The 72,089-nt window shown below is 43.8% G+C and overlaps 2 protein-coding genes and 1 pseudogene across 3 annotated transcripts; 1 reads left to right on the forward strand and 2 right to left on the reverse strand.

Annotated features, from left to right (window-relative positions):
- The first annotated feature begins 723 nt into the window (after positions 1–723).
- On the forward strand, positions 724–13,131 carry LOC121549746 (annotated as a pseudogene).
- Positions 13,132–15,684: 2,553 nt separating this feature from the next.
- LOC121549821 (gamma-crystallin M2-like) lies at positions 15,685–27,106 on the reverse strand. Of its 2 annotated transcripts, none has more exons than XM_045213176.1 (3): positions 27,073–27,106; positions 16,594–16,836; positions 15,685–16,306 (listed from the first exon to the last, which is right to left on the reverse strand). In XM_045213176.1, the coding sequence occupies exons 1-3, from the start codon at positions 27,079–27,081 to the stop codon at positions 16,031–16,033; spliced, it is 528 nt and encodes a 175-aa protein (XP_045069111.1). In that variant the 5' UTR covers positions 27,082–27,106; the 3' UTR covers positions 15,685–16,030. The 2 variants fall into 2 exon arrangements, with proteins under 2 accessions (XP_045069111.1, XP_041717703.1); XM_041861769.2 differs by lacking the exon at positions 27,073–27,106 and adding an exon at positions 19,636–19,738.
- LOC121549889 (gamma-crystallin M2-like) lies at positions 20,670–27,133 on the reverse strand. The gene is made up of 3 exons (XM_041861888.2): positions 27,073–27,133; positions 21,411–21,653; positions 20,670–20,996 (listed from the first exon to the last, which is right to left on the reverse strand). Exons 1-3 carry the CDS (start codon positions 27,079–27,081, stop codon positions 20,721–20,723), a joined length of 528 nt encoding a protein of 175 aa, XP_041717822.2. The 5' UTR covers positions 27,082–27,133; the 3' UTR covers positions 20,670–20,720.
- Between the last annotated feature and the right edge of the window lie 44,956 nt (positions 27,134–72,089).

Raw genomic sequence — 72,089 nt, forward strand, 5'->3', positions numbered from 1 at the left:
GTTCCATGAACGCCTTCCAGACCCTGGATGTAAACTGGGGACCCTGGTCAGACACTATGTCCTCTGGCACCCCTTAGTGCCGGAAGACGTGAGTAAACAGGGCCTCCGCAGTCTGCAGGGCCGTGGGGAGACCGGGCAGAGGCGGCAGGCTTTTGAAAAGCGGACCACAACGACCAGGATGGTGGTGTTACCCTGAGAGAGGGGAAGATCAGTGAGAAAGTCAATACACAGGTGGGACCATGGTCGTTGTGGAACTGGTAAGGGCTGTAACTTACCCGCTGGGAGGTGCCTAGGTGCCTTACTCTGGGCGCACACTGAGCAGGAGGAGACATACACCCTCACGTCCTTAGCCAAGGTAGGCCACCAGTACTTTCCGGTCAGGCAACGCACTGTACGGCCGATACCTGGGTGACCAGAGGAGGGGGATGTGTGTGCCCAATAGATCAGACGGTCACCGCGACCAAGCATGTCCCGAAACACCTCACTCAAAACATTCCTCCCTCTCTCAATCTTTCTATCTCTCTCTGTCAGTTTCAGTCAGTACCAGTTCTGGAGGCGCGGGCCTGTGCGGTAGCCGGACAGAGTGGTCTGATGGCCCTGTATGAGGCCATGTTCACGCAGTACAGCACAATGTACCTACACTTTCTCAATGTATTTGAATTCGCACTGTTACCCAGCACAATTGCCCCTCAATAAAGTTTTATCGAAACAGGATTTGCTCTGATGTAATCCCAGGTCCTGGTCACCAACCTGGACTTCCACGACGACCAGAAGCGGCGGAACCTGAACAACACCCTGCAGGAGCTGCTCCGCATGAACATCATACCCATCATCAACACCAACGATGCCGTGGTACCCCCGCCCGAGCCCAACAGCGACCTCCAGGGGGTAAACAAGGGTACAGGGCACAGGGGGAAGAGGTGTGTACAGCGGAATAGTGTTAGCTGCTAGCATACTAGCATACAGCTGTTACATTTCACCGCCTCGCCTCGCTCTACCTGCCCGCTAACCCTCCTTTGCATGCAGGGAGGGCTAGAGGAGATGGGAGGGGTGCATGCATCACTTTAGTTTCCTTTTGGATGAGAGCGGACTGGGCCTAGAAGTGTGGCTGTCTGGGGCTGACTCCTGGAGGAAGAAGCACGCTTCTTTTCTCCTTTCGCAAGCCCAGGCGGAACGAACAAGTTCTTCTGCTGTAGAAAACGCACTACTACTAGTAATAAACGACTAAACATTGTAGTATCAGTGGCTTTGCTAACCCACACAGTAGGCAAACCAATATCAACAATAGCTCATCTGCATAGTGGAGCTAATCTACATGTGGTGCTTCACCTTATCATGAAATGTTTCGATTTTAGTGACACATTTTCTTATCAATTTCAACTGATAACAAACATCAGAAAACAGTCTAGTCATTGACCCTTGACCCCATCAATTTCTATCTCTTGCTGTGAGACTAATACGTTTTTCCTCCACTTCAGGTCATCAGTATAAAGGACAATGACAGTCTGGCTGCACGCCTGGCCGTGGAGATGAAGGCAGACCTGCTCATCGCTCTCTCTGATGTAGAAGGTACGCTGCTAACACAACAACACATTAACACCCATTAGGTAACGCTACAACAATACATTAACACCCATTAGGTAACGCTACAACAACACATTAACACCCATTAGGTAACGCTACAACAACACATTAACACCCATTAGGTAACGCTACAACAACACATTAACACCCATTAGGTAACGCTACAACCACACACAGTCATTTAGGAGCATTCATGTAAGAGAGAGAACTACAGGTTTTTGGGGTTGTGTTTATCAGGCACTGAATGGAAGAAAACAGAGTGAAACAAGGAGTGACCACCTGGACTTGTCCAATAGGAAACCCTAATTTTTGTGCCCTAATAAACACGACCCTGGTTGTATTTGGAAATATCACTGATGGATTGGACTGGAAGGTCATCTTTGTGCATGTTAGGCTAGCACTAAAGTAAACAATCATGTGACCTCCCATCTCTCGTAGGACTGTACGACAGCCCTCCTGGAACGGATGACGCCAAACTCATTGACATCTTCTACCCTGGTGACCAGCAGTCGATCACCTACGGTAAGAAATCCAGGGTGGGGATAGGAGGCATGGAGGCCAAGGTACTTATACAGATGCCAATGTTAATTTTGGCAGTCTTTTTTTAGATTTAGTCTAGTCTTAGTCATTTTAACTAAAATATCATTAAGTCTTAGGCACATTTTTGTCATTTGAATAATTATTTAGTCTAGTCATTGTCAAAATGACGAAAACTGTGGGCCATTTTAGTCAACTAAATACCCTTTCATTTTAGTCACATTTTAGTCACATCGCATTTGTGTTGCCTCATTAACCTATAGTAAACATAAATGAGTGACTTCCATGTGCGCAAACATAAAGTCTTAATAGGGCGTTGGGCCACCACGAGCCACCAGAACAGCTTCAATGCACCTTGGCATAGATTCTACAAGTGTCTGGAACTATTGGAGTTCTTCCACGAGAAATTCCATCATTTGGTGTTTTTTTGATGATGGTGGAAAATGCTGTCTCAGGCGCCGCTCCAGAATCTCCCATAAGTGTTCAATTGGGTTGAGATCTGGTGACTGAGACAGCCAAGGCATATGGTTTACATAGTTTTCATGCTCATCAAACCATTCAGTGACCACTCGTGCCCTGTGGATGGGGGCATTGTCATCCTATGGGGCCATAGCCATGGTAGCCAAAATAGTGGCCTGCCCAGCTATTTTATACATGACCCTAAGCATGATGGGATGTTAATTGCTTAATTAACCCAGGAATCACACCTTTGTGGAAGCACCTGCTTTCAATATACTTTGTATCCCTCATTTACTCAAGTGTTACCATTATTTTGGCAGTTACCTGTAGATTAGAATAGAAAAAGTGTGTCGTTCAATACATGTAAGAGTGGAGGACTACAGAGGTTCTAGGTCTACATGTCTGTAATCAGGTTTTAAGAAAGTCTTTGGAACTCAATGTGTGTCAGAGTGAGATTTGGCTTTAACCCGCTGTTAAGCAAGTCTTTACATTGGGGGCCAAATCCTTACTTGGGAAACAGAAAATTGGTTAAGTGTATCCCCCCCTCTACCTCCAGGTAAAGGCTGCCCTGTGGGCCCTACAGGGGGGCACGTCGGTAGTCATCGCCAACGGCATCCACCCCAAGGTGACGGGCCACATCATCACTGACATCGTGGAGGGCAAGAAAGTGGGCACCTTCTTCTCCGAGGTCAAACCTGCCGGTGAGTTCCCCCGGGTCATCTCTGTGTGACAGACACTGGTGATGAAGTTTTGATGATGATGATCACCATGACAACAATGAGCATAATGATAATGGTGATAATTATGGCGAGGATCACAATAATGAGGATTATGGTGGTTCTTATAATGAAGAAGATGTTTGTAATTCTAAATGATGATGATAATTATGGTCACGACAGCCTCATCGAGAACCAGGCTTCCCTAATCGGAAAAGCCTGGTGAAGTCTATGGCAGAAAGTAGCTACAAAGGGGTGGAAACCAGTGACGCCTCGCAACACGTCAAACCAATCAACTGCCTTGCTTGGGCAGAGCTCAAAAGTGTCTGAAGATGGCCGGGAAATGGCCGATTTAAAACCCCATCGAAATATGTTGATGTATGCTGTGTTTGTGGTAGCTTTTAATTTCAATAAATGACAGAAGGTCAGCCACATTTGATACACTAAACCAGGGGTGTCAAACTCATTTTAGCTCAGGTGCCACATGGAGGAAAATCTATTCCCAAGTGGGCCGGACCGGAAAAATCATTGTATATTTAACTTAAAAACAACAACTTCAGATTGTTTTCTTTGTTTTAATACGATCAACATACAACATAAAGCTGGAGCCTGAGGACAGTGTGTCCAAAATAGTACAAGCACAACATCACTATTAATCATAAAACACGTCAAGTTTAATTGAAAATTCTAAAGAAAAAGAACACACAAACACACAATGCCTCAGTGATTAACAGAACTGTTTCACAGATCACAGAACTATATCAGGGTGTCATTTCTCAGGCAGAAATGTAGATAAAAATAATGAAATCCTGTTCCCCAAACAAGTGCAAGAACCACAGAGTCAAGAATAGGTTAAATATACAAATAAAATAAAATCAATTAAAAACAATAGCACATCAACATAAAAACATATAAACATAAATCTGAAAGCGTTGCTCAAACTCCCGTAACAGTCCCGTTATTTTATCTTTGAACCGCTTCATGTCTGCCACATGTTGGGTCGCGCACACATTTTTCAGACAGGGGAAGTGAGCTGCATCACCACCGGCAAGTTGCGTCTCCCACAATGACAGCTTCAACTTGAAAGAACGTATGCTGTCATAATACTGCGTGACAACTTTGTTGCGCCCTTGCAGCTGTTTGTTCAAGTTATTCAGGTGCTCTGTAACATCCACCATAAATGCAAGGTCCTGCATCCATTCTGCGGAATGAAATTCTAACACTGGTTTGCCCTTTTCTTCCATGAACTGTTCAATTTCTTCTCGTAAATCAAAGAAACGCCTCAGCACAGCACCTCGGCTTAACCATCTTACCTCAGTGTGGTATGGCAGGCCATAGATGTGGTCTTTCTCTCTGAGAAGGCTGTCAAACTGATGGTGATTCAGGCTTCTGGATCGGATGAAATTAACAGTTTGGATGACCACCTTCATGACGTTATCCATCTTTAATGACTTGCAACACAAAGCCTCCTGGTGCAAAATACAGTGAAAAGTCAAAAAATCACGTCCTCCATTTGCAGATTGCACTTTTCGCTGAACTTTGTCACAACGCCTGCTTTTTTCCCGATCATTGAGGGCGCACCATCTGTAGCCAGGCTGACAGCGCGGGACCAGTCCACTCCGACCCTGTCCAGCGGCGCCGACGAGTGCGGTAAAAATATCAGCTGCTGTCGTTGTATCTGTCATCGGCACCAACTCCACAAACTCCTCGGTGACGGTCAATGTGTCATCAACTCCGCGGATGAAAATGGCCAGTTGTGCAACATCTGTAATGTCCGTGCTTTCATCAATTGCAACCGAAAACGCAATAAATGACTTTACTTTTTGCTTCAACTGGCTGTCCAAATCCACTGAAAGATCGGAAATCCTGTCTGCAACTGTGTTTCTTGTCAGGCTGATATTTGAAAAGCCTGCAGCTTTTCAGGGCACACAATCTCCGCTGCCTTCATCATGCATGTTTTTACAAATTCACCCTCACTAAATGGTTTTGAAGCCACTGCGATTTCATTAGCAATGAGGTAGCTAGCTTTCACTGCAGCGTCACTGATGTCTCGGCTGTGAGTAAACACAGACTGCTGTTTCTTCAGACCCGCCAACAGTTCATTCACCTTCTCTCATCTCCGCTGTCCTTGAAGGTTGTCATATTTGTCGGCATGAAGACTCACATAGTGGCGACGAAGGTTATATTCTTTCAGCACTGCAACATGCTCTGAACACACCAAACATACAGCTTTCCCATTCAATTCCGTGAATAAATAGGATGACCATTTTTCTTGGAACACTCTGCACTCTGCGTCCACTTTTCTCTTTTTTGACAGAGACATATTGGGACAATGAGGGTGCCAAAGCACATAATGTTAAAAGTAGAAGCCGTAATAAATATCGCGGGCAAAACAAAGTAGCTCATTGGCTGCACGTGCTTGACCTACTTGCTCTGCCCCGGTATAAACAGTTTGCTTGCTTAACACAATTGCTATTGCGCCATCCAGTGGACGCAATTGGAACAGCAGTTTATTTTATTGAAAAATTGCAGCGCATTTTTATACTTTACAAAATTATTATTAATTATTATTATTATTATTTTATTTTTATTTTAAATCATCTCGCGGGCCGGATTAAACCTGTTTGCGGGCCTGATCCGGCCCGCGGGCCGGACGTTTGACACCCCTGCACTAAACGTTTACCATATCCTGTAGGTAGACACGGGATAATGTCTGTTGAGTGATCAAGCAGATGAGTTGCAATGCCTTCATCGACTCGGAAAACAGTGACGAACATAACACCTGTGTTGTCCTTCTACGGGCATGTGCGGGTTTGAGGTTGTGTTTGTACACTGCTGATAATTTTTTGGTAAGATGGAGTGTTCGTGCTGGGGGTCATGCTATACAGTGCTATGAAAAAGTATTTGCCCCCTTTCTAATTTTCTCTACATTTGCATATTTGTGATACTGAATGTTATCAGAACTTCAACCAAAACCTAATATTAGATAAAGGGAACATAAGTGAACAAATAACACAACAATTACATATTTATTTCATTTATTTCATAAACAAAGTTATGCAACACCCAATTCCCCTGTGTGAAAAAGTAATTGCCCCCTTACACTCAATAACTGGTTGTGCCACCTTTAGCTGCAATGACTCCAACCAAATGCTTCCTGTAGTTGTTGATCAGTCTCTCACGTCACTGTGGAGGAATTTTGGCCCACTCTTCCATACAGAACTGCTTTAACTCAGTGACGTGTGGGTTTTCAAGCATGAACTGCTCGTTTCAAGTCCTGCCACAACATCTCAATTGGGATTAGGTCTGGACTTTGACTAGGCCATTCCAAAACTTCAAATTTGTTGCTTTTAAGCAATTTTCATGTAGATTTGATTGTGTGTTTTGGATCATTGTCTTGCTGCATGACCCAGCTGCGCTTCAGCTTCAGCTCACAGACAGATGGTCTGACATTCTCCTGTAGAATTCTCTGATACAGAGCAGAATTCATGGTTCCTTCTATTAAGGCAAGTCGTCCAGGTCCTGAGGCAGCAAAGCATCCCCAAACCATCACACCACCACCACCACCATGCTTGACCTTTGGTATGATGTTCTTACTGTGGAATGTAGTGTTTGGTTTTCGCCAGGCATAATGGGACCCATCTCGTCCAAAAAGTTGACTCAAGTTTGCCAAAAAGCACCTGGATGATCATCAAGACTCTTGGAAGAACGTTCTATGGACAGATGATTCAAAAGTATAACTTTTTGGACGACATAGTTCCAGTAATGCCTGGCGAAAACCAAGCTCTGTGGTGCCATATTCTTTCCATTTTTTAATAATGGATTTAATGGTGCTCCGTGGGATGATCAAAGTTTCAGATATTGTTTTATAACCCAACCCTGATCTGTACTTCTCCACAACTTTGTCCCTGACCTGTTTGGAGAGCTCCTTGGTCTTTATGGTGCCGCTTGCTTGGTGGTGCCCCTTGCTTAGTGGTGTTGCAGACTCTGGGGCCTTTCAGAACAGGTGTATAAATACTGAGATCATGTGACAGATCATGTGACACTTAGATTGCACACAGGTGGACTTTATTTAACTAATTATGTGACTTCTGAAGGTAATTGGTTGTACCGGATCTTATTTAGGGGCTTCATAGCAAAGGGGGTGAATACATATGCACGCACCACTTTTCCATTATTTATTTGTTATAATTTTTTGAAACAAGTTATTTTTTTCATTTCACTTTACCAATTTTGACTATTCTGTGTATGTCCATTACATGAAATCTAAATAAAAATCAATTTAAATTACAGGTTGTAATGCAACAAAATAGGAAAAACGCCAAGGGGGATTAATACTTTTGCAAGGCACTGTATTTGAAGTATTTGAAAGTATTTAAAAATACTATTTGAAACTTTTTCCAAATATATTTCAAATATCCCTAGGACTAAATAGACCTGGTTCAAATGTATGGGAGTATTTAAATATTTGTATTTGAAAATATACTTGAAATACATGCCAAATACATGCCATTACTTTTCCAATAAAAAATATCAAAATACTTAATGTAATGTATTTGAAAGTAATTGAAATACCTTTTTAACTAGTATTTGAACCCAGGTCTGACACAGACACGCCCACATAATTGAATTGTTGTTTTACTACTGTGACGTCACGAGAGGCTACACAGCTTTCAGCGGGATTGCTCAAGTAGTGCAAGGAGACAAGGTTCAAACAAAACAAGGATTTTATTATAGGTCTTGGGAAATTAACGAAAATATAACAAAATTCTGTTCTCTTGTGGCTCTTTAAGGGTTAACAGTTCAGGGATGTCTCTTCCACATCCAAAGTCATAATTCTCACTCGCTCAGATAACTTTTCCCCAGCCTTACTGTAGTCCACGTTGCAGCTAGTGGCCAACCCAGCAAAAAGTCCTTCCAAATGTCTCTCACGTATTTCCACAGGTGCATATATCCAAAGGTGAGTATTTCCCAAAGGTAAGTATCTCCAAATCCTTATATTCCTCATGGAAGTGGACGTGCAGCCCTCTTGTCCTCCAGAGAGCCCAGGTTGGAGACTGTGTTTCTTCACCCCCCACACACCCTCTCAGTGTGTCTCTTCCCTTCCCAACCCTTCAGCTCATCAGCTCCTGATTTGTTTCAGCTGCGTGGGAAGATTGGCCATAGAGGGGTGGAGTTCCCGACCATACCAGCAGATGGAGCCATAGCTGTCTGGGTTTGCAGCCACCTCAGGGGATGTAACGTCCCTCCAGGACACAGCCTCTCGTGACATCACACATCCCCCTCCTCGGGACCGACGTCCTCGTCGGGGTAAAGGCAGCGAAGAAGGCATCACGCCGGGAGAGGGCGTCCGCATTGCCGTGGTGCTTGCCAGACTGCTCTCTCTTCAACTCCTCCAACTCTAGGACCAGGGACTCAGCCTCCTGTTGTCTCTCCTTGAGTTTCTTACTGAACGCATCAGCCTTGGTTTTAGCAGAGTTTAGCTTCTGTTGAGCAGCTTTCAGTTCCTTCTCTCTCTCTGCCTCCGCATTCTTCATCTTGTTCTCCAACACCTTGTACTTCTCCTCTGCCTTCTTCTGGACCTCCTTACTACTGCGCAGGGTCTCCTCACACTCCTCGATGGTCCTGCGCAGCCTCTCCAGCTCCTCCTGTTGCTTAGGGAAGGAGCTCTGTTGGAGTTTAGCCTGGAGGAGTTGAAGAGAGAGCAGGCTGGAAAGCACCACGGCAACGCGGACGCCCTCTCCCGGCGTGATGCCTTCTTCGCTGCCTTTACCCCGACGAGGACGTCGGTCCCGAGGAGGGGGATATGTGATGTCACGAGAGGCTGTGTCCTGGAGGGACGTTACATCCCCCTGAGGTGGCTGCAAACCCAGACAGCTATGGCTCCATCTGCTGGTATGGTCGGGAACTCCACCCCTCTATGGCCAATCTTCCCACGCAGCTGAAACAAATGAGGAGCTGATGAGCTGAAGGTGGGGGAAGGGAAGAGACACAGTCTCCAACCTGGGCTCTCTGGAGGACAAGAGTGCTGCACGTCCACTTCCATGAGGAATATAAGGATTTGGAGATACTTACCTTTGGGAAATACTCACCTTTGGATATATGCACCTGTGGAAATACGTGAGAGACATTTGGAAGGACTTTTTGCTGGGTTGGCCACTAGCTGCAACGTGGACTACAGTAAGGCTGGGGAAAAGTTATCTGAGCGAGTGAGAATTATGACTTTGGATGTGGAAGAGACATCCCTGAACTGTTAACCCTTAAAGAGCCACAAGAGAACAGAATTTTGTTATATTTTCGTTAATTTCCCAAGACCTATAATAAAATCCTTGTTTTGTTTGAACCTTGTCTCCTTGCACTACTTGAGCAATCCCGCTGAAAGCTGTGTAGCCTCTCGTGACGTCACACTACCAATGAAGGAGAAGGAAGTGATTGATTGATGTTTTCTCTCTCCAGTCAGAGACTCTAAATGTGACTATCCTGCGGCCTGCAATGCTATGGAAACACTGTTGGTTCACAGGGACATACTCAGGACTCCTCTGTTTGACCAGATCATAGACATGCTCCGTACCGAACAGGTAAGACCACTCACTCACACACAAACAAATACACAGGTACAGACACACTGACATAAAGTGATATAATCCTCCTTTTCTCCAACTAAAATACAGGTTGAAATCACTCAAAGGTTTCTTGGTTAAATAAGATGACTGGTTGGTTGGTGATATGATTTGTTACATTTTACTACAACTTATAATCAAATATTCCATTTATTTTCCTAGGGTTGAGGTGAGGTGGATGGGTTTACACATGTTGATTAACTGCATTTCTCATGTCTCATTGTTGATGATTTATGCTTCTGAAAACAAATTCACAAAAATGAACACTAACAACTTACTATGCAATTGATGATTATCATAAGACGACATACTACCAAGTATCACTAAAACTTAGGTTGTGTTTCACAATGGCAGATCTATCTATGGAACTCTATGGAAACTTTGGTCATTTATACTTTAACTTTTTTTTTTATTATTCATATAAAAAAAGTATCTAATCAACAATGACATTTGCAATTATTTCTTCAACTCTTCCAACTACTGACTTTTTTCACAACTGCCACCAGTTTGGCGTCAAAACATTTACAACAAAGACATATTGACATAGTACAATAAATACAAGCGTGTAAAAATATAAAGGACATCCATGCTGAAACCCTCATATTTGTCACGAACATTGACTGATGACTCGTGGAACCAAGGCGCAGCGTGATAAGCGTACATTTTATTTAGTACACAACACACGAACAAAACAACAAAACGAACGATACGTGAAGTCCTGAGGTTACAACAACACAAACCTTTACGGAACAAGATCCCACAAACTAACTGGTGCCAACAGGCTGCCTAAGTATGGTCCCCAATCAGAGACAACGAGCTACAGCTGCCTCTGATTGGGAACCACCCTGGCCAACATAGAACTAAACGATCTAGAACAAAAAACATAGAAAACTAAACATAGAAAATCCACACCCTGGCTCAACATTTAAGAGTCCCCAGAGCCAGGGCGTGACAGTACCCCCTAAAGCCGCGCCACACAAACACAAGAGGGTAGGGGCCGGGTGGGCATTCCGCCTCGGAGGCGGATCCGGCTCCGGGCGTGACCACCACCTTTTCTCCACCTCCCCGTTGCACCCCTGGTCTGGTCTGGTCCCGCTGACTGGAGCTGGACCCGACGACGGTGGACCAGACCTTACCGGCTCCGGACTGGAGCCGCTGGCCGGAGCTGGACTGGACACCGGTGGAGCGGATTGCTCTGGCTCAACATTTAAGAGTCCCCAGAGCCAGGGCGTGACAATATTAAACACAAACGGTATTCACTAAGTTGATGGGTTATATTTAGGATAATGTTTAACAGCTTTGTCATTCTATTTTAATATATTTTTTAAATAATCTTATTTTATTAGTTTATATATTTTACATGTTATGAAAATTCAATAAAATCCTTTAAAGTTTCAAAAATTCCAGTAGTTTACTGGTAAACTTTGAAAGTTACCGGTAATATACCCTCCCTTTGTAATCCTAGATCCAAACAAATTAACTGATTGCTAAACTGGCTGAGTCAGACAACCTTAACTCCCCGATTGATTGATTAATTCACCGATCGCTTTATGTAATGATGACCCCCTTCCATGTGCGACCCCTCTAGGTGACGATCCACGCTGGCCCCAGGTTCGCCTCCTACCTGACCTTCAGCCCATTGGAGGTCAAGTCTCTGAGGACAGAGTACGGGGATCTGGAGTGCTGCATCGAGGTGGTGGACAGTATGCAGGAGGCTATAGATCATATCCACAGATATGGCAGCTCCCACACTGACGTCATTGTTACTGAAAACGGTAGGACTGTCTAGTTGTTAGTTGTGAGAAGTTTCTGTTTTGCTCTTTTGTTTTTATCTCACCTTGATTCACCCAGATTAGTCTGGGTGAGAGAGACCAGATCTCTCTTCAAGAGAGACCTGCCCCCCCCCCTTCTCTCTCTCCCTTGCTCTCTCTTTCTCTAAGTGATGACAGCACTTTTTGGCTCAGTGTTCAACCTCCCTGTGAGACTACTTTGAAGAGGACAGAACTGATTTGAATGTAGAACAGGTTTTGCTAAGGGATCAGCGTTATTCATTTATATTTAGTTATAGGACTTATCGTCATCTTAAATGTTATTGGCCTCTCAATTTTGATAATTCATTTTGATTGAGTACTTTACTGACAATATCCAAGATAGGTTGGATTATAGATGTTTAGTTTTGTTGGTACCCTGCAGAGGACAAAATTTGAATTATAGATGTTTTTTTAGTCGGTTCCCTGCAGACAGCATTTCTGCCTCAGTTCTACCATCTAGTGGCCACAGATTGTACAACACGTAGAACTACATTGAATTCTCCATTGTGTGTAATGGATGAAATATATTGTATATAGCTGAAGAGAGATGTTGATGTTTAATGATGATGACAGTGACAATGATGGTAGTTGATAATGGTAGTGGTGACAATGATGGTGATGATGAGGATTCTTACAGAGGACACAGCGGAGCAGTTCCTGCAGCGGCTGGACAGTGCTTGTGTGTTCTGGAACGCAATTCGCAGATGGATACCGCTTCGGACTAGGTATGTGTTCAGTAATTATTTTTGTATCACCTCACTTCCTGTTCAACTACCCTACTCACTCACTCACTCACTCACTCATTCCCTATCTCCCTCCCTCCTCTAGGTGCTGAGGTGGGCATCAGTACAGCTTGTATCCATACCCGGGGTCCCGTGGGCCTAGAGGGTCTCCTCACCAGCATGTGGGTCCTGAGAGGAGACGGCCACACCGCAGCAGACTTCTCTGAACAGGGCACCATGAAGTACCTCCACGAATACTTGCCAGTCACACAGCCACTGCCCAGACAGATAGCTGCCCAGAGTGAGGACTGACAGGACCTCCAACTAAAGATGCACCTATACACACTTAACCACTGGCTGAGAGAAAAGCTGTACCCTGGTACCAAAGAAACACTCCCATTGTCTTATTCATTCAGTCTGGATCAGAGTTTACATTAATTGGATCAGAGTTTACATTAATTCTACATCAGCTCTCAAAAGTTGTGTTGTAGTGATTGCCTCACTCAGTATTCAGTGAATCAACTCATGATTGGTTACATTGATCCTGTTGGACTGTAGAAGGTCTCACATCATTGGTTTAGACCTTAATTGGTCTAGATCTTATGCGCAGTAGTGATGTGTAGCTCAGTTGGTAGAGCATGGCGCTTGCAACGCCAGGGTTGTGGGTTAGTTTCCCACGGGGGGCCAGTATGAAAATGTATGCACTCACTAACTGTAAGTCGCTCTGGATAAGAGTGTCTGCTAAATGACTAAAATGTAAATGTAAAATGTAAATATGCTCTCCAGGACCCACACTTAATGGGAATTTTCCCTGAAGCTAGTTTACATCAGTGTTATTATCACTATCAAGAAGCTCCCCTCTTGGTTTTAGTTCCTGTTGATTGGTTTGTTGTGCTCAATCAGATGAGACCCTTACCCTCAGTATTGATTTGGTCTCGCACAGGATACTCACATTACATTTAATGATATCAGAAGTGTTACGAATGCACAACCAAACAGTTTTGATGCTAGGTTTAAAGCTAAACCTAATTTAGGAAAGTTACTGATGTGTCATTTAAATGGGTCTTGAATTGTAGGTCCTCATTGCCACAAATTGTATGAATTGCTATTAACGTTAATACTGCATCGTTTGCAGCTCTACCAACACAATCCTTATTTATATGCAGTTAAATGACCAGTGATGAACCACTGGATAAACAATATTTAATAACCTTAAATGTGTTTTATCATAGATATGGATGAATAAAAAGTGAATTAACCCGATCTGATTCATAAGCATTCAAGTTAGATTTTATATATAAGAAAACACATCACCCCCCCACACACCCTTTCCTCAAAACTTTTTATGTCCTCCTTTTGAACGCAAATGCTTTATTCTCCTTACTTGTGCTTTTTTTACGCTATCTATTTATGTCGAATTTACAGTGCCCAGAGCCTCTGTCAAATACAAGAGCAGTAATTGACAAGCTGCTTCCCATCTCCTTCAGGGGACTACTGCCTTAAGATACAGTGCTGCTGTTACATTCCAGCTTATGAGCTTTATATCTGATGTCAAGCGACGCACACCACAGATCAGTTCAGTTTTTTTAGTATTTTATAGACATATTGTAGAATAAAAGTTTTTGTTGAATAACAATGGGATTTTCATTTTTCTTTGGTCCTTTGATTAGGAGATAAATAACTCAAGAATCCCAATGACTTTACATGTATGTTCTTCTCTGTCCTACCACCACTCTTTCTACTAACACAAATAACAAATTAGCACCAAAGAAGGCATACTGATCTGAAAACAGACGTCTAAAAAGGGACTTTTTAATGGTTCTCATCTGGGAATAAGACTTTTCCGTAAGTGGGGCATGGAAGATGGAAGACAATACTACAGAGGTTTAATTATCCAGCTATCAGAAATGAAAAGAAAGAAGGAGAGAACTGAGACTAATAATGGAATCACAGAGTCTGTTATTCTGTGGTTCTTCTACTCACAGCTAAAGAATTCATCCTCCTAAACGCACTACTTACCCTTCAATCAGCCCTCCATCACGTCCAGAGGGTTCATTGATGAAGAATAGATGAAGAATAGACAGGATCTTGTCAGATCTCACTGTTTTGGTACTTCTATGGAAGGAGCTTGATATTTGTAACGGAAAGTATTGTATTAATGACTTGCTGAGGTAGAGAGTCTGATACATGGATATCTTGCTGTTCTAGAATGGTCTATTGATGAGGGATCATGCAGCTTTTGGACGGCCTAGTAGGGCCTATACGTGTTCTTTGCATGTAGCGGGAGTAGAGGTAAACATACTGAAACACACATACATAACATACATGGTTGATACTAGATTGAAATCACGTCAGGACCCCCTGCATTAACTTCCATTTACGACAGACGTCAAGCACCCTGTGAATCTTTTGTCGGACGTTTCCCCGTTTAGGCAGAGCCAGATCCCATGTTTCACCCTGTTGACGCACTGACGTCCGTGGGGATTGGAGTCCACATATATCAGAGGGCACAGGGCAAATCACTGGACTTTTACATCAAAGTCGACAGTCCTTTAATTGAACATTACTCAAGGCCCAAACTTATATTTCTTGTTTTGTTTGATCTTAAGAGACTCTCAAAAGTGTTCCCTGCTGGGCTTCAAATTTTTAAAATCAATAATTAATTGTTAAAGTTATTTATTCATGTGTATCTTCACCAATTATGTGCGTCTAATTAACAATTTCAATAATTGATATTTATTTCTGAAAGGGTTCCTTATCATGCTGGCTGCTGAAAAATGCATGAGCAGGGATGCAGACTCTGTTAAGTTTTTTTGTTCTGAGAGAGCTTGATGCTCGGGGCTAGTACCAGGACACTTTGACTCTTCCTCTTTGAGTTGGCACTAGCCTTGTGATATGGGTCTAATACGGGCTTCTTTCATGGACTCAAAGCCCCAGCTCGGCACCATGTGATCTCATAAAGACTCCTACATGCCCATCCTCAGATACCCTTTTTTTGTTCTTTAATAACCGGCTTCAAATAATAATGTTCCATGATCATTTTGCTTTGTGTATGGGGGGATGATGATGTCACAAAAGTCTTCAGAGTTGGACCTTGATGTATATGCCTATATGGCTATCCAACTCCATGGCTTATGTTTAAAACTCAAAATAATTAACTTTAATAAAAGTATGCAAAAGAAGTGTGTTCCCGTAACCTCTTTTGATAATGACAGTAGTTAATAAAAACAAAAGGTTGACTTTTATCAAGTTTTCATTTATTTTGGTTCCTATAGGATAGTGGGTTGGGGACTGGCAAAGCACATCATTCTGCTCTGTAACAACCAAAGCTAGAGAGACCATCACGTTACCATACGAGCATCGCCTGAGCATCGAGGTCTACTTTCCCAGTCTAAGCAAAGCAGCAAAGACCCAACACCAAATGGACCAAAACCCCCAATCACATGAATGTGATTTCAGGGTCAGAATACCACAGTAGATACACAACAGTCGAACAGTGCTAGCAATAGAGGGTAGGGGTGCAGTACAGGATTTAGAATAGGGCTACTTTAGGGGAGGAATAGGGGGGTCTCGGTTGACCTTCAGGGGGTCTCGGTGACACGTCTCAGGGAGCCAATGGTGGGGCTGGAGCTTCCCCACTCACTGTGCCTCCTGTACTCGCCAGGGCGAAGGAAGTACTGACGACCCCTGTAGTGGGGGTGCTCGTGGAGGATCCAGTAACCCTCCATGACGTTGGCGGAGGAGATGTCGCGGCTGTGGAAGCTTTCGTGCAGGTCGGGGCAGTCCTCCATCATCTCCATGTTCTGACCCCTGAAGTCAGAGCGCTCGTAGATCTTCATCCTGTAGTTTCCATGATACTGGGAAAGAAGAAGACAGACAAAATGGAGAATGGATATATTAAATTATACACTTGACTTGACAAACAGTATATAGATGGTAATGTAAGTGTTCCATAATGAGAATGAAACATAACTTGAACCATGACATTTGTGAAGAAGAAATTGACCGTGTTAAAAAAAAGGTGTTGGGTGGCATTTGTCAGTAATAATCTCTAGCCAAGAAATGATAATAAATGCTAAGGTAGAAAAAAACATTAGACACTGTGGCCCTCAACTCAAGGGACTGAAAACTATGTGGGACTCACAGGGGGCACCATACGGCAGGAGCGGATGCAGTCGTTGAAGCCAGCCCAGCGCTGGTAGTCGGGGTACTCGCCCTTGTTCAGCATGTACTGGTAGCCAGTGTAGTTGGGCTTCTCGTAGGCAACCCAACAACCACTGTCCACCTTAATGGAGTTACAGCGGCTGAAGTGGTTGTGCATCTCAGCACAGTCGCTGCTGCACTCATAGTGGCGGCCCTGAAAGTTCCTGTCCTCGTAGAATATAATCTAGAAAAGAGAGATGGAAAGTGAAAATCAAAATAATAAACACATGATAACCTAATGTAGCAGGCGTAAAAGAAACACCTGAGCGGAGTTCCCACATCCAGTTTCCAGCGGAAAAGGAAGCTAGGTTGAATTAACTGTATCCCTGAAAACCGGATGCATCCTATAGTTGGCAACACCCCTAAGGGTGCACACATGATAACACACATATTGAGGAAATGTTTTGACTGTCTTCTGAAAAATGTAAATAACCTAGCTCAGAATGAATACAGAATTACATTTTCAATAAAATTATTTGTATCAGGAACTGCAGTCCAATGTACACCATTTATGAAGTGAAATTGAAATAGGCCAAGCCTACCTATAATATATACTTTTAGTACAAGTGTCTAAGAAGAGAGTGTTATTGGACCAATAACAAATTATCCACTGCTCATTTTCACATCCCAAAAACCTCACTGAGGTACATGCACATCCTTTAGGGCATGGGACAAAGGAATGTGTAGTATTGGTGGAAAAACTTGTGTTGTGTCAATTGTGCCCGGTGCGAGAGAGACAGGTTGAGGTTGCCAGGATGAGAGTAGAACAGAAGGTGTCGTATGCTGAGGTAGTGAAGAGGATGATGTGTCATGGATGAGTATCAGGCCTAGCCGCCTAGGCCAATACAGAGTGATACGAATTTGTGCTTCAGTAAGGTCTTCTTAACATTCATTGCCATGGTTATCAACTGTACTGCAGTAACGGAATGTAAACCACAGAAAATAGATGCTGTGGTGGCATTATTTACAGGTTTTACTGCAAAAGAGTTACAAGGTGTGTTGAACGAAAGAGTCCGTTAGGATCAACGTAGTGGAATCTGGTGTTGTTTTTTATTTTTTTATTAAATGGTGGTGCAATTCTTCCCTTTCCCCCTTCCTTTTTATTTTTATATCACAAAATATAACGCGATCGACCACACACTCCCACACAGTAGGTGGCGGCATGCACAAACAAATGTGTGAATGCCATGATACCAAAGAAGAAGAAGAAGAATATGTACATCCTTGAGGCTCCAAGCCCTGCCCACAGGTGATACTTAATTGTTGCACACGATTTCACCTGGGTCATAGCTAGAAAGGATCCAGCATTTGTCAAATTCATGTTAATTTGACAAAAGCTGGATCCCTTCTAGCCATTAACCTTTATCTGTTACAGGGGATGCTGCTCATCATCACGTGACCAGTCCTCGCCATTTGATTTTCTATGTTTTAAAAGGCTAGAAAGTATGCCGATTTGTCAAGAGTCTTCGCCAGCAATTTAGTCAAATAATTTCAAAACAGAATGCAAGCGAAACAACATTGACAAGACGAACAAATGACTTCCATCTTCTGGTTTAGTTGTGAAAGTGAAGTTGAACTACAAGACTGAACCTACACAAGTAGGCCTAGCATTTTGTTAAAGTCCTTCGAAGTAGCTCAAGCCACATACATGTGAATTACATTAATCTGTTAATTTACTTAATTTTATCATACTAAAAGTGTTATTTTAGAATAAAGGAATACTCTACATAATGTGTTGCAAAATGTACATTTATTGTCAGCCACAGCGTGCAATTAGCAGCTATCAGAAAGCTGGTGTGGCAACCTTCACAGCAGTAAAGTTATGATTCAACTAAGTAACCTACAGCAGCAGACTATTTTTACATTTTTAGCAGACGCTCTTATCCAGAGTGATTTACACAAGCAATAAGGGTTAATTGCCTTGCTCAAGGGCACATCGACAGATTTTTCACCTAGTCGGCTCGGGGATTAGAACCAGCAACCTTTCAGTTACTGGCACAACGCTCTTAACCACTAAGCTACCTGCCGCCCCGACTATGGCCTATGCAGTGCTATTACTTAATGTCTGATATTCTTAGGTATTTTTTTCCTGGCAAAATATGCATTATGTGGGTGATAGGGTGCCATTTGACATCTGCCTTTGAGGTATGGGCTTTTTGCAACGCCTTTGTAGTTACATACACTAGTGTTGCTTTCAATTGTATTGGGTTGCACAAAAACAGTCCGTGGGAAGCCAGAAGATAAATCCATTTTAACTTACTGTGCCGGTGGGCAGGACGGTTGGTTATGACGGGGGGGATTTGAGACAAAATATCTAAAGGATCGTATTATTAAACAGACTTTTCAAACATGGGTCTGTTGTAGACCCACTTCCTCTCTGCTTACCTCATGTCAAAATAAAAGTCCTGCACTTGCGCCAAATGTGGAAAAAAAATGAATAACTTGTGGGGGACTTTTATTTAGTCTATTTAATAATACAATCCTTTAGATCCCTCAATCTCAAGTCTGGACCTCAAAGCCAGTTCCACTGCATTTCTTCATTGTTCTCTAATTAGGGACTTATTTAGACCTGGGACACCAGGGGTGTCCAATTAATTATCAGGTAGAACAGAAAACCAGCAGGCTATGGACCTCGTAAGGTAAGAGTTGAGTACCCCTGCTTTAGATAATAAATACACCCGTGTTGCTAAAAGCACCTACCTTTGAGACTATGCATTTGTGCAGCCCTCCTCTCTGTCCAGTCCATTCATACTTGCACATTAGCTTTGAGCCTTTGACACATTCTATTCACCATCTCCTAAAATCCCCCTCCAATATCATTAATGGCCATTCATTTCTGCATAAATTGCAAGCTATTTAGCTATTTATAACAGTATCCAGCAAAGCCAAATATGAAACATGTATCGCGTTTTATCATAGAAAATTGATAAATAAGCCTCTTTCCCGTATTTCCCTGTGAAACGCATAGTGTCTTCATGCTTACCTTGCTCATTGTGACTGTGTTTAGTTCGGACTGGACCGGGTAGTGAGCGGTACTGGACCTCTTTATAGACCCTGCAGGGATCAGGCCTTTGTAAATGTGACACAAAGCTTTGTCGTGTCAGCACAATGTGCTCTACAGACTACAGAAAACTATAGGGCTGGCCCACAGCAGCAGCTCTTTGTCTCTGTCAAAGCTCTCTATCTCTGTGGAAAATACTGTACAACGGCACTTTCCGAAGTACCACAATAAGAGTTGCAACCTCTGCCTTTATTGGCATAGAGGCTAGCAATGTACAGATAGACTGCCAGAGAGAGAAATACTAGGCCCTCCTAAACAGCTTTAGAATGGATTGAACTTGTTGCAATGAGTGTCTGATTTGCAGTTCATTCAGTCAATCAGTTAGTTAATAATACACTTAACGTTAGGGCTGTGACATACCAGTATCGCAATATTTTTTCCCATGGCAAAAATGAAAACAGGAAGCAGACCAAACTCTTTGGTCCTTTAAAAACCTGCTGTATGTAAAATATTGTGTGCTATAGATTGGAATATAGATAAATGTGACTCTGGATGACAACATAATGATTTTTGTTTCCAACATTAGGGCTGTTTTACTAAAGAAGTTGAATCCACCTTGTTTTGTTTCCTTGCCATGATACTAACGAGTATGGCGATACTGGTATCATCCCTGCTCAACTTAAAGGAAAACTCCACGTAAAAACGATATTTTGGTATTTGTTTCATTAGTCCATTGTTGATATACTCCCAAAATGTTTTGCATGTCAGCAATCAAGTTTTCAAGATGTATAACTTTCAAAATACAGAAATACAGCTGGATAAATCGTTTATGAGGGTGCATCCATATTTTAGGGCTAATTATAGTATAGTATACATGCACAGCAATTCTCCTGTCTAATAACCATACTCTCTATCCAACACTTGCCATTTGCTGGAACTTAATTATTTACTCAAAAGCTTTGTTATTGTTTTGCCAGTGATTTGAGATGGAAAGAAAATCACACAGAGAAGCCACATTTAAAAACCAGCACATTTAATCACTTTGTTACAGTCCAGAGGTGAGAAGCTTACAGGCCACTCCTCATTCTCCTAAAGGAGCCCACCATGGGGTTGTGGCAGCCCCAGTCGCTGCAGGCCCTGTACTCGCCGGGGCGGAGGAAGTACTGACGACCCCTGTAGTTGGGGTGCTCGTAGAACACCCAGTAGCCTTCCATGACGTTGGAGGAGAAGATGTCACGGTAGCGGAAACGCTCATACACGTCGGGGCAGTCGTCCATGAATTCCATCATGTGACCAGACATCTCAGGCCTGTTGTAGATTCTCATCCTGTAGGCTCCTCTGTACTGTTGGCGGAAGAGACAGAAAGGAGAGGATAGGGAGGACATGAAGTGATTAGGGGCGTAATGATCACAGAGGTCACAGTAGAGTTTTATACACTGGGCAATCTAAGCATTTCTACACATCGATTAACACCAGAGACTTGCTTCCTTTAGAAATAGATATTCAGTCAAATGAGGAGCAACCTGCCAAAAACACTGAGTGATGATGAATAGAATGAAAATTAAGAAGGTAAGTCTTTGGGGGTGCATGTAGCCTATTCCTTTATAACATGACTGGATCTCCTTGTGGTACTTTGATGCTTTGACTCCTCTCTGTATCTATAAATGACATCAAAAGGCTGGTGATTGACGCTGATTTCTAAAGTGCCATTTGATGTGTGGCAGGAGTAACCCTATCCATCAGTTTGATTGACTTACGGGGGGGAACATCTGGCAGGAACGGATGCAGTTATTGAAGCCCATCCAGCAGTGGTAGTCAGAGTACTCTCCCTTGTTCAGGATGTACTGGTAGCCGTTGAAGTTGGGCTTCTCGTAGGCCACCCAGTGACCGCCGGTCACCCTGATAGAGTTACAGCAGTTGAAGTGTCTGAAGGTGTCAGCACAGTCACTGTTGCACTCATAGTGTCGACCCTGAAAGTTGTGGCCTTCGTAAAAGATAATCTACGAAGAACAGAAATTTATAAAATAGTTTATGTAGAGAGTTATTTATACTGAGTCGGGATGATGGTAGTAAAATGACTTTTGACTGAAAGCCATACTCATGGATGTAGTGTTGCTCCTCAACAAGCTAGCTCCCTCAGCAAGCTAGCTCCCTCAGCAAGCTAGCTCCCTCAACAAATGTTATTTGATTTGAAACTGTGGCAAGCTTAAGAAGCATTGTGCCTAAGTATGTTTGATCTGGTCTGTTAAGGGATGCTGCACACCATAGATATCTCTCACTGTATTGAGATACACTACTGTTCAAAAGTTTGGGGTCATAAAGAAATGTCCTTGTTTTCGAAAGAAAAGCAATTTTTTGGTCCATTAAAATAACATCAAATTGATCAGAAATACAGTGTAGACTTTGTTAATGTTGTAAATGGCTATTGTAGCTGGAAGCGGCTGATTTTTAATAGAATATCTACATAGGCGTACAGAGGCCCATTATCAGCAACCATCAGTCCTGTGTTCCAATGGCACGTTGTGTTTGCTAATCCAAGTTTATCATTTTAAAAGGCTAATTGATCATTAGAAAACCCTTTTACAATGATGTTAGCACAGCTGAAAACTGTTGTGCTGATTAAAGAAGCAATAAAACTGGCCTTCTTGAGACTAGTTGAGTATCTGGAGCATCAGCAATTGTGGGTTTGATTACAGGCTCAAAATGTCCAGAAACAAATAACTTTCTTCTGAAACTCGTCAGTCTATTCTTGTTCTGAGAAATTAAGGCTATTTTATGCGAGAAATTGCCAAGAAACTGAAGATCTCGTACAACGCTGTGTACTACTCCCTTCACAGAACAGCGCAAACTGGCTCTAACCAGAATAGAAAGAGGAGTGGGAGGCCCCGGTGCACAACTGAGCAAGAGGACAAATACATTAGAGTGTCTAGTTTGAGAAACAGGCTCCTCACAGGTCCTCAACTGGCAGCTTCATTAAATGGTACCCGCAAAACACCAGTCTCAACATCAACTTTGAAGAGGCGACTCCGGGATGCTGACCTTCTAGGCAGAGATGCAAAGAAAAAATGCCATATCTCAGACTGGCCAATAAAAAGAAAAGATTAAGATGGGCAGTCTGAGATATGGCTTTTTCTTTGCAACTCTACCTAGAAGGTCAGCATCCCGGAGTCGCCTCTTCACTGTTGACATTGATACATGGAATAGCCTTCATTTCTCAGAACAAGAATACACTGACGAGTTTCAGAAGAAAGTTTGTTTCTGGCCATTTTGAGTCTACATTGTATTTCTGATCAATATGATGTTATTTTAATGGACAAAAAAAATGCTTTTCTTTCGAAAACAAGGACATTTCTAAGTGACCACAAACTTTTGAACGATAGTGTACATTTTGAGAAAGTTATTGCAAGGCTGATGTCAACATTGTGAACAGAGTGCTCCATGGTGGCGGTGGGGTTATGGTATGGGCAGGCATAAGCTACGGACAACGAACACAATTGCATTTTATTGATGGCAATTTGAATGCACAGAGATGCCGTGACGATATCCTGAGGTTCATTGTCGTTCCATTCATCTCAAATCAAATCAAATCAAATTGTATTGGTCACATGCGCCGAATACAACAGGTGCAGACATTACAGTGAAATGCTTACTTACAGCCCTTAACCAACAGTGCATTTAAAATAAAACAACAACAAAAAAAGTGTTGAGACAAAAAAGAGCAGAAGTAAAATAAAATAACAGTAGGGAGGCTATATATACAGGGGGGTACCGTTGCAGAGTCAATGTGCGGGGGCACCGGCTAGTTGAGGTAGTTGAGGTAATATGTACATGTGGGTAGAGTTAAAGTGACTATGCATAAATAATTAACAGAGTAGCAGCAGCGTAAAAAGGATGGGGTGGGGGGGGCAGTGCAAATAGTCCGGGTAGCCATGATTAGCTGTTCAGGAGTCTTATGGCTTGGGGGTAGAAGCTGTTGAGAAGTCTTTTGGACCTAGACTTGGCACTCCGGTACCGCATGCCGTGCGGTAGCAGAGAGAACAGTCTATGACTAGGGTGGCTGGAGTCTTTGACAATTTTGAGGGCCTTCCTCTGACACCGCCTGGTATAGAGGTCCTGGATGGCAGGAAGCTTGGCCCCAGTGATGTACTGGGCCGTACGCACTACCCTCTGTAGTGCCTTGCGGTCGGAGGCCAAGCAGTTGCCATACCAGGCGGTGATGCAACCAGTCAGGATGCTCTCGATGGTGCAGCTGTAGAATTTTTTGAGGATCTGAGGACCCATGCCAAATCTTTTCAGTCTCCTGAGGGGGAATAGGCTTTGTCGTGCCCTCTTCACGACTGTCTTGGTGTGTTTGGACCATGATAGTTCGTTGGTGATGTGGACACCAAGGAACTTGAAGCTCTCAACCTGTTCCACTACAGCCCCGTCGATGAGAATGGGGGGCGTGCTCAGTCCTCTTTTTTTTCCTGTAGTCCACAATCATCTCCTTTGTCTTGGTCACGTTGAGGGAGAGGTTGTTGTCCTGGCACCACACGGCCAGGTCTCTGACCTCCTCCCTATAGGCTGTCTCATCGTTGTCGGTGATCAGGCCTACCACTGTTGTGTCGTCGGCAAACTTAATGATGGTGTTGGAGTCGTGCCTAGCCATGCAGTCATGGGTGAACAGAGAGTACAGGAGGGGACTGAGCACGCACCCCTGAGGGGCCCCCGTGTTGAGGAACAGTGTGGCAGATGTGTTGTTACCTACCCTTACCACCTGGGGGCGGCCCGTCAGGAAGTCCAGGATCCAGTTGCAGAGGGAGGTGTTTAGTCCCAGGATCCTTAGCTTAGTGATGAGCTTAGAGGGCACTATGTTGTTGAATGCTGAGCTGTAGTCAATGAATAGCATTCTCACGTAGGTGTTCCTCTTGTCCAGGTGGGAAAGGGCAGTGTGGAGTGCAATAGAGATTGCATCATCTGTGGATCTGTTGGGGCGGTATGCAAATTGGAGTGGGTCTAGGGTTTCTGGGATAATGCTGTTGATGTGAGCCATGACCAGCCTTTCAAAGCACTTCATGGCTACAGACGTCAGTGCTACGGGTCGGTAGTCATTTAGGCAGGTTATCTTAGAGTCCTTGGGCACGGGGACTATGGTGGTCTGCTTGAAACATGTTGGTATTACAGACTCAGTCAGGGACATGTTGAAAATGTCAGTGAAGACACTTGCCAGTTGGTCAGCACATGCTCGGAGTACACGTCCTGGTAATCCGTCTCGCCCTGCGGCCTTGTGAATGTTGACCTGCTTAAAAGTCTTACTCAAATCGGCTACGGAGAGCGTGATCACATAGTCATCCGGAACAGCTGGTGCTCTCATGCATGCTTCAGTGTTGCTTGCCTCGAAGCGAGCATAGAAGTGGTTTAGCTCGTCTGGTAGGCTTGTGTCACTGGGCAGCTCGCGGCTGTGCTTCCCTTTGTAGTCTGTAATAGTTTTCAAGCCCTGCCACATCCGACGAGCGTCAGAGCCAGTGTAGTACGATTCAATCTTAGTCCTGTATTGACTCTTTGCCTGTTTGATGGTTCGTCGGAGGGCATAGCGGGATTTCTTATAAGCGTCCGGGTTAGAGTCCCGTTCCTTGAAATCGGCAGCTCTACCCTTTAGCTCAGTGCGGATGTTTCCTGTAATCCATGGCTTCTGGTTGGGGTATGTACGTACGGTCACTGTGGGGACGACATCATCGATGCACTTATTGATGAAGCCAGTGACTGATGTGGTGTACTCCTCAATGCTGTCTGAAGAATCCCGGAACATGTTCCAGTCTGTGCTAGCAAAACAGTCCTGTAGCTTAGCATCTGCGTCATCTGACCACTTTTTTATTAACCGAGTCACTGGTGCTTCCTGCTTTAGTTTTTGCTTATAAGCAGGAATCAGGAGGATAGAGTTATGGTCAGATTTGCCAAATGGAGGGCGAGGGAGAGCTTTGTATGCGTCTCTGTGTGTGGAGTAAAGGTGGTCTAGAGTTTTTTTTCCTCTGGTTGCACATTTAACATGCTGGTAGAAATTAGGTAGAATGGATTTAAGTTTCCCTGCATTAAAGTCCCCGGCCACTAGGAGCGCTGCATCTGGATGAGCGTTTTCCTGTTGATTTATGGCCTTGTACAACTCATTCAGTGCAATCTTAATGCCAGCATTGGTTTGTGGTGGTAAATAGACAGCTATGAAAAATATAGATGAAAACTCTCTTGGTAAATAGTGTGGTCTACAGCTTATCATAAGATACTCTACCTCAGGCGAGCAAAACCTTGAGACTTCCTTAGTATTTGTGCACCAGCTGTTGTTTACAAATATACACAGACCGCCACCCCTTGTCTTACCGGAGTGAGCCGTTCTATCCTGCCGATGTAGCGTATAGCCCGCTAGCTGTATGTTATCCATGTCGTCATTCAGCCACGACTCGGTGAAACATAAGATATTACAGTTTTTAATGTCCCGTTGGTACTTAGGTCATCCAATTTGTTATCCAATGATTGAAGATTGGCTAATAGGATTGATCTGCCGCCATCACCTCGTGTTTCAGCCCATATCACAAGGATCTGTACACAATTCCTGGAAGCTGAAAATGTCCCAGTTCTTCCATGGCCTGTTTACTCACCAAATATGTCACCCATTGAGCATGTTTGGGATTTACATTTACGTCATTTAGCAGACGCTCTTATCCAGAGCGACTTACAGTTAGTGAGTGCATTCATTATTTTTTTCATACTAGCCCCCCATGGGAATCGAACCCACAACCCTGGCGTTGCAAACGCCATGCTCTACCAACTGAGCTACATCCCTGCCAGCCATTCCCTCCCCTACCCTGGGCCAATTGTGCGCCGCCCCATGGGTCTCCCGGTCGCGGCCGGCTACGACAGAGCCTGGATTCGAACCAGAATCTCTAGTGGCACAGCTAGCACTGCGATGCAGTGCCTTAGACCACTGCGCCACTCGGGGATGTTCTGGATCGATGTGTTCCAGTTCCCGCCAATATCCAGCAACTTCGCACAGCCATTGAAGAGGAGTGGGACAACATTCCACAGGCCACAATCAACAGCCTGATCAACTCTAAGGATTCACTCCCCTACTTTATTTTTAAGGTATCTGTGACCAACACAGATGCATATCTGTATTCCCAGTCATGTGAAATCCATAGATTAGGGCCTAGTTTATTTATTTCAATTGACAGATTTTCCTTATGTGAGCTGTAACTCAGTAAAATCTTTGAAATTGTTGCATGTTGCGTTCAGTTTTACAACTGAAGTCTTTAACATAGCTTCATAAATTGTATGCGTAGCTTACTTTGCCAAATAGCTTCCCTATACCTTAAGCCTAACAGCATTTGGTTATCCCCCTAATTACATCAGCAATCATCAAACAAGTAAGCTAAACGTGTTAGCTCATACCTTTCCCATGGTTGGAGGGCTTGATGTCTGCACCGTAGCCCTCAACAGACTCACAGGTCCTTTTTTTATACTCTTCTACTGACAGTAAAATAGACCTGTGTCTACATCGTAGTGACTAGAAGTTACCTTTTTAGACATCAGTTACCATTCCAATTGTCTCTCAAACCATAGGCTCCTCTTTACCCACAAGTGCTAGAGTTTACCGAAACAAATATGAAAACTCCCCCTCTACCCCATATGCCTGCCTCATTCTGTTTTCTCTACACAGACCCTTGTTCAGCCATGACCTGGTGATGCACCCATTGAAACATCACACAAAAGGCCTTTAGGTATGTAGTGTGAACAACAGAGCTTTTAATGTTTGCAGGAGGTGAGACTGTTCGTGCACTCTCTAGTAAACAAAACAAAGCCATATTTCTACAAATATTTGGGGTTGATGTGAATTTTTTTTATTGAATGTTGATATGACAAAGTTACGAAAATGTTAAATGGATTATCATAGTTTATTTCAGTGTGGGTTCATGTTTTCCCTCTCCCTGATCTCAGGTCACAGAATCGTGGTTGTGTTTTGTTCATAGACCTGTGTGTGTGTAAGTGATTCTGATGTTATTGATTGAATCAAGCCCTTGTGTTGATGTAATCTAGAGTGATCTGTTCTCTTTTTGCTTCCATAGCCTGCAGACCTACTCTGATGCCATGTACAGACAACTGTGTGTGTGTGTGTGTGTGTGTGTGTGTGTGTGTGTGTGTGTGTGTGTGTGTGTGTGTGTGTGTGTGTGTGTGTGTGTGTGTGTGTGTGTGTGTGTGTGTGTGTGTGTGTGTGTGTGTGTGTGTGTGTGTGTGTGTGTGTGTGTGTGTGTGTGTGTCAAAGGGAGGGCATAGTTGTGTCTGAGTGTATGTGAAAAGTAATAGTGCTTTGGCTTGTAAAACATACCCCAGAGCGTAAGGGAAAAGGCCAGAAAGAGTTGCCCTTGTGTGTTCTGTTCCCAAAGCCCAGCTGATGCCAGAAAGGTCAGTCTCATCCTTTAGCCTTTCATGAGGATAAAGAGCCCATGCCCTCTCTCTACTTCTGCATTTTGCTGCTTCAACTCTGTAGAAAGACTATGTTTTCTGAAACACAATAGCCATTCTGTTCCTGGGCAAAAACCTGCTACTCTGGCAACGTTTCTAACCAAATGTGACTCATTTTCAGAGTTAAAGAACAGTTGATAAGCTTTAATTTTTTGATAATCGTTGCCTTGAAATTCCCCTTGGCTTCTTTAGGTTTCATGTTTTAAGCGGCACTCTATGACATAAGTAGATCATTGATATCCTTTTATCACATTGTGCAGTGTAATTGTCTCTGATTCATCAGATGTCTGCTTCTCTAAAGGTTCTTGTGATAATTGTTTGTTGTTGTTGAAAATGTGACCAGATTGAGGTCTTGGGTGCATAATAGGACTCAGTCTTCATCAGACTCTTCGTTAGACACTTCATCATTCTAGTTGCACTCATCTTAGGTTTTTTTGCTAACGCTTTTGGACTGCATCTTCATCGTTGTCGTTAACACCACTATCATCATCATCATCATCATCATCATCATCATCCTCCTCCTCATCATCATCATCATCCTCCTCATCATCATCATCATCCTCCTCCTTATCATCATCATCCTCATCCTGGGGGGGCATTGCAGCCATCTCTGTGTTGTCCAAGGAACACATAGTGCCAGGGTTGGGGAGTAATCAGTTACATGTAATCTGATTACAAAAAAACGAACTATAATCAGTTACGTATGTTACCAGAAAAAATATTGTAATCAGATTAAATATACTTTGGAAAAACTACATGATTACTTATTGGATTACTTTTAAATTCAGAAAGGATGTTTGTTGGGAAAAAACTACTTATTGGATTACTTTTAAATTCACACTATGACACCTTTCTGTTTTCTCAATGACATTCAGTAACTGAGCATAATCAGATTACATTATTGAGTTTGGGTAACCCACAGGTTACAGTACTGATTACAATTTCGGACAGGTAACTATTAACTGTAACGGATTACATTTAGAAAGTAACCTACCCAACCATGCATAGTGCAATATGTGTAGGCTAATCACATAGGAAATGATGACACTATTAGCCCACTGAAAGGGGCCTTGGAGATTGATTTGCACTCTGCAGTGCAGAGAATGTTGACAGAAATCAGCCTAATGCTGGTTAACTCTCAACCTTTTTTTAAAATCTTACACAGTTGGGAAAGAAAGAGCCATACCACATATTTGATAGGCTACCTAATTAAACTGAGCCTATAACATCATGCAAACAGATTTTAGTCAAAACAAAGAGACATTGAATTGCACTAAAACTGAACATGGCTTCAAATTCCAAACCATGATGTCTTTAAACTCACTGTCAAAAACCATCACAATATATCTCCAAAATATTGCAGGCAGAGATAGGACCACTTAGCCTAAGTAGGCCTCCAATGTGGCCCTTTCTAAGCAGTCATTTAAAGAACACTATCTTGCTGACTCTTCTGGGGTGTAAACAAGGGGTCTGTATAAATATATTAATTTGATGGAGGCTTCTCTTCAGAATTGGCTAATCTGGTGTTGAAAACGCGGCGTGATCGGTCTGTGCTTGCCAAAGTCTCCCACGTGAATAGAGTGAATACCTGTTTTGCTTAGAGATCATCCTCCCCATTCTTCCATTAAACATTTCCAGGCAGCCTCTCTCTCTGCCAACGCGCGTTCTCTATCGGGTTTGCCAGACGCAGACGCGGGAACTGCTATGAGCTCGTGCCAGGGCTGGGATTTACCGCGATGCGTCTGATGTGCTCCATCTTTTTGCTTGGGGATAATTAAAAGAGGAAATGGTGCTGGAAGAACAGAACGGAGGAGGAGATGGAGGAGAGGGAGAGGGCGGGGAGGGGGTGCAGCTGTCATTTATTTTAAGCCGTTCACACATGTTGTTTTTCCCTCATTTGTGACTTTGCTTAAAACTTTTCTCACCTGAGGATTTTGTATAAATCCCTCACTGGGAATGAAGCAGACAACACACAGGTGGACATTTTAGCCAATGTGGTTTTTCGGGGGAGTTAGGTTTAGGCCTATGCTTCATTCAGCCTATAGGCCTACATTGCCATTTTTTATGAAATAACCCTGCTATTTAGCCTACTTGGAAAGGCCATAGTTCACAATCTAAACACAAAACTTGAACCTTGCACCATAAACGAGACTAACTGAATAGTAAACCCACTTCTTCCTATCCAAACATTCACATCAATTTCACATGTGGGAGTAGCCTAGATCCGAAATGGATCTTGGTCTCAAAGTGTTTCCCCATCTCTAAACTCTATGTCTCGCATGCCCCAAAGCTTTGATCCACGCACCTTTCAAACAATTCATGCTGTTTACTGACACATGACAAAAAAGTTAGGCTACACCTCACCTCAGCCATGCTTGTGCATTTAGAGCCCGGTAGAAAACAAACGGGGAATTCAGTTTGAAGGAGCTCTAACTTTCACCAATCCCTAAATTTATAATCACATGTGATGCCATTTCTTACTTCCTCAAATGTGTCATCAAAACAAATGTGTTCTGACAACAGTTAGTGACAAGTGCGCCAAAGGAGAGGCGGGAAATCAGCGGTTGGGCTTGCTATCAATTATTGATTGCGTCGCGCCCGACCAACCAGCAGACTTCTTGTGATAGGCTAATGAAATACATGAATTTCAAAACAAAAAAATAAACCAAGGTCGGCCCCATTGTTGTGTGAAGGCTTGTGAGTTTGATTGACTGATTGAACATTTTCCTCGTTTGCTAGTGCGGCTGATCAAAGGCGGGCCCTTATTGCCCAAGGCCACTTGCAATTTATTTAGAGGGGCTGTGCCGCTGTCCCAGCAGGTAACAATACTGGGCCAAGCCACTCAGGATAATCATAGCTTTGAGGTGTCTCCCCCTCCCCCCATAGGCCACACACACACGCACACACACGCACGATTAAGAGGAAACATCCATATTAGGCTGATTTAGATTAAATTGGTAATACGCAAGGGTGTATTTTGCGCTCACATTCTGAATAGCCTCAAAGGAATACCCACCTTACCTTGATAAAAATCTATAGGCCAACCAAGTGTTTTTCATGTAGGCCTATAGCTTAGACTTTATTTATAGTTAATTTCGGACCCATGTCCTGATTTCCAACATGCCTTATCTGATGAAAATATCACGTGACAATTCTTCCCTCAAGTTTGTTTATATTTTCATTTGAATTATTATTAGTTGTTTACTTTGAATACAGTACCCCAGGCCTGATACATTAGGCTATCCGTTACAAAGCAGTTGAGTAGCATAACCTGCAGTTATAGAAAGAGAAGAGGGAAATAACGTGCTGTCACAAGAAAAACGATTCTTGGATATTAGAAATTAAAGGAAAATGCTTTCTATTAAGAAAAGGTTACACACAACGGAATTCTAGTAGTAGGTTACTATAATTTAATGGGGATAAACACATTTGAGCTGGTGCGAAAAATAAAGAATATTGGTGCATCCGAGAGTGGAAAACAAGTTCCATGTTGTCTTTGTAGTAGGTTACATCTGCATGCCACCTTGATACATTATTTTAGAAAGTGTGTTTGAAAACCCGTCCTGTGTACCGCATTAATAATACACGACAGAGAGCATATTAACGGTGTGCATATTCTGCGTCCAGACGCACTCGGGTGTTTACGAGCATGTGCCAAAAACAATAGGGGTCTCAGATCTCTTCCCCATAGGAACCCGTCAGAAACAGAAGTCTGAAATACTATACCAGTTTTACTCATCTGACGGAGCTTTTATCTCAACATTTTCAAATTACAGCGAGGCCATCATTTCAGAACCGTTTTTAATAATCAGAACCCAAGAGAGAGAAATGTTTTAACTTTTGCAAGCACAGGTTTGAGTTCAGGTGGCATAGTGATCTGAACAGATAAACTATTGTATTGAATTGTGTTGTATTATTTGTAATATTAGTATAGTAAATGTAGTCTGCCTACGTTATAGGCATAGCCCAATAGTAGCTATAATAATAGGCCTATAGGTGTCATGCTTTGATAAGAGGTCAACTTAAAAACGTTGCAAGCAGACTTTATTTTTCCTTTCATTATTAAAAATCTGTTTATTTTTTATTCACTCTATTATTTTATGCAAATAGGCTAATTTACAATAATTTATTTAGTCATATGTTTCAAATGCCCTGTCAAAATATGAGATTTACGTTTCAGTAATGTAGCCTAATATTGTCTGATTGCACAGGTTATGGCACTATTTGATATTAAAAAGGTATCTTTGGATTAAGACTTTTTCTAGCACCATAAACATTTAGAATGTTTTTTTTTTGTCTTATATTAAGAGGAAGATAGAATGTGTAGGCTAGGCTACAATCAATTTTTAAATAGAGGTGAATTTCATAATGATGGTTCTCTTACCTTGTTCCTGACCGGTTTTGACTAGACGGATACAGCTTTTGTCAGATGTGACTTTTCGTAGCAGGTTAGGAGAATTAACGTAGCAGGTTAGGAGAATTAACGTAGCAGGTTAGGAGAATTAGATTAAGGTTAGGGAAAAGGTTAGGGTTACCTAAAATGCATTTTAAAAACTTTTGACGTTAATTTGACAAACTGTATCGCTTCTTGCCATGACCCTGCTGCCCTCCCACTAATGAGATTTATTCAATCTCTTGGATTTGAATAGACTCCAATTAATTAATTCAAAGTCCATGTGATGTGGCATCACTTTCTCTCATTGCTTTTTTGTCCTCTCATTTGTCGAGCAGAAACCGTTTATATGGACGAGTGAATACTGCAATAACATTGATTTTAGGGATTTATCTTTTTGAAGGACATGAAGGATGAGCCAGACCATGTGTTTCATTCAGTACTCAGTACTAAGTAAAAACACTACCGACTGCATCTGTATGCAACCTGCTCTTTTATGAGTTGAAAATAATGAAGTCCGTTGGTCAACTTTTTATAGCTCCTTGTAGAATACAATGACATTATCCATTTGGGATCCATGTGTTATCAAGACGCCAATGCTTTCTTGTACGTCTATGGATCCAACGTGTTAGAACAGTGACTCGTTACCACTAGAGGGCACTAGAACCCAAAACATAGGCCTTTCTCAGATAATCTGTCACCTGCCTTTATGCTGTATCTCTGAGGCAGTTTATTGAGAGAGAGAGAGAGAGAGAGAGAGAGTGAGAGAGAGAGAGAGAGAGAGAGAGAGAGAGAGAGAGAGAGAGAGAGAGAGAGAGAGAGAGAGAGAGAGAGAGAGAGAGAGAGAGAGAGAGACTTTGGGACACAGTCACAGATGTATATTTGCTGAGGTAGACATGTAGCACATAGATGTGTGTTCTCCGGGGGAGATGTAGGGGCACACAGCACAGATTTGTGTTTACTGGCTCTGTGGTCCCTTTCTTTGCACTAAATACTATAATTGTGTGCAGACACAGGGTTTTGCTCAGTGGAGGCAGCACCAGGGCGTTTTAAGCAGCCACTGAGAGAGAGGTGACCTGTCACCCAGAATATAACAAACATACATGTACTGCTGATGTCAAACTGGCTGCCACAAGACTGAGTTTAGCTATGGTACATGCTCACATATCTACATTGACATACACTTGTGACACACACACACAAACACACACACACACACACACACACACACACACACACACACACACACACACACACACACACACACACACACACACACACACACACACACACACACACACACACACACACACACACACACACACACACACACACACTCAGTCACCCCTACAACAATAGGCAGTTGGCTTTGTACCAGTTTGTAGCTCAGTGGATGTGGATGCTGATTGAAAGATCAGTGGAAAACCTGCAGGACTGCAGAGATGCCAGTTCTCCCATTGGGAGGGGCTCTGTCCAGGCCTTTGTGCTGTTGACCATTCACTCCATTAATTTAGCTTCATTCTCTCAAAAGCACCAGTGTGGCCAATTGATCATTCAAAAGTATGTCCTCAAGCCAGTCTATCTGTCCTCATAGCATGCCATATATGCTGTGTGCCATATGCATTCAGTCAACATTTTAGATGTGGTATAGCTGGGTAGCTAGTATACTCTTGTGGTACCTCACTCAAATCAAATCACATTTTATTGGTCGCGTACACGTATTTTGCAGATGTTATAGTAGGTGAAACAAAATGCTTTTGTTTCTAGCTCCAACAGTGCAGTAATACCTAACAATACAAAACAATACAAAAATTTAAATAATGAAATTAAGAAATATCCGAGTGAGCAATGTCAGAGTCTGGAATATAAATACATACACTACCGGTCAAAAGTTTTAAAACACCTACTCATTCAAGGGTTTTTCTTTATTTTTACTATTTTCTACATTTTAGAATAATAGTGAAGACATCAAAACTATGAAATAACACATATGGAATCATGTAGTAACCTCCTCCTCCATGCTTTACGATGGGATATACACATGCAGAGATAATCCGTTCACCCACACCGCGTCTCATGGCGGTTGGAACCAAAAATCTCAAATTTGGACTCCAGACCAAAGGACAAATTTCCACATGTCTAATGTTCATTGCTCGTGTTTCTTGGCCCAAGCAAGTCTTTTCTTGGTAGTAGTGGTTTCTTTGCAGCAATTCGACCATGAAGGCCTAATTCACACAGTCTCCTCTGAACAGTTGATGTTGAGATGTGTCTCTTACTTGAACTCTGTGAAGCATTTCTTTGGGCTGCAATTTCTGAGGCTGGTAAATCTAATGAACTTATCCTCTGCAGCAGAGGTAACTCTGGGTCTTCCATTCCTGTGGCGTTCCTCATGAGAGCCAGTTTCATCATAGCGCTTGATGGTTTTTGCGACTGCACAAAGTTCTTGAAATGTTCTGTATTGACTGACCTTCATGTCTTAAAGTAATGATGGACTGTTGTTTCTCTTTTCTTATTTGAGCTGTTCTTGCCATAATATGGACTTGGTCTTTTACCAAATAGGGCTATCTTCTGTATACCCCCCCTAACTTGTCACAACACAACTGATTGGCTCAAACGCATTAAGAAGGAAAGAAATTCCACAAATTACCTTTTAAGAAGGGACACCTGTTAATTGAAATGCATTCCAGGTGACTATCTCACGAAGCTGGTTGAGAGAATGCCAAGAGTGTGCAAAGCTGTCATCAAGGCAAAGGGTGACTATTTGAAGTATCTCAAATATAAAATATATTTTGATTTGTTTAACACTTTTTTGGTTACTACATGATTCCATATATGTTATTTCATAGTTTCGATGTCTTCAGTATTATTCTACAATGTAGAAAATAGTAAAAATAAAGAAAAACCCTTGAATGAGTAGGTGTTCCAAAACTTCTGACCCGTAGTGTATGTATATGATGATGTGTGTAGACTGTATGGACAGTATATTAATAGAAAAGTTGTGTACAGTAGTAGTTGTATAGGATGAGCCTTGAATAGAACACAGTATATACATATGAAGTGGGTAAAACAGTATGTAAACATTATTAAAGTGACCAGTGTTCAATGACATAGGGCAGCAGTCTCTAAGGTGCAGGGTTGAGTATCGGGTGATAGCTGGCTAGTAACAGTGACTAAAGTTCAGGGCAGGGTACTGGGCGGAGGCCAGCTAGTGGTGACTATTTAACAGTCTGATGGCCTGGAGATAGAAGCTGTTTTTCAATCTCTCGGTCCCAGCAATGATGCACCTGTACTGTCTCCGCCTTCTAGATAGTAGCGGGTGAACAGGCTGTGGTTTGGGTGGCTGAGGTCCTTGATGATCTTCTTGGCCTTCCTGTGACACCGGGTGGTGTAGATGTCCTGGAGGGCAGGCAGTGTGCCCCCGGTGATACGTTGGGCTGACCGCACCCCCCTCTGGAGAGCCCTGTGGTTGCGGATGGTGCAATTGCCGTACCAGGTGGTGATACAACCCAACAGGATGCTCTCAATGGTGCATCTGTAGAAGTTCGTGAGGGTCTTAGGGGCCAATCTCTTCAGCCTCCTGAGGTTGAAGAGGCACTGTTGCACATGTCTGTGTGGCTAGACCATTTCAGGTCAGGAACTTTAAGCTTTTTAATCCTCTCCACTGCGGCCCCTTCGATGTTAATGGGGGCGTGCTCTCTGTGCTGTCTCCTGAAGTCCACAATCAGCTTCTTCATTTTGTTGACGTTGAGGGAGAGGTTATTTTCCTGGCACCACTGTGCCAGGGCTCTCACCTCCTCCCTGTAGGCTGTCTCGTCGTTGTTGGTAATCAGGCCTACCACTGTTGTGTTGTCTGCAAACTTGATGATTGAGTTGGAGACGTGCGTGGCCACATAGTCATGGGTGAACAGGGAGTACAGGAGGAGGCTGAGCACGCACACTTGTGGGGCCCCCGTGTTGAGGATCAGCATAGCGAAGGTGTTATTAGTGATGAGCTTAGAGGGTACTATGGTGTTGAAGGCTGAGCTGTAGTCGATGAACAGCATTCTTACATAGGTATTCCTCTTGTCTATATGGGATATGGCAGTGCGATGGCGATTGCGTAATCCGTGGATCTGTTGGGGCGGTATGCAAATTGTAGTGGGTCTAGGGTGTCGGGTAAGGTGGAGGTGATATGATCCTTAACTAGCCTCTCAAAGCACTTAATGATGACAGAAGTGAGTGCTATGGGGTGATAGTCATTTAGGACCACATGATTAATCTGAATTAAGTCTTCCATGTTTCCTTATGATGTATTGAAAATGCACATCTCTATTCTCTGTATATCCCCTAAAAAAATAGGCACATTCAATTGGTAGTTGCATGTGTTTTCCGGTGGGAATCAATTGTTGTGCCTTAAGACGGATGGAATCAAGCAGTTGTCATTAGCATTTGTGTGTGCAGTTTTGTGTTGGTGGATATGGTAGTGAGATGCGTAAGAAGCCTGACTATATTATGCGAGAGAGAGGTCTCAGAGGAGTTAAGAGTAGCGCTTCCCATCCCTGGACTACAGTGGATAGAGGTCCTTGACACAATCCCTGGAAGACCCGTCGCTCCACTCACTCACCGGGGACTCAACCAAATTAGAAAAGCAAAGCGACAACGAGAAAGAATCCAATGCCTATTCCCATCAAGACCCACATTCCTCCTCTTATAACGCTCTCTCTCTCTCTCTCTCTCTCCCCCCCTCTCTCTCCCCCCCTCTCTCTCTCCCCCCTCTCTCTCTCTCTCTCTCTCTCTCTCTCTCTCTCTCTCTCTCTCTCTCTCTCTCTCTCTCTCTCTTTTACTCGCCACAGTGTTGTTTTCTTAGTTTGGTTTCTGCTCATACTCCTCTGGCTGTCGCCGAGTGCTGCAGCCACTTTGAAAGGCTCGGCTGTCACGCACCGGCTTTGAGTCGCATTTGAATTCTTTACGTACATGTTGTCAAGAGTGATTGACAGGTTCGTCCCAGAGCAGCACCAAGCTTGGCAGGCTGGCTGTCTTTGTCAGAGGCAGCTGAGGGAAAAGCAACAAAGGAAAAAGCAGAGGTGGAAAAAACACACATAGGCCTGAATAAAACAAAACTGCTCTTACCCATTGCTCAATAAAGACCAAATTAGATTAAATTTAAGGCAGGCAGGCAGACTGAAATACTTTGTTCCTCTAGTATTGTTTTGATGGTATACTGCTCAGAAGCTCTCTCACCAGGACACAAACGGAGCTCAGCAAGAGTTGCTTATAGGAATGGCAGATATTTACATGGAAAACTGATTGGATTTGCAAAAAGTCTTCAACGTTAAGGGAATTTCATATTTTTTTCACCCAAATGTTTACCTAAATCCAATGACATGGTGAAATTCTTTGTTGATTTCACGTTCCTTTCACGTTAGTTGACAACTCAACCAAATGTAAATCAAAACTAGACGTTGAAATGACGTCTGTGCCCAGTTAGTCACCTCGTTTTGTAGATATGAGCTAAAGCCTCAATGGCCTTGTTCTGAATGAGCGACTGGTGAATACTTTTATAAGGGCTGTGGATGTAAAGCTGTTACTAGGAAACAGAAATAAAAGGCTAGTTTCAAAGAACATGAGGATGGACACTTTACCCATGCTAAGAAATAATCAATGGTCTTTATTTTTTAATTTTTTGACAATTGAATTGAGTGCCACAACAGCAAGCATAACTTGATTGCTCAATATATACTTGTCTTCAATAAGATAGAGAAAGTCACCCAAAGACAGCCATGCATTGTAATGTTGTAAGGGCAGAGATTCAGCAGGAGGCAGAAGGTTCAGGTGCATAAGTGTCCATATTTATTTACAATGCTCAAGTAGATAATATAGCCGGCAAGGAATATTTACAAAGATAATAATAATATGCCATTTAGCAGACGCTTTTATCCAAAGCGACTTACAGTCATGCGTGCATACATTATTTCTTTTTTTGTATGGGTGGTCCCGGGGATCGAACCCACTACCTTGGCGTTACAAGCACCGTGCTCTACCAACTGAGCTACAGAGGACCACCTATACAAAATACTTACTTGACTTAAATACAACAATACTAACTGAGCCTCAAGCAGGCTTACCGTGTAGCTTCATAGGTATTTCAGGTTGGGTGTGTACAGATGTAGGATCTTAATTTGATCACCCTGTTGCTGGAGAACATTCCTCAATCTAGAATTCTAAAGCAGAACTGAATTATCACCTAAATCAGGCTCATACCAGAGGACACTCCCTGGAACACACCAACAAGCATGGCCATGTGTAGCAACCAAAACGGGCAAATTATACAAATATAACTGGCATTCTCATTATAAGTACATTACATAATATTCCATTGAAACCAGATGTGATCACTTCCATGTACACTTTAAAATACCTTTCCTAATAAAGATTTCATAGCGAATTGGACACTAATTAACTATAAATAGAACGCGCTATTGTGGCAGATTAGATAGTGTATGCGTTTGTGACGAGTGGTCATAGATGCACTTCGTCATAAATGTTTATTGGTTGGGGAGATGTTTGTTTGAATTAAATAGTGGAGTGGGTAGGTTGTATGGCATGAATAATGGTAGCTAAGGACTGGATGATTGCTTCTGTATCAAGTCTTCCCAGTGCTGCTGATCTTGTCAAGCTGAGCCCCATCATCCCATCTCCCCACGCTTTACAAGTGTTCTGTACTGTGAGGGGAGTCCAACCAACATCAGCCCTGAGAATTAGATCAGGCGTTTGCTGGGGATTTAGTTGTGAACAAGTTGTCCCTGTCAGCCGGTCCAGGCAGATGAAGACACAAAGCCTCTTTACAGACATCATGGGGGATGGATGTACATGTAAACATAATGTGGGAGCTACTTTGGAGTGTCAGACATGACAGGGGGGGCCTTGAGCCCCGTCAGTGCTGAGGAGGACCCTGTGAGGAGAGGAGGGGCTGTCTGGGCTCAGTCCAGGGACGGCAAAACTAAGACCCCTCATTGCCGGTGGTACAATGTACAATATTTAGACTGCTGTTGTTGAATAGTCTGACAACTTCCTGAGAACTTATTCCTACTTGGCAATTGAAGTAAAATGTCTGTTTCTTTTTTTTGTTGTGCTGAAATCCATGATTTACTCCCCAAACAAATAATTGTTTTTGCCAGGCAGTGAGTCCAACCAGTCAAGTTTATTTTATAATTTAGAAGCATACCGTGGTGTGGATTTTTGTCCACATGGATTTAATCATCTCAACTGAATCATCTCAACAGCTTACGTCAACAGCCGTAGATTTCAATTGGAGGTGAAAGTCTAAGCCTGGTAAAAAGGAAGGTTTTTACTCATCTATTCTAGAGGACTGCACTTGATGGAGGAAGAGTGACTTCCACTCCCCCACTGAAAGGGTACGCTTTTCCTTCTCCCGGCATCTTTCCTAAAGAAAACATGTCTGCCGTTTGATAACTCCTTGACATTTGACAGTCTTCTCAGACCAATCAGTCAGCTCTGACTGTCTTTTTAATGCTACCCGTCTCGGGGAGTAGCACTTGAGAAAAAACATCCTGTCACTCTCCTCAAGCCTATCAAAGGCAGCTCTTCACCACAACGATCAACATCAGATACCGCTGCCGTCTTCCTTGTTTTATCTACTTATTTTATTTTTATTTATTTCATTTCTTTCTCTTAACCCAGTCTTCTGAGACCTCATCGCTAACATCAGAGCTGAACCCTGACGGAATGAAGTGACCCACTTTCCAGTGTCAAAGGGTGGCAGGTGACTCTCTCCGTCCTAACCTTCTCCCGGTGTTGCCAGAACGTTTCAGTGATGTAGTTTTCACCAGAGGCCTGACGATTCAACTCAACTATTCCGTATTGGAGCTTAATGCTTTTATTCTCAAAATGTCATTTTTCCCATATCCTTTCTATATAGTCATACAATTAGACCTACTGTACATTATTTACTGTATATTGTCTTGGAGGAGAGTGAGGGCTATGGGGACGCAACAAAGCCGGCAGTCTCTCTTACATTATTCATATCCGCCATATTCAAACAATATTTAACAATTGTCATTCATCTAGGCAGGCGTGTGTGTGTGAAAGCACAGATAACTCCAAAGTACTAAATTAATAACGCTCTACCATGGGATCATGTGAATGAGCATGTTTAGTCATTCTGTTTGACAACAAAAGGAAACAGCCTATTCCGGGGAGTGAAAATCAAATTCACACTTTCACTGATATAGTTCCCTCCTCCAAACTATGGAGTCTGGGACCTGTGCTGGCAGTAAAATGGCTCAAATACACTGTATGGAAGCAACTTTTGTTTGCCCAGAAAGAGAGAAAGATATTCTCTCAGCGTCCTTGGTTTTAGAAAACATTGTTTGTTGAAGAAAACATGAGTTTATGATTGCTTTTAAAACTGTATAAAGGATTGGGAACCTTGAATCTGGAGGTAACAGGATGTGCTTGTTTATATATGCAGGGTTTAGGAAATATTACATTTTTTATTTTAATTGTCAGTTTTTTATTAGTTTTTTTCCTGTGAAGCACATTGCATTGCATTCCATGTCTGAAACGTGCTGTATAAATAAAGCTTGATTTGATTTGATGATATGTTGTTGCCTAGTATTGTACACAACCGGCACAATTATTTGAGAAAAAGTTGCTCCGATTTGATATGTTTCAAGGATGGTGGAGAGAAATATTGAGAAAAATACACTCAAGTGCACCCTCAATATAAGCGATATTGGGTTGTAGTGATATAGACTGACTGTTGTTTTTTAAGCCACATTTGTATGTAACCTAATAGAAGCGAACTGAATCAACAGTTTTTTGGCATGCAATTTTCTTTACTCACACAGACACACAGACACACACACACACCAGACCTGGGTTTAAATACTATTTCAAGTACTGTATTTCAATTACGTTTCAATACATTTCAAAACAAGTATTCAGATAACCTTTATTTGAAAAAACAAGTAGTTGAATGTTGGAATGTGTTTGGAAATACACTTGGAAAGTATGTGAAACTCCCATGCATTTTACCCAGGTATTCGAAAATAGTATTTGAAATAGGTATTTTAACATACTTTCAAATACAATTTGGACAACTATTTGGTTTATTCAAATAACCATTCAAATACTCATATAAAAGTACTTGTTTTGGACACAAATACACAGAACAAAAGTATTTAAATAACAAATACTCAAATATACATGTATTTTAACCCAGATCTGACACACACACACACACACACAGCATTTACATTTACATTTTAGTCATTTAGCAGACGCTCTTATCCAGAGCGACTTACAGTTAGTGAATACATATTTTTTTATACTGGCCCCCCGTGGGAATCGAACCCACAACCCTGGCATTGCAAACGCCATGCTCTATCAACTGAGCTACATCCCTGCCGGCCATTCCCTCCCCTACCCTGGACGACGCTGGGCCAATTGTGCGCCGCCCATGAGTCTCCCGGTCGCGGCCGGCTGCGACAGAGCCTGGATTCGAACCAGGATCTCTAGTGGCACAGTTAGCACTGCGATGCAGTGCCTTAGACCACAGCCAACTCCACACTATCACTGCCTGTAAGTCTTTCTATCTACCCTGTCAATAGAGTTCGTTCGTCTGAATGCTTGCTTGTACATCGTGAGGTGTGATTGAAGATTTGATTAAAAAAGACAGCGAGAGAGAGAGACATGCCGACTTCCACTTATCACAGACTCTAAAGTCAGCCAGGTGTCGAGTTTTTGGGAGAAATCATTTGAAATTCTTGTGAGAGTGAGTGGAAAAGGGAGACTGAGTAAGTGAAATACTCTTATCCCTCCCAGATAGAACGGTTATGAGTAAGAACAATGCGCTACAGATAAACGAACCTTCAGATTTCAAACGGCAAGTCTCAAATGTGTACGTTTTGATATTTTATCACCGCAGTGTTTTTGCTCTTATCGGCATGAAAGGCGGCATGAAAGGACACTTTCAGTGCACTCCTCTATCACCATATGTGCTTACATACTTCATGTGCTCTTGTTTGGATGAGTGCACCGGATGATAGAGATATTGCCTCTTTCTAAACCGAAGGATTCCGAACAACTCTTCCTGTCCTTTTTGTCTGGGGCTATTCTGATCCCTGTCTTGCACTAGGTGTGGATTTCCTTGATCACTTTCTCTCCTCCCCTGATCCCCACCCCCGCCACCCGCAATGAATGATTGACTTGGAAGCTACCAACATCAGAAAGAATCACAACCAACCATACACTACAGCCAAGCTTCTACCTCTCTGATCTCACTCTGTTGTGTAACACTTGAAAAGCCTTTGCGTTCCTCATACTTCTCTCTCTTTTTCACACTCTCTCTCTCTCACTCAGAGTTACATTCAGTATTGACTGTTTATGCTTTTTAATGTTTTCTAGAGGGCCCCCGGGCTTGCGGATGGTGGGGAAAAGCGTTGTTCTTGACACACTTACGCCCCCGTAGTGAACTCTAGCTCCCAGCGCTTTCGCAAGTACAGAGACCCTCTCTCTCTCTCTCTCTCCCTCTTTCTCTCTCTCTCTTTCTCCAACTGGGGGCTCTTCTGAACATCGGCACCCGGGCTTTCCTCCTTTCCAAAGATCACCCAACGTAAGATTAAGACGCACAAACACTTGCGCAAAATGTTTACACAATAACCCCTTTCGCTTCAAGGCGGAGGCATTTGGGTTTTGCTGAGTTTTCTCAGAGGGGGCTTGTAGTGCGTGTAGTGTAGAGTCACCCTAGAAAAGGCCAGGCCTCAGTCAAACCTGACTGCGAACAACAAACATAATATTTCTTATTTCTCTCATCTCCATCCGTCTGTCCGTCTTTGTATCAGTCTTTGAGTTGTTCCCTCTCCCCATACTTCATCTTATCGTTCCACTAGGGTACCTTTGGACCAAGTCTAGTGAGAAATGCATCGGACCTAGCATTAGATATTTTAACCCACACAATTTTGAAATTGTACATTAGGCTATTTGCAAACACAATTCCAACATTTTGTCCGTCAACATTCATTATGCTGCATTAGAGAAAGAATCGACATGCGTGGGCTTTCTCAGAAGATCAGTGTGTCTAAATAAAATGGATAAATATAAAAACTTCTTATCTCCCAGTAAAGTATGACCAAGCCAGACATACAGCACTTTGGGCCGCTGGGGTCAGCCAAGTCTTTCAACTCTGCATCTCTGGACTTCTGCACATTTATGACCTCAACTGTAATCATATTCCTTAATGTAATATGTACAGACAGATAGTAACTCACTTGAAGCACAGTGTAGATTCAGCCCACGATGGCCAATATGAAAGGCAGTCTGAATACACAGCCATGATGTTGTATTGTTAGCTTTTCTTGTACTGTACCTGGGCGCTTTGATATCCAGTGATTGACTTCTAACTGGCATTTCAGAAAGAAAACTATTTTCAAGCCCCACACATATGCTTAAAGAGCATTTGATAGTAAGAAATGGTGAGCCTTCTCTACTGTAGAACAGAGAGCAGTCTGTAATGGAGTCGGTTTGAAGCCTGTTTGGTGTGTGTTTAATGAACACTGGTACACAGTCAGATCCATCAATGTGGCACTTTGCGGTGACAAGAAGATCCTGTAATGTCACCATTTGGAGATTATGCTACAAATTAAACAAGCGCTTCTGTCCCATCATGCCCACAAGGGAATATATGTTACAGCCAGCCATCGAAAAAATACATCCCCATTCAGCATAGGACCAGATAGATTCAATATGTCTTGACTAAATGGGATTATAATGTGAAAATAGCCAGGGTCTGTTTTGTTCCATCATCATCGAGTGTGATGACAAACCAAAGATGCTTTCACAGACAAAAGAAAGAGGGGTCTCGTTCTGTGGTAGCCAGTGGGGGGGGCACCAATCCTTCCCCACAGCCGGTCCTTCTTAAACCTAAAGGAAGACATCATAATGAGTCAATGACCTGGGACAGTTAATGACCCTCCCTGCCCCCCAATGACTCCTTGCCCCCTCCAGCCCCCCTGTTACTTCTGGCCCAGGCATAGGCTGCATAGGCTGCAACTCAAAGGGACGACCGCTCACGCGTTATCGATCGGCCGCTCGATAAAAGGTCAGGGGAGCCCTCCTCTGCTGTGGGGTCCAGCTTTGAGAGTAAGCCCTCTCTTCCTCTCTCTAGGCGCTCCTCCACACACACACACACACACACACACAGACACAGACACAGACACAGACACACACACACACACACAGACACACACACACAGACACACACACACACACATACACATACACTCACACACACCGCTGTCCCCCCCAACCCAGTCCCTGCCGTTGCCTCAGCCACCTGGGGGATAAGCAAACAAGCTAATCATTTTTCTCTGCACACACACTCCCACACACCTCCTGACTGGCTGACAAATGTCAGGGTGACTTGTATGGCATTTTTATGAAAATGATTGATTCATTGAACTGGTTAATTAGGTCCCTGAGGGCTGCACGCTAATTGCGAGCCACAGAGCTGGCGAGGCAAGAAAGCCCAAACAAAAGAGAATGGCCCAAACAAACAGACAAGTGCTCAAGAGATAACACACACACACACACATATATACGTTTATCCACACATAAATTAGCACACTAAGAAACACACAACTGTTTTCATTTTTTACTGTTCTCGGCCTTCCCATTCCCATCACATGACCTGCCAAATGTTCTCTCCTTATTGATGTGCCGAGGAAGGAGAGAGACACAGAGCCACTGAAATCTGCCACATTGCACAAAGCATCTGTCTCCACACAACACCCTGCATTTATTAAGTTTGTACCAATTAGCGGCGATAACTTAGCACAAACATCCATTTGTGCTTCCCACGTTGAAAATCCTCCTAAAGTGACGTGTCCCTCGATGTTACCCTTGTGTCACCCAACTTTATCTTCCACAAAGTCGCTTGTTCTCGCATAATTAGAGCTGTATTTCTTCTCCCATCTTCTCACTGACTCTCAAGCGCACCTTGAGTGGCGGGCGGCGTGTCCCCCCCACATTCTGAAATTGCATATTTTGTCCCCCCATTTTCATCATTGGAATGTGATACAAAGCGAGTCAACGGTGTGTTTTAGGACCATGCGGACACCTCCGAGCGGTCGGGTAGGCTGTTTGGAGTGTTTATCCGACTGGATAAAAAAAGTAAATAATTACACTGCCAGTCAAAAGTTTGGACACACCTACTCATTCAAGGGTTTTTCTTTATGTTTACTATTTTTTACATTGTAGAATAATAGTGAAGACATCAAAACGATGAAATAACACATACACATTGAGTCATGTAGTAACCAAAAAAGTGTTAAACAAATCAAAATATATTTCATATTTGAGATTCTTCAAATAGCCACCGTTTACCTTGATGACAGCTTTGCACACTCGTGGCATTCTCTCAACCAGCTTCATGAGATAGTCACCTGGAATGCATTTCAATTAACAGGTGTGCCTTCTTTAAAAGTTAATTTGTGGAATTTATTTCCTTCTTAATGCATTTGAGTAATCAGTTGTGTTATGACAAGGTAGGGGGGGTACACAGAAGATAGCTCTATTTGGTAAAATACCCAGTTCATATTATTTTAAGAACAGTTCAAATAAGCAAAGAGAAACAACAGTCCATCATTACTTTAAGACATGAAGGTCAGTCAATACGGAACATTTCAAGAACATTGAAAGTTTCTTCAAGTGCAGTCGCAAAAACCATCAAGCGCTATGATGAAACTGGCTCTCATGAGGACCACCACAGGAATGGAAGACCCAGAGTTACCTCTGCTGCAGAGGATACGTTGATTAGAGTTACCAGCCTCAGAGATTGCAGCCCAAATAAATGCTTCACAGAGTTCAAGTAACAGACACATCTCAACATCAACTGTTCAGAAGAGACTGTGTGAATCAGGCCTTCATGGTCGAATTGCTGCAAAGAAACCACTACTAAAGGACACCAATAAGAAGAAGAGACTTGCTTGGGCCAAGAAACATGAGCAGTGGAAATGTGTCCTTTGGTCTGGAGTCCAATTTGGAGATTTTTGGTTCCAACCGCCGTGGCTTTGTGAGATGCGGTGTGGGTGAACGGATGATCTCCGCATGTGTATTTCCCACCGTAAAGCATGGAGGAGGAGATGTTATGGTGTGGGGGTGTTTTGCTGGTGACCCTGTCTGTGATTTATTTAGAATTTAAGGCACACTTAACCAGCATGGCTACCACAGCATTCTGCAGTGACACGCCATCCCATCTGGTTTGGGCTTAGTGGGACTATCATTTGTTTTTCAATAGGACAATGACCCAACACACCTCCAGGCTGTGTAAGGGCTATTTTAGCAAGAAGGAGAGTGATGGAGTGCTGCATCAGATGATCTGGCCTCCACAATCCCCCGACCTCAAGCCAATTCAGATGGTTTGGGATGAGTCGGACGACAGAGTGAAGAAAAAGTAGCCAACAAGTGCTCAGCATATGTGGGAACTCCTTCAAGACTGTTGGAAAACCATTTCAGGTGAAGCTGGTTGAGAGAATGCCAAGAGTGTGCAAAGCTGTCATCAAGACAAAGGGTGGCTACTTTGAAGAATCTCAAATATGAAATATATTTTGATTTGTTTAACACTTTTTTGGTTACTACATGATTCCAAATGTGTTATTTCATAGTTTTGATGTCTTCACTATTATTCTACAATGTAAAAAAATAGTAAAAATAAAGACAAACCCTTGAATGAGTAGGTGTGTTCAAACTTTTGACTGGCACTGTATGTCGTCGTCGTCGCCCCCATGGCTTGGTGCGTGGAGGAGGAACGGGCCTTACCAGGCTGACGACGCACACCGTAGGCTTGGTGCGTGGAGCAGGGACAGGCCGGACTGGGCTGACGACGCACACCACTGGCTTGGTGTGGGGAGCCGGAGCGGGCCGCGCCGGGCTGACGACGCACACCGTAGGCTTGGTGCGTGGAGCAGGGACAGGCCGGACTGGGCTGACGACGCACACCACTGGCTTGGTGTGGGGAGCCGGAGCGGGCCGCGCCGGGCTGACGACGCACACCGTAGGCTTGGTGCGTGGAGCAGGGACAGGCCGGACTGGGCTGACGAAACGCACCACAGACTTGGTGCGGGGAGCAGGAATGGGCCGGACTGGGCTGGCGACGCGCACCACAGACTTGGTGCGGGGAGCAGGCATGGGCCGGACTGGGCTGACGAAACGCACCACAGACTTGGTGCGGGGAGCAGGAATGGGCCGGACTGGGCTGGCGACGCGCACCACAGACTTGGTGCGGGGAGCAGGAATGGGCCGGACTGGGCTGGCGACGCGCACCACTGACTTGGTGCGGGGAGCAGGAGCGGGCCGGACCGGGCTGACGAAGCGCACCACTGACTTGGTGCGGGGAGCAGGAATGGGCCGGGCCGAGCTGGCGATGCGCACCGTAGACTTGGTGCGAGTGGCAGGAACAGGCCGGACCGTACTGGGAACACACACCACTGGCCCTACGTGGGGATCAGGAACAGGCCGGACCGGACTGGCAACACACGCCAGTACCTCTCGCCGTGCCTCTACATCTTCCACCCCCTCTTCGACCAGTGGCCCCCGTAACCTGGCGGCCTCCTCTGCCAATCCGCTGGGCCGCTCTGCCGCGGTCTCCTGCTGGCCCGTCGTCCACGGCGTTAGCCCCCCCCTAAAAAATTTCTGGGCGTCTCCCCTACCCGTGGACCAGGTCTCCATGTCCCTCGCCAGCCTTTCGCCCTTCTGCCATAATGTCAAGCCCTTCTCTTCCTCACTCGGCTTGACCCAGTCGAGGAGGCGAAGGAGATCTGTTAGGGATCTCCCTGGCGATGGCTCCTGGACACGCTGCTTGGTCACATCTTGGTGGTTTCTTCTGTCACGATCGTCTACCAGAGAGGAGGACCAAGGCGCAGCGTTGAATGCGAACATTTTAATATATCAAGATGATCACACGATCAAACAACAAAAACGAAACGTGACGTCCCTGGTTACATAAACCAACCAACACGGAACAAAAACCCACAAACACAAAGGGACAGGCACAGTTTAAATATGGCTCCCAATCAGAGACAGCCAGCACCAGCTGATACTCGTTGCCTCTGATTGGGAGTCACTCAGGCCAACATAGAAATACAAACATAGAACTACACACCCTGGCTCAACATAACCGTGTCCCCAGAGCCAGGGCGTGACAGCTATTAAGTACATTGGCCTTATAGTAGACAGGGCATGTGGACTACATCAGTGTGAACTTACCCGGTGGTCTGCTTTTACAGTTCTATGTCACTAAATCACCTTCTAATGATGAGCCATGTATTTATGGATGTGTGGTGTTATATAAAGTCAGATGTTTTATATTTAGATATATACTTACTGTGATAGTCTTCTGCCATATAAAACCATAAAACAATTAGATGTATATAATGTATATGTACACTGTCAGGTGTATGGTGATATAGTCGTCATTAAAGTATCATAAAAGCCTACCCTCTACCCTACTGCAGAGTTAGGCAACTAGATTCAGCCGCGGGACGATTTCTGTCGGAGCGAATGGTCGGGGGTATGGAAAATAATAATTTGTACACTGCAAATTGACCACAACTAAGCCCAAAAAGAGATTGTATTTGAAAATAAAAAATAATTTCATACCTTGATTACATTGAGACACGATCACGTCTCTTTTTTGTAATTTCTGGGAATGGGAACAGATTTCCTAAATTAAACATTTTTTTTGTGATTTTACAGTTGTTATTTTTTCTCCAAAAATAAACTCTGTATACTGTGATTTACCCTCCTGCGCCTGACTCCTTCAAATCACACATCACAGAATCACCCAGCCGACTATGGAGTCAGCGGGAGAGGAGCGCATGCCTGGAGTCGTGGCACGGGTCCAGGAGCATTCAACAATGCTAGCCAGCTTGGGAGATGCGATGGATCGGGTTCTCCTGGAGCCCTGGAGTGGGCCAACGCGGTATGGAACGAAGGAGGAGCCGCGTTGGACAACCACGGTGAGTTCGCTCGCCTCTTTCGGATTGTCTTCGATCACCCGCCCGAAGGTCGAGAGGCGGGCGAGCGGCTGGTCCACCTGAGGCAGGGGACGAGGACTGCGCAGGACTTCGCCTTGGAGTTTCAGTCTCTGGCAGCTGGATCTGGATGGAACGAGCGGGCCCTTATCGACCACTTCTGGTGCCATCTGCGGGAGGACGTCCGAAGGGAGCTAGCCTGCCGGGACACCATGTTGTCCTTCACTCAACTGGTGGACATGGCCATCCGTTTGGACAACCTGCTGTTGGCCAGAGGTTGTCCTGGAGGGGTTCTGCCCGTTCCAACCCTGGCCGACTCAGATCACGAGCTGATGGAGCTGGGTGGAGCCGTGATCCAAGGGAGCGGAGGATGACAGTGCCAGTGTCACTCTGGTGGCACGAAGGGACATTACACCGCACAATGTCGTCAGCGTTCTTTTGGGTCTGGAGGCGGCCGGCAGGGCACTCTCGCATCCCCCCAGGTATCGAACACCCACACTTGTTCAGAGCCCTCTGCTGCGCACTGTACCCTACCCATCCACTTTCCTGATCACATTATAGTTCCCCAGTGTAAGGCGCTAGTCGATTCAGGCGCATCTGGGAACTTTATGGACAGGGCATTATCACACAGTCTAGGCATTTCATTGTTTCCCCTATCCATTCCACTCCCCATCAGAGCACTTGACACTCGACCATTAGGGTCCGGGTTTGTTAGGGAAATTACCGCACCAATCACCATGGTTATCCACGAGACTCATTGCGAGCAAGTCACGTTTCTTATTATTGAGTCTCCTGCTTTCCCTGTGGTACTAGGTATCCCTTGGTTAGCACTCCACAACCCCATTCTCATGGCCACAGAAGGTTCTCAAGGGGTGGTTGCGAGAGTGTCAGGGTAGGTGTCTCGGTGTTTCCATTGGTGCAACCACTGTGGAAAGTCCAGACAGTACCTCCACCGACCGCATTCCCCCCGAAAACCTCGATTTGGCGCACGCATTTTCCAAAACGCAGGCGACCAAGTTACCACCTCATCGGGCGGGGGATTGCGCGATAAACCTCCGGGTAGATGCTGTGCCTCCCAGGAGTCATGTGTATCCCCTGTCACAGGCTGAAACGGAGGCTATGGAAACATACGTCACCGAGTCCCTGCACCAGGGGTATATACGTCCCTCCACTTCACCCGCCTCCTCAAGTTTCTTTTTTGTGAAGAAGAAAGACGGCGGGCTGTGCCCTTGCATTGATTATCGATCACTGAACAAGGAGAAGATACGATTTAGTTATCCTCTCCCCCTCATTCCTTTAGTGATCGAGTCAATGCATGGGGCGCGCTTCTTCACCAAATTAGATCTCCGGAGTCCGTACAACCTGGTGCGTGCCCGAGAGGGGGATGAGTGGAAGACCGCATTCAGCACAACCACGGGGCATTATGAATACCTGGTGATGCCTTACGATTTGATGAATGCTCCATCTGTCTTCCAGTCCTTTGTGAACGAGGTGTTTCGGGACATGCTTGGTCGCGGTGTACTAGTCTACATCGATGACATTCTGGTGTATTCCACAACGTGCGCCGAGCATGTGTCCCTGGTTCGCAAAGTGCTGGTCCGACTGTTGGAAAATGACCACTATGCCAAGGCAGAAAAGTGTCTGTTTTTCCAGCAGCCCGTCTCCTTCCTCGGATACCGCATTACCACCTCAGGTGTGGAGATGGAGGGAGATCGCATTTCAGCCGTGCGTAATTGGCCGACTCCAACCACGGTTAAGGAGGTGCAGTGCTTTCTTGGCTTTGCCAACTACTATCGGAGGTTTATCCAGGGCTTTGGCAAGGTCGCAGCTCCCATTACGTCTCTGTTGAAGGGTGAGCAGTCCCAGCTCCGCTGGTCTGCTGAGGCTGACAGAGCCTTCAGTAACCTGAGGGGTCTGTTCACCTCAGCCCCGGTACTGGCCCACCCCGATCCATCAGTACCGTTCGTAGTGGAGGTGGATGTGTCCGAGGTAGGGATAGGCGCTGTCCTATCTCAATGCTCGGGCATGCCACAAAAGCTCTGCCCCTGTGCCTTCTTCTCTAAGAAACTCAGCCCGGCGGAGCAGAACTACGACATTGGTGATCGGGAGCTGTTGGCTGTTGTCCGAGGCCTGACCGTGTGGAGGCACTGGCTCGAAGGGGCGAAGCACCCTTTCCTCGTCTGGACGGACCACCGTAACCTGGAGTACATCCAGGCAGCGAGGAGGCTGAATCCTCGCCAGGCCAGGTGACCATCCTGTGGACCGCTTTTCCAAGACCTGCCACCTCCTTCCTCTGCACGGTCTCCCCACAGTCCTGCAAACTGCGGAGACCCTGTTTACACATGTCTTCCGGCACTACTGGGTACCAGAGGATATAGTGTCTGACCGGGTCCCCAGTTCACATCCAAGGTCTGGAAGGCGTTAATGGAACGTCTGGGGGTCTCGGTCAGCCTGACCTCTGGTTTCCACCCCGAGTCTTATGGGCAGGTGGAACGGGTAAATCAGGATGTGGGTAGGTTCCTGCGGTCCTACTGCCAGGACCGGCCGGGGGATTGGTCGGTGTTCTTGCCATGGGCCGAATATACCCAGAACTCTCTCCGTCACTCCTCCACTAACCTAACGCCATTCCAATGTGTTTTAGGTTACCAACCGGTTCTGGCACCATGGCACCAGAGCCAGACCGAGGCTCCTGTGGTGGATGACTGGTTTCGGTGTGCAGAGGAGACGTGGGACGCTGCCCACGTCCACTTCAAACACGCCGTGCGTCATCAGAAGGCCAACACACCGCAGTGAGGCCCCAGTCTTCGTACCGGGTGATCGGGTCTGGCTCTCAACCCGGAATCTGCCCCTCCGCCTGCCCTGCCGGAAGCTGAGCCCGCGGTTTGTGTGGCCGTTCAAAGTCCTGAGGAGAATCAACGAGGTTACCTATAGGTCATTACTCCCCCATGATTACCGTATTGGCCGGTGGTGGCTGGTCCGTTCCAGGAGTCTGAGGTGCAGGAGGTCCCTCTGCCTCCTCTGGACATCGAGGGGGCCCCGGCGTACTCCGTCCATTCCATCCTGGATTCGAGGCGTCGGGTTGGGCCTTCAGTACCTCGTGGAGTGGGAGGGGTACGGTCCGGAGGAATGGTGCTGGGTCCTGGTGAGGGATATCCTCGATCCCTCCCTGTTGCGGGATTTCCACTGTCGCCATCCGGCTTGCCCTGCTCCGCGTCCTCCTGGCCGTCCCCGAGGCCGGGGTCAGCGTGCTGCTGGAGCTGCGCGTCAAGGTGGGGGTACTGTCACGACTTCCTCCGAAGCTGCCTCCCCTCTTTGTTCGGACAGGCTTCGCGGTTTGTTCGTCACAGGCTTTCTAGCCACTGCCGCTCCATATCTCATCATTCCATTTGTCTTGTCTTGTCAATTACACACCTTGTTCATATTCCCCTCATTAGTATGTGTTTAAGTGTTCCCTCTGCCCCCTTGTCCTTGTGGGTGATTGTTCTTTGTGAGGATTAGTAGATCGGTTGAGCTCAGTATTTTGTATTGCCGGGGTACTTTTCCCCGTGTGCATGTTTGTTCCAGTGCGCCTATTTTGCGCACTGGACTGGTTACGCTGGATTATGGAATAAACTCTGTATACTGTGATTTACCCTCCTGTGCCTGACTCCTTCAAATCACGCATCACACCTTTGCTGTATTCTTTGACAATCTCTCTCTAGGCATGGTTTTGAAATCTTACAGTAGCCTGCTCTACAGTCAGTATCAACTTTGCTGTAGACACGATGAACTAAGCTATCCGATTGGCCAGCGGTATGCCTACGGGTGCACTTGATTTAGCTCTCTGGGCTGAGTTTGTATCTTCTGACAAATAAAAAGGTTTAAAACACTTCGCCAACCCGGCATGCAGGGCAGCTGAATCAAGTGCACCTACTGCATTATTAGCAACTAGGCTACTAAAATATATATATATATTTTAAATTAAAAACAGCCAGCCTGATTAACTGGGTGACCAACCCTCTTGTACCTTTTCTTTAAGCGGCTGTACAAAAATGCCGTAATGGGTACTTGGGTGACTGTATCGCTGTCATTTGACCAAATGAGTCCGAACAGGGCAGGCAGGCACCTGCGGCCTTCTTCATTGTCCGGTATGAATCGTTCTGAAAAGGACTGTTGAGTTCCATAAATTGTGTGTCCAATATCTAATATCTAATATCTATCTGTAAATCCGAGTTGCTCCTTACAGGGTCTGCTTTCCCCACTGTAGATGTAACATGCAAGTCCCCAAACATTGCTGGGAGTTTTTTATTTCGGGAACTGGTAGTTAACATCCCAGTTGTGGCTTTCATTTTTGACCATCAAAGCATCTGTAAGCTTAATGATTTTATCGAAACCATCTTTAGAATTGTCTTTGAATGTAATAAAACTGTCTTCCTTTGGGCATCCCGAGTGGCGCAGCGGTCTAAGGCACTGCATCCAGTGCTAGAGGTGTTACTACAGACCCGGGTTCATTCCATTCCCGAGCTTTGCCACAACCAGCTGTGCCCGGGAGTTCAATAGGATGGCGCACAATTGGCCCAGCGTTGTTCGGGTTAGGGGAGGGTTTGGCTGGTGGGGCTTTACTTGGCTCATCGCGCTCTATTGACTCCTTGTGGTGGGCCGGGTGCCTACAGGCTGTTGCCAGTTGAACGCGTTTCCTCCGACGCATTGGTGCGGAGGAAACACCAATGTGGAGCGTGGTTAGGCGGGTCATGTTTTGGGGGACGCATGACTCCACCTTCGCCTCTTCCAAGCCCGTTGGGGAGTTGCAGCGATGAGACAAGATCGAAAAAGAGGGGTGAAATACAAAAAAACTATAATAAAAATATTTATACTACCAGTCAAAAGTTTGGACACACTCATTCAAGGATTTTTCTTTGTTTTTACATTTTTTTACATTCAGAATATAATTTATATTTGAGATTCTTCAAATAGCCACCCTTTTCCTTGATGACAGCTTTGCACACTCTTGGCATTCTCTCAACCAGTTTCATGAGGTAGTCACCTGGAATGCATTTCAATTAACAGGTGTGCCTTCTTAAAAGTTAATTTGTATAATTTCTTTCCTTCTTAATGCCTTTTTTGCCAATCAGTTGTGTTGTGACAAGGTGGGGGGGGGTGCAGTCTAAAAACCATCAAGCGCTATGATGAAACTGGCTCTCATGAGGACTGCGATGGGAATGGAACACCCAGAGTTAACTCTGCTGCAGAGGATAAGTTCATTAGAGTTACCAGCCTCAGAAATTGCAGCCCAAATAAATGCTTCACAGAGTTCAAGTCAGAGACACATCTCAACATCAACTTTTCAGAGGGGACTGTGTGAATCAGGCCTTCATGGTCGAATTGCTGCAAAGTAACCACTACTGAAGGACACCAATAAGAAGAAGAGACCTGCTTGGGCCAAGAAACACAAGCAATGGACATTAGACCAGTGGAAATTTGTCCTTTGGTCTGGAGTCCAAATTGGAGAATTTTGGTTCCAACCGCTGTGGCTTTGAGAGACGTGGTGTGGGTGAACGGATTATCTCTGCATGTGTAGTTCCCACCATAAAGCATGGAGGAGGAGGTGTTATGGTGTGGGGGTGCTTTGCTGGTGACACTGTCTGTGATATATTTAGAATTCAAGGCACACTTAACCAGCATGGCTACCACAGCATTCTGCAGCTATACACCATCCCATCTGGTTTGGGATTAGTGGGACTATCATTTGTTTTTCAACAGGACAATGACCCAACACACCTTCAGGCTGTGTAAGGGCTATTTTACCAAGAAGGAGAGTGATGGAGTGCTGCCTCAGATGACCTGGCCTCCACAATCCCCCGACCTCAACCCAATTGAGATGGTTTGGGATGAGTCGGACGGCAGAGTGAAGGAAAAGCAGCCAACAAGTGCTCAGCATATGTGGAAACTCCTTCATGACTGTTGGAAAATCATTCCAGGTGAAGCTGGTTGAGAGAATGCCAAGAATGTGCAAAGCTGTCATCAAGGGAAAGGGTGGCTATTTGAAAAATCTCAAATGTAAAATATATTTTGATTTGTTTAACACTTCTTTGGTTACTACATGATTCCATATGTGTTATTTCATAGTTTTGATGTCTTCACTATTATTCTACAATGTAGAACATAGTAAAAATTAAGAAAAACCCTTGAATGAGTAGGTGTGTCCAAACTTTTGACTGGTACCTCCCCCCTTGCTATTAATTATATCTGATGGTGTATGCATGTTTAGGCCTGTGCTTGACTTGGACTGAAATATGTGCCAGTACTCATTTTGGGTGCCGGTACCATCTATATTTAGGTGCAGGAACTCCTCAATACTTTTGAGCTAATATTCTATAGGAGGTGCAGGAACTCAAGCAGAAGAACATTTCAGCACCGGTACTCAGTTCAAGTCAAGTACTGTGTTTAGGTAAAAATACAAATAATGTTCAAATCAAATGTATTTATAAAGCCCTTTGTACATTAGCAGATGACACAAAGTGCTTATACAGAAACCCAGCCTAAAACCCCAAACAGCAAGCAGTCCAGATGTAGAAGCACGGTGGCTAGGAAAGACTCCCTAGAAAGGCAGGAGCCTAGGAAGAAACCTAGAGAGGAACCAGGCTCTGAGTGGTGGCCAGTCCTCTTCTGGCTGTGCCGAGTGGAGATTATAAGAGTACATGGCCATTAAGGCCAGATTGTTCTTCAAGATTTCCAAACGTTCATAGATGACCAGCAGGGTCAAATAATAATCACATTGGTTGTAGAGGGTGCAACAGGTCAGTACCTCAGGAGTAAATGTCAGTTGGCTTTTCATAGCTGAGCATTCAGAGGTCGAGACAGCGGGTATGGGAGAGAGAGAGAGTCGAAAACAGCAGGTCCGGGACAAGGTAGCACATCCCAGGTCAGGGTTCCATAGCTGCAGGCAGAACAGTTGAAACTGGAGCAGCAACACGACCAGGTGGGCTGTGGGCAGCCAGATGTCATCAGGCCAGGTCCTCCGGGAGGGGAGGGAGAGAGAGAGAATTAGAGGGAGCATCCTTAAATTCACACAGGACACTAGATAAGACAGAAGAATTACACCAGATATACAGACTGACCCTAGCCCCCCGGCACATCGACTATTGTAGCATAGATACTGGAGGCTGAGTGTCACGCCCTGACTTATGGGACTCTTGTATGTTGAGTCAGGGTGTGGATATCTATGTTAGTATTTCTATGTTTGCATTCTATGTTGTGTGTGTCTATGTTTGGCCGGGTGTGATTCCCAATCAGAGGCAGCTGTCGCTCGTTGTCTCTGATTGGGGATCATACTTAAGTAGCCTGTTGGCACTCATTAGTTGTGGGATCTTGTTCCGTGTAGAGGCTTGTGTTGTGTTTAGCCTGAGGACTTCACGTTACATTGTTTTGTTTGTGTGTTTATTTAGGTTAATAAACATGCATGCATTTCACGCTGCGCCTTGGTCTGACCCATTCTTCGACGAACATGACACTGAGACGGGGGGGTCGGGGGACACTGTGGCCCTGCCCGACGATACCCCTGAAAAGGGCCAACCAGGCAGGATATAACCCCACCCACTTTGCCAAAGCACAGCCCCCACACCACTAGAGGGATATCAACAGACCACCAACTTAGTACCCTGAGACAAGGCTGAGTAAAGCCCATAAAGATCTCCTCCACCACACGAGCCCGAGGGGGCGCAAAATGTTCTGTTTGGAACACTGGCAAGTAGAGCATTAAATATATATATATAATAATAATTGCTCAATATGATTGGGTGGGCCTTGCTCTCCAGTCCCATCCCAACCAGTGCCTATGCCCTTAGTAACTACATTGGTATTAAGGCCTCTCAAAGGGAAGCAAAAGGAAAAGGTCAAGCAGCACTCAATGCAGATAATGCTAATCTCCTGAATAAGGTCCAGTACCACAACAAGGTCAGTGTTTGATTCCAGGGTAATTTTGGAGCCCTTTGTAACAACCCTCCTTAACATTCATAAGCATTCATGACCCCAAGAAACGAGTGCTATCACAGTGTGATTGCCTGATGAACACTTCTGCATTGTTCAAATCGCCCCCCAGCGTTTCCACTGTGCCCTCTGCAAACTCTGTCTCTGACCCACAATCCTTCACTCTTAAGGGAGCGTTCATGCTCTATCTCTGCAAGAAGAGAAGGCTGATGGAGCAAGGGTCAGGTGCTAGAGAGCCGGAGAAAGAATTTACAAATAAAAGGATGAATAAATCAATTGAAAAATGAACAGCTAAACAGAAGTTATCAGAGAAAACCAGAGATTGCTCGTAGTAAAGGAAAAAGGAATAAATTACACATTTAAATGGTATATGTAAAATGCCTCTTCCGGTGTTTTCATGAAATGTTTAGATACTTTGATTCTCTCATTAACATGCCCCAGGCACGAGAAACATACTGTTTTTAAGTTGATGAAATGCAATTATTGAAATGAGAAAGCACAGAGAAAGCCTGCGCTTAATTTCTTCTGTGTCTGTTTCTGTTCATCACTCTTGGGAAAGGCCATAGCTAGAACTTTCCTAGGAACAAAATGACAGAATCTTGAAACAATAAAAAAGATAAAATAATTTGCCTTGCTGAGACATGACATCAGCCTGTGTAATGTGAGTGGCATTTCAGTGGCGTAGTCCATCTGCAAAGCCCAGTTAATGTGATTTGGCTTTGAATGCGGGGCGCCTCAGAATCTTCATAGAAAAAAGTCCCCTACACAAATCCTGGTGTTCTAATCCCCCTCAGACTAGCGTATATCGATCGGGTTGTTATTGACATGACACCTGCCGAGCCAGGCTTTAGCTATTGATAACCGATGCTATTTCTGCTGCAGATCAAAAACGGCAGGGCGGCTTTCATGTTTGAAAACAGTATTGATTTGCATAATAACCTCAAAAATTAGTACCCCAGATTAGGCAAGGACAAACCTGTTTCAGCGTTTGTTATGATGCACGCTGCGTAAACTTAATAAAAAAAAGAGCAGAGAACAGACTGTGATCGGCTTGACAAGTCGGAGCATCGCAGTCGACACCTTTTGTAATGCCACTGTTAATGAAAGCCATTTTCTTTTATTAAATAATAAAATAACAATGTAAAAAAAAAAACACCCCCAGATCTCGGTAGGCAAAGCGCTGATGTGTCACTTTTTACACAGATGCAAATTATTGCCGTGTGTCACAATCATTTATTCATGAGAGGGCTGCCTTCCTCTTGGTGGGTTCACCTGTATGCACGGGACTGCTTTTTCTTTCTCTCCATCACACCGCCGTGAAAGAGATGTCAGCCTCCAGAAGTGATGTGGAGACAGAGTTACTCTCCCTTCTGAAAGACGGGTCCAGTTAAAACCACTGAATTATGTATCCTTTGCCTGTCAGAGTCACAATATTCCACATATCACTGCATATCTCAATTTTCTGTCTTAATAAACACATGACCTCATTGGGCTCCTGTCGTGGCGTAGTATAAGTAAACAGCTTCGGTGTTGTGTTTGTGCCTCAAAGTAGATGCCACTGTGTATGTTCAGTATTATATATGTTCAGTATTATCGCTTTATTTCAAGGAATATCAACCACGGTCTACTGTATGTCAGTTTTCTTTTGGCATGAATAAGATGTGGATGAATTAAGACAATTACTCTAGTTACCTGTGATTTGAGGGAAATCCTCTTTGGTTAATTTCGGTTTATTTTAATGCCTTTTGGACTCCATCAGGCACCATGAAAGACGCTACAACAAGGGTGAGATGAAGGCACATTCCGCACCAACTCCCGTTATTGTATTATACACTGCAGCATTCCAGCGAGAAGAATTCCCCGATGCAAGATGCAAAATGAAAAGCCTCGGTTTATGAAAAAATAGAGCGGTAGTGGTGCCTGACAAGCTCTTAAATCTAGGACAGCTATCCCAAAGAGTGGTGCACACATACTCATTTCAGAAACATAAAAGCCCTTTTAAGTGTGTTAAAGAGGGAGATGCTAGACTATCAGTGGGCCGAGGTTCTTAGCCACTTAAGAATTATTGTGCTCCCTAACGCTTGTAAAGTGTAGCTCAGAGGGAGGTTGTTGACTTTATAGGCAAGTGAACATACATGTTTATTCATCATAAACATTTTTTGTTGTCAGGTGACAGAAAATAGTTGGAAGGGATGGGGCTGTATTTCAAGTCTGGTTGAATTCAGATAAAATGTCTGGCAGCGTATATGTCAAACTGTACCAACATCTAGGCTGATCATTTTATTGTGTAGACCCCTTTCCTGCAGTCAAACGACCATATCGCCCTCTAGTTGCTTCATGGGTGGGATGTTAATATTTGTCATAATTTCATAATTAATTAATATTATTCATTTTTTAAATGCCAAAATTCTGGTGTTTTTATGTCAAACGGTTTTGTTATATTTCAGTCTTCTGTGATGTACAATGAGGGAAAAAAGTATTTGATCCCCTGCTGATTTTGTATGTTTGCCCACTGACAAAGAAATGATCACTCTATAATTTTAATGGTAGGTTTATTTGAACAGTGAGAGACAGAATACCAACAACAAAAAATGCAGAAAAACGCTTGTCAAAAATGTTATAAATTGATTTGCATTTTAATGAGGGAAATAAGTATTTGACCCCCTCTCAATCAGAAAGATTTCTGGCTCCCAGGTGTCTTTTATACAGGTAATGAGCTGAGATTAGGAGCACACTCTTAAAGGGATTGCTCCTGATCTGTTTGTTACCTGTATAAAAGACACCTGTCCACAGAAGCAATCAATCAATCAGATTCCAAACTCTCCACCATGGCCAAGACCAAAGAGCTCTCCAAGGATGTCAGGGACAAGATTGTAGACCTACACAAGGCTGGAATGGGCTACAAGACCATTGCCAAGCAGCTTGGTGAGAAGGTGACAACAGTTGGTGCGATTATTCACAAATGGAAGAAACACAAAATAACTGTCAATCTCCCTCTGCCTGGGGCTCCATGCAAGATCTCACCTCATGGAGTTGCAATGATCATGAGAACGGTGAGGAATCAGCCCAGAACTACACAGGAGGATCTTGTCAATGATCTCAAGGCAGCTGGGACCATAATCACCAAGAAAACAATTGGTAACACACTACGCCGTGAAGGACTGAAATCCTGCAGCGCACGCAAGGTCCCCCTGCTCAAGAAACACATATACAGGCCCGTCTGAAGTTTGCCAATGAACATCTGAATGATTCAGAGGAGAACTGGGTGAAAGTGTTGTGGTCAGATGAGACCAAAATGGAGCTCTTTGGCATCAACTCAACTCGCCGTGTTTGGAGGAGGAGGAATGCTGCCTATGACCCCAAGAACACCATCCCCACCGTCAAACATGGAGGTGAAAACATTATGCTTTGGGGGTGTTTTTCTGCTAAGGGGACAGGACAACTTCACCGCATCAAAGGGACGATGGACGGGGCCATGTACCGTCAAATCTTGGGTGAGAACCTCCTTCCCTCAGCCAGGGCATTGAAAATGGGTCGTGGATGGGTATTCCAGCATGACAATGACCCAAAACACACGGCCAAGGCATTAAAGGAGTGGCTCAAGAAGAAGCACATTAAGGTCCTGGAGTGGCCTAGCCAGTCTCCAGACCTTAATCCCATAGAAAATATGTGGAGGGAGCTGAAGGTTTGAGTTGCTAAACGTCAGCCTCGAAACCTTAATGACTTGGAGAAGATCTGCAAAGAGGAGTGGGACAAAATCCCTCCTGAGATGTCTGACCTCTGTGATTGCCAAAAGGGTTTTGCCACCAAGTACTAAGTCATGTTTTACAGAGGGGTCAAATACTTATTTCCCTCATTAAAATGCAAATCTCCCGAGTGGCGCAGTGGTAGCTGTGCTACTAGAGATCCTGGTTCGAATCCAGACTCTGTCATAGCTGGCTGTGACCGGGAGACACATGGGGCGGCGCACAATTAGCCAGGGTAGGGGAGGGAATGGCCGGCAGGGATGTGGGTTCGATTCCCACGGGGGGCCAGTATGAAAATGAATGCACTCACTTAACTGTAAGTCGCTCTGGATAAGAGCGTCTGCTAAATGTAAATAACATTTTTGACATGCGTATTTCGGATTTTGTTGTTGTTATTCTGTCTCTCACTGTTCAAATAAACCTACCATTAAAATTATAGACTGATCATGTCTTTGTCAGTGGGCAAGCGTACAAAATCAGCAGGGGATCAAATACTTTTTCCCCTCACTGTATATAAAGTGTAATATTGGGATGCAAACTCAAAATTAAATACATTGGAACTCTATATCTGACATGGTACAGGTGTCTTCTTTTTCTTAAGCCCACAACCATGTGTACGAAGTGTATACTTTTATTTAAAAGTAGATTTGTTTAAGACTACCAAGAAACACTCTGTCTGACCCTGATTTAGCCCACTGCAGTAAAAGGTTAAAATGTTTAAATCAGGTTTGTTTTGTTGATAATGCTAGCAGTTTTGTACAGGTAAAACTCTGTGTCTGGAAACATGGCCAAAACAATATAAGGAAACGGGGTACGATACTGAGGGACAGACACAGGAACAGATGCTTGAAGGAGGGCAGAGGGCTGGAATGGGGAAGACTGAAGACTTGATATAAAGACATTGGGGAGAAGAGAGGAGATGGGGGCGCTAGAGGGAGCGAGAGCGAGGGATTAAGGGGAGTGGGAGGAAAGAGTTGGCGAGGTTAGAGAGGCAGAAAAAGGGAGACAGAGTGTTGTAATGTCACTCAAAAAGACCATGTGTTGATACAGCAGATTGCCACAGCAAAATGGCTCTCCCAGACCTGCCTTGAAAAAACCATAACATATGTGCCTGCTTATTTACGAAGTGCTGACACGAGCGCCTGAAATAATTGATATTCTGTTAGGTAAATATTTTCCTCTGGGCTGCCCTCTCTGCAACTGCGTACAGATGTTTCAGCCATGCAGAGAGTGCAAGCCTTTTCCCTCCACGCTATGAATGAAAAAGCATGTAGAATGTTCTCCCCTGGCCAAATTCTGACAGTGATCTATGACTTATAGCTGCATACTCTTTGCCGTACTACCCCCAGCATCGGCAAAGAGTTTTGTCTGTCAGATACAGTATTTAGTGCTGCTTCTATAGACCCTAGTGCATATTTTTATGCCACAAAGTTTCAAGTATTAAGTTTACCTGGCAGCTGTCCAACAGCAGATGTGTTGGCAGCGATGCAATAGAGGGGGAGAAAGCTTACACCACATGTCCCTGTAACAGAATCATGCTAGACGCAGGTGATAATGACGTCTTGGCCTTTGTATGCAATGGGAAATGCTAGGAATGCACCCGCTGTCCTGCAGGCTTAGATGAATCTGAAGACGTCAGTCACTGGCAACATGGCTGCTAAACTCTTGAGGGCCAAGGGGAATTATGGAGACACATATCATAAAACACTGACTTTTCTTGTGTTTACACAACAAGGAATATAGAATTGATTGAGAATATTTAGCGTTTTTTTCTGTGATATTGGAGATGGAAGGTACTGTGTAAGTAACAAACACACACACACAGAGACACACACTCTCACACACACACACACACACACAGAGGAAACGTAAAAGTAAACGACCCAATCTTGTTTACGAGAGTAGTGTTGGTCTCGCCAGACTGCCGGTGGAGGGGCAAGCAGCCTTGACTCCCATTATTAATAGTAACTGAGGGAGTCGAGCAGGGAAAACATTCCTATCAGCAGGCCAGATAAAACCCCTCCAGAGGTAACCGAGGATAGAGAGCAGCCCTGCCGCTAGCCAAATAGAAAGATGTTATCTCCGTGCACTGAACTGAGCCAGTGAGCCAATCAGACCAGCAACACAGAGACTTTCTACCAGGGAGATGTATAGAGAGGGAGACAGAGCCAGCAAACCTAGTCTGGCTTTGAGGAGGTTTTGGAGGGAAAGTGGAGTGAAAGTGGACCTTGTCTGGCTTTTTAGAGACTGAGGGGCTAGACCAGGTCTGGTTTTTAGACGATTTGGAGAGCACATAGCCCGCCCCGGACCTTGTTTTGAGAGGGTCTAGACTGGGGATAGTACTGTAGACCAAGTCCAGTTTTAGACGGCTAAGGAGCGCTCAACTCCGTTCTCTTATATGGAGGCGTTCCTCAGCTAGGTTTTAGATGGCTTCAGAGAGCATTAAGAGCTAATGTGGACTGAAGAGTGTTAGCAGGTGGGAGGTATACAGTACATAGTAACTAGATGTTGATAAGAGCAGGTAGAGGCCAGCGGGCTATAGCCTAGGGTTTGGCTGTAGCTGTTTAGTGAGGAGGCACGGTAGATCAAAATCATAAGCATATTGAAATGAGAATAGGCTGTTCAGCAAAATGTGACTTTCAATTTAAGCACCAATACACCCGATCCAGTCTATGCATTTGGGGAGCTTGCACCATAAGAGTCTCAGCGTTCTGCTATTCTGATATTACTTTTCAAGGAGGACATTTTACTTCTCGGCTTCTGATAGAATTTGGAAAACATATAAGGCTTGAAATTTACAGCCGTCAAATGTATGATGTTATCCCTCTGTCCTCTCTTTCTCTGTAATTGTCATTTCCACATTTCCTTTGGATGAAGGAATTTTTGCTATTTTCTTTTTCATTTCCGGGTAATGACTTTTTCAGATGTTTGCGTAGTCCCAGATTTTTTAACTGACCTTGTCGTTTTTACGGTCCACGCTGTAAATCGGCACCAGGGCTTGACGAAGTGTGATAAATCAAATGAACACTGTATGGATGGTGATAAAAACACATTTTCCAATCTCCTCCTCCTCTCAGGGTTTCTATTGTGTTGTCTAAGTCTGTGTTAATCCTCTTTCTACTTTCTCTCTCTCCAGGTTTGCTTATTTCCACTGTGCTCTACCTGTATTTTGCCCGAGATGAGGGAGGTGAGATGTTTTCTCTCTCTCTCTCTCTCTCTCCTCATGAAAACAATGCGCTTAATCCTCAGGGTATACCCAGGGAGAGTCAACTGAACAACAGAAAAAGACCATCCCACTGCACAGATATTTATGTGTCTGCCTATGTCTCCAACATGCACTGCACGGTGTGATTCATGGTGGTGGTGAGGGACCACAAAGCCCTCTGACAGACAGGATGCAGGTTTATACACTGATATGAGTGATGTGGGGTGAAGAGGCTACACCTGTCATCACTAATCACAGTGGCCTAGAATAAAGAGCAGGACATGAGGAGGCTGAGCAGTACACATGATGAAAACACACACACGTACAACAAGAATATATATTCACACACACACACATGCCGTAACGCACACAGATGATGCATGCTCACACAGAGCATTGCCTGTGACAGCTGTTGGCATAAATATCGCCAGGAAGAAAGCCCTTTCATTTCTTTAATTCTTTCTTTTGGCATGCCTATTGCCCTACACACTGTGGCCATGTCCCTAGCTGTGTTCTTCATTTTACTTCCAGAATTTTTTTCTTCGTGAAATTGAAATCATTTGTGCCAACCAAGATTAGAAGGGAACCGGGAAAATGGGGGGACATTAGTAGAGATATTTTTGTCAGTAATGAGCTTACTCTGTGTATAGTGCAGGCGAAAGGGAGTCTAATGATGACGTTAGCACAGAGAGAAGAATGGACTCTCAGGAGTCCACAGCCAGAAAAACCGCAGCTTTCCCTCAGCATAACTCAGTTGCTCTATTCAATTATGCAGATTATCCCATTGGGCTCCCATTGCCTTTACTTTAATGATGAAGTGGTGCATAAACAGACATAGCGTTCATTTCTTTAGGATTCTTTTTCTCCATTGCCTTATTTCCTACTTGTAAGAAAGTTAATTATTTTAGTCATTAAAAGAGGTTTCACTGTCATGCAACTGACAAAGCAGCCTGGTCTCATAGACTAGACGCAACATAATACATGTAAATCCGAGACACTCAAATTACTCTAGTATGATATGTTACGTTTGTTATGGTTACAAAAGACAGAAGGTCACTTAAGGCAAAAACGGAAGTAGGGGGGTGGACGATAACGCGAACGTCTAGCAACCCAAAGGTTGCGTGTTTGAATCTCATCACGGACAACTTTAGCATTTTAGCTAATTAGCAACTTTGCCCTACTTACTACTTTGTAGCTACTTTGCAACTACTTAGCATGTTAGCTAACCTTTCCCCTAACCCTAACCCTAACCTTAACCCTTTAACCTAACTCCTTACCTTAACCCTAACCTTAATCCCAAACCCCTAGCCTAGCTAACGTTAGCATTAGCCACCTAGCCACCTAGTTAACATTAGCCACAACAAATTGGAATTCATAACATAGCTTACTTTTTTCAAAGTCGTAACATATTGTACTAATTGCAATTTGTAACGTATCATACATTTTGTAATTCGTAACATCATACAAAATGGATGATGGACATCCACAAATTAATACATACCATACGAAAAGTAACTTATTGTACTAATTGGAGTGTCCCAGATTTACATCTACTATGTTACGTCTACCCCTGAGTCAAGGTTGGACAAAGGGAGCAGGGGAGACAGAGAAGGATGTGAAGAGACAAACAAAAGGGAGAAAGGTTTATTTTTGCCTTCTGGGACGATGGGATGAATCTATAAAATGCAATTATCACATTTGATATAGTATAAGAACCGAGCCATCCTCTCATGTGTAACAACAGACAACGGAGCTTCCTTGGAGAATACGTGGTTTCTCCCTTGTGACCACCGGGTGGCGGTAGAGTACAAGGGACATGCACACGTTGAAACCGCATCAGCACCAGAGCTCTATCACAAGAGACGATTGATTACTTTGTTTGCCTGTGTCACAAGACATCTACAAAAATTATGCCAACAGGCATGGCGATTCATTGTTAACTTTTGAACGTAGGCTGTAGTAATCTGATATAGTAATCTGATGTGCATTGCAATTTAGGCCTGCACATTATTAGACTATTGATGCTATTTAAAAAAAAAAATATTATGGCGCTTTTATAGGTTCATTATTAGGGTCAACATGTTTGTGAAATCGAATATGCTGGCTACCAGGAAGAAATATGATAGGGTAGGCCTATACATTTTACAGATTTTTGGCTACTTTCCCTAGAGTAAATATGTTTATTAAGATGATTTATTAATGATGCATTCGCAAATCATTGCAGTCCATGTTAGAGTTTAGAGAGGATATTGGTTTGAGGACAGTTGTGCCTTGTATTTAGCGGGAACTGCATAGATTTTATGACTTCATGGCCTAAAAATAGCTTTTTAAATAGCTTCTCATCCCGAAGGTTTCCATACTCTAACTAACACAATGTAATGTTTAATGTTCTCTAATACCATGTCAGTATTATTATCGTTAATAGGCTAGCCTATTTTTATTAGACAATTATTATTAGGCTATTGTGGTTTTCGGTAGCCCATATATTGGTTTTATTATTACAATTTTAATTTATTTAGTGCATTTTGAGAGCATAGGAAATAGGATAGCCAGATTGACTGCGTGTTATTTTTCACGGAATTTGCCCAATCCCGACACACATCAAACTGCTTTCGGTAGGCTATTTCCTCAATTAATAGTTATTAAATTGTTTTAGCTTTAGCCAATGTGTGTTATATAGTATTTTCTGTTGCAACTCCTAACGTTATTCAGATAATGCACTTTGTTGTGTGCCTTATGTGCCTCTTCAGGGTCTTTCTCCCTATAGAATATAATTTTGAGCTATTTTTGATGCTCGCTATAGGCAATGTGAAATAGTTTAGCTCTTATAGGATTTAATAGACTATGGAAGTGTAGACCGATGTTTGCAGTAAAGGCAAGCACAAGGTCTGATCAATTGAGGGGAAATGACTGCGTCAGAGCCAAATTAATTGAATGATGGATACAGAATGTAGGCCCGTTTAACGCAATGCAATGCGTTGTTATGGGACTGTGCCCACGACAGAGCAATGCATAATATATAGGACTACATAATAATACACATCTTGTTTTGTGATCATATCTCAAAGGACATAATAACTTTCTTCCATAATAATTGTAATTCCTTGCGTAATTGGATGTTGCTGAATGGAATGCAGGTGAAACTGAAGTCGGGCGTTGTATTTTAAGGTCAATCTTGAAAGTTAAAAACCATTCCAAGTATTAACATTGAAACATTCTAAAATTGGCTTATTTCGATTTTTGGAAGTGTGGCTATTTCATCCTTTGGTATGATTTGGTATGATTTGATCAAAATCAAATTTTCCTTCAAGTAGCCTATGTTTATTTATAATTGTTACGATGTTGGCATAGTCCCTTACTGTGTCCGGTTTCTTAGTAAGAAACTACTAAGAAAAACCTAATTCTTCAGTATCTGCAACCCCTTATGTCCCCATGTGCGCTGCATGGGAAATTGTCTCCATGGAGACTGTACTGCTGCTAGGCCTACTCAGGTTAACGAAAAAATGACCCAAAGTTGCCATAATTAAGGGAAGGGGACAGATGTAAAGACAGGTGTACAGTAAAGTTGAGAGTGGGCGTGAGGATGCATTGATGTGTGTTTATCGCGCTCCATCTCTGAAGTGACGGGCCCGAGCTCATGCATTCTGCGCGGCTCGGCGCGCGCAGCGGGAGACGCGCTCTCCCTTCTCTCCTCTCACCATCGCTAGCCGTCTCCGCCGAGGTGGCGTGCTAATCATTTAAACAGCACATTAAAAGGAAATAAGATGTTTCACACAAGGAGAAAAAAAAAGAGGGAGGAAAGTGATTATTAGGGTTTGTGAGGCACAGCGAGAGTGATTGAGTTGAAGGGGACTTTGATATGGGTCTTTCTGTTTTTAGATGCCAAAAGGTTCGGCTGCTAGTCTTCACGAATCTATGGTTAGCTGTCATCATGCAATTGGAACGTTTTTAGCCACATCAAGAAATCACTTTCAATCGTGGAGGCCTAGCCTACATATCTGTTCAGTTCTTGAGGAGGCATGGAATTCTTTGATGTGTGTGGTATTTTATTTAAGAATATCATTGTCTTTATCTTCTGTAGTCTGTAGTTGTAGGCTACAAAAAGGGGTGAGAAAATTAAATTTGAATGCAAATTCAGGTAAGGGAGAAAAGTCACTAGGAAAATATCACATCTAAGGAGCACTGAGTTAAAAATAGTGTGCCTTATTCACTTCAGTTTTGTTCTTAGACTACATAAAATCACTTTCTGAAACCCACACCTGCACACACCCGAATATACAGCACTGAAGATGAATCACCTTGGTTTGTGGAGAGGTTAGTTAATAGACACATTTGATGTCATGCAGCCCCACTTGTGTTGAAAGGGATTTGTTAGTGTGTTGGTATCACCTCCTGTGCATAAAGCGCCACTTTAAACAATAAACAGCAGAGAGCATATCCAAGCAGCCACAGTTTAACTCTTTCCTTTGATACCGATACCTATTACTGTGGGGCTTATCTAATGGATTGGCTTCCCACACTATATTCTAGCACATACCAATAATATGATAAAGTTAACGTGATTAGTGCATTAACTATAGCTAATAAAGTTGGTTGAATGACACCAATCAAATAGTGAACTGTGACCTTTGACCTTTTGAGTGATGCCCATTGGGCCTAACAGTATTTCCTATGGTTGTAGGGCTGGGATTGGACCCCAAACAGTGTAAATATAGCCGACCAATGAACTTAGATTTTATTTGAACATATGAACTGAATTATTCCCCTGTAATTTTCAGAGAGGAAGACATTGTTCAATATCTTGTCTGGGCTTGTAGTGGAAGGCAACAAACATGTTTTTGTTGAGGTGGCAACAATGCTCTATTCTATTGGACTGAATTTCTAGAGCACTCCTCTCTCACTCTCTTTTTTTCTCTTCCTCCCTTCTCTTGTTCCCTCTGTTCTAAAACGGGAGAGGGAAAAGAAAACTGACACACTCCAAGTTTAGCACCACTCAGTCCATTGGTCAGCCCAGAGGATCACCGACTCTTTTGAAGTGCCCTATAAAAAAAGAAGGGGAAATTGTTAGGTTGGTCGACAGATTGTGTATTTATTTCAGCATTTCCGCCCTTTTTTAGAAACCGGGCACAACCAATTATAGCCATGTCTTTCAGGTCTATAGAATGTTTCTATATACAACTGAAATTATATACAGTACTGTAATATGTCTCAGTCTGTGTTTGTACGTTTATGTTGATCTATTTATTAGATATTTCATTAGTATGTATGATGACTGCTTTCCTGGTAATACCTATACTATACATGTACGTATGAATGGATATGAGCTGAGCCAGTGTGTTTACAGTGTGTTTGTTCTCCTATGCCTCCCAGAACTGTGGCAGCGGGCAGCAGAATCCTCAGACAGCACAAACCAAATAGCTTCTGAAGGGGCGGCCGGACTACAGCTGTTTGTTTATTTATCTCTAACTTGTAATTATGGCTTTGACAGACTGTACCATGGAAAAAGCCCATATTTGGCTCGAGTTTCATCTGAGGCTGTGCTGGATTGCGCTTGATTGCACTGCATAGTTTAACCCATCCCTACCATGTAACAGGTTCACATTGAGACACAGCTGGTTTTTGTGAGGGTACAACACTGTGTCAGTTATGCATCCAACATGGCACCAGACTTTATTGATGAATTGTAGAATGTCTAAACTTTCAGTTTTATGAGAAACTATAATTGTATAGTGTTTAAACTTGAGATGTCTGTGCACAGTAGTGTGTGTGTATGTGTGCACGTGCATATGTATGTGTCTAATGTTTTGTAAGTCATCATAAAATCAATCCATACCCCATAGAGGAAGGTCGATCAGGATTTTGCTTAAGAGACAAACTGTATGTAAATCCCGGATACAACTACTGCGCTACACATTTCCTCATTTCCTCATTTTCATGAGTTGTCCTGACGACCTAATGAGTTGGCCAATCTGCTTTGCTTTCATTATTAGGCTTATCCATAGTGTGGAGATGAGTCAGAGAGGTGTAGACGACGAAACCACAGATCTCAAAAGGAGCGGGAAGAGAGGGACTCGACTTCACAGCGAAGACACAAACCCAACCCAATCGCTTTCTCCTTCCCTCTCTTTTCCTTTTTTCTCTCCTCTCTTTTCACTGGTTTAAAGTTGTCCTGGCAACTATTTTCAGAAATATTAATTTGGTTGAGAGCGTGCCGCATCTGAACACACCAAAAAGAAGTAGAAAAAGAGAGATGGAGAGCAGAAAAAAAAGGGAGAAGGGGGGAAAAAGAGCTGCTGTGCCTGTGCGTTTCTCTCTCTTGACGTTTTGCTGAAGTTTGTACGCCACTTGAGCCCGCCGTTTCCCTCGCTAATGATACCAGTGGAGCCTCTCTGGGGAATGGCGTCCGTCGCCGCCTGGCTTTTACATTTTCAGGGCTGGATATTTTGGGAGGCACGAGCGAGGCCTATGAGGCGCATCATTCCAAGAGCTCATCTCGCTGTTTCTATCTCTCTCTTTCTCTCGCTCGCCCTCTCTCTTCCCCCTACCTCCAATTCGTTCCACTCCTCTCCCTCTCTTTTTTTTGTTGTTGTTGTACTTCTGCACACGCGTACATTCTCAGTCTCTTTCTGTAGTTTTTTCCCCCTCTCAATTTTTTGGGGGGGATTTTCTGAATGATGAAAGTATATAGAGAAGAAGGAGAAAAAACATGTGCATGGAAAAAGTCATTTTTATTAACTTATTCATAACTCCTCTCTTCTTGGTTAAGGCAAATTAATGTTTAAAGAGGTAATTTACTGGGCCCTGGCAGGATGCACATTGTGTATCACACAAGCACGGGTAACAAAATAAAATTCTAATCTAGACAGTAACACGACGGTACAGAGGATTCTCTGCGGGGGACCGGATGAATTATACAACAATCTGTGTTCTCCCTCGTTTAATTTAAAGGTCTGTTTTCAAGGCTATTGCCGGTTGAACATCAGAGAGGAGGGTTTGTCTGTTGAGGTCAAGCCCATATTGACAAATATCAAAAGGCAAAAAGAGCTCCCAAAACGAAGATATAAATAAGCAAACATAAAGTAACTAGGGAGAGGAAGCAGACAGACACACACACACACCATGTTTGTTGGCCATGAAAATGGGCTTGGGTGAGGTTTGTATGGATATACTATAGAAAGAAAACACATGAAAACAGTGTAAGGTCATTTCTCTTCATAAATACAAATAATTGTTTGACTGTATTGCTTAGGTGTGATGGTTCTGTGCTTTGCCCATGGATGAATAAAGCTATTATCTGTACCTCTGTTGTAGTATAAATTAACATCTCAGGGACAGTAGCAGTGTACTGTCACGATCGTCGGATATAGAGGACCAAGGAGCAGCGTGGAAGGTGAACATACTTATTTATTAAATGATACACGAACAAAACAACAAATCGATACGTGACGTCCACAGGTGCAAACCACAAACACTGTGGGAAAACCACCTGACTAAATATGGTTCCCAATCAGAGACAACCAGCAACAGCTGATACTCGTTGCCTCTGATTGAGAACCACTCTGGCCAACATAGATATACAAAAACTAGACTAGACACAATGAGCACAA

Source organism: Coregonus clupeaformis, unplaced genomic scaffold (genome assembly GCF_020615455.1).
Source record: "Coregonus clupeaformis isolate EN_2021a unplaced genomic scaffold, ASM2061545v1 scaf0086, whole genome shotgun sequence".
Taxonomy (NCBI): domain Eukaryota; kingdom Metazoa; phylum Chordata; class Actinopteri; order Salmoniformes; family Salmonidae; genus Coregonus; species Coregonus clupeaformis.

Bases quoted from the DNA above. Each gene is read 5' to 3' on its own strand.
- LOC121549821 (XM_045213176.1), bottom strand. The intron at 16,307-16,593 runs GTGAGTCCCACA...CTTCTTTCCCAG, and splicing joins CCTGCCGTATGGTGCCCCCT to TATCATGGAAACTACAGGAT.
- LOC121549889 (XM_041861888.2), bottom strand. The intron at 20,997-21,410 runs GTAAGTCAATCA...TTCCGCCAACAG, and splicing joins CCTGCCAGATGTTCCCCCCC to TACAGAGGAGCCTACAGGAT.